Source organism: Rhinolophus hipposideros, assembly GCF_964194185.1.
Source record: "Rhinolophus hipposideros genome assembly, chromosome: 24".
Taxonomy (NCBI): Eukaryota; Metazoa; Chordata; class Mammalia; order Chiroptera; family Rhinolophidae; genus Rhinolophus; species Rhinolophus hipposideros.
The window spans coordinates 25141183-25206737 of record NC_138070.1 but is presented as its reverse complement, the minus strand read 5'-3'; the positions used below and the strand labels follow the sequence as shown (position 1 = coordinate 25206737).

Here is a 65555-nt window from a genome sequence, read left to right as displayed (position 1 = left end):
AAAGGAAGAAGGTACAACGACTAAACTGTAGACATTTTGAGGAAGAGAACCAGAGCCTGGGACACAGACCTCTGGGGACAAAGCTCTGAGCAAGAAAGAAGGACCCCTGGGACTGTGTCCAAGCCTCTGAGGACGGGCTACCTGCTGGCTCGTGCTGGGATCTCTGGGGCAGGGGTGTGGGGTGGCTGATGGATGATGAAACTGCAAGTGTTGGAGATACTGAAAACTGGATTCAGCTGCTGCTTCAGGATGGGACTACTGCTGCCGGGGTGACACAGGGAAGGACATGTAGACCCTTGCTCCTCCAGCCGCAGCCTCCCTCTAGCGGCCCCGTTGGGAGAATCTAATAGGGAACAGCTGGCAAAGCAGAAATGGGGGTTGATTGCATCACAAAGTAGTGTGGAGAGGATAGGCCTGGAGTTGAGAAGCAAGAACCTTAAGTTATTAGTCACTGTCTTCAAGCCCCAGCGCTAGTGGAAAGAGCAGTACCAAGCACATAATAGGTGCTCATCTAATATCATTGTCTGGCTTCTGCCTCGGTTGGTTTCCGAAAGGGCATGTGGACAGGCCTTTCCGAACTTTGTCTTTTCTTGCAGTGTTACCGACATTCCTAAGCACTTGCAGCTGGAAAGAATTTGTATCATGGTAATGATAAAAACAATAGCAGTGAAAAAATATTTAGGTATGAGTGGCCTTATAGTGGCCTATAAATCACGGTGATCTCATCATATATTAAGAGTAAAGGACAAGATAAATAGATCTGTGGGACAGAAATAGAACCAAGTTCAGAAATACATCTCAGTATATTGGATTGTAGTGCAGTATATGATAAAGGTGGGAAAAAGGATAGTTTATTTAATTGTGTAGGCATGACTGGCTATCTGTCTGAAAAAAACAAAACAAGGTTAAATTCTCTATCTCACAAGCTATTAAGAGTAAATTTCAAATAGATGAAAGATTTAAATATATTTAAATTTAAATATTTAAAACAATTTAAATATTTTTTTTATATTTAAACAATTTCACAAGGAAATATTTAAAACAGTTTTAAACAATATTTAAAACAATTTAAATATTTAAAATAATTTAATAAAAAAATTTAGGAGAATATTTATACAATCTAGGTTTGAGGATATTTTTCAAACAAAACAGAAAATCCAAACGCTATAGAGGAAAAGATAGACATAAAATATTTAAATTTTAGAAGGATAAAAACTAACATACACAAAGGCAAAAGACAAATCACAGACTGGTGAAAATTTTTCAGTATAAGCCACTGATAAAGATTTAACATCTGTGACACACAAAGTGCTGCTCCACACATTAAGAAGGAGAAATAACCCCGTAGAAAAATGGCAAAACCTTTGAATAGGTGACTCCTGGAAGAGAAAATCCAAACGGCCAATACATTTATGGAAAGATGTTCAACCTCACTAATTGTCAAGGAATTGCGGATTTTAAAAGTGTGATACCACTTTTCATTTATCAGAAGAGCAAAGTTTAAAAGAGTAACGATAGCTAAGGCTGGAGAAGACGGGGAAACAGCACTTTTTATCACAGCTGGTGGATATGTGAATTACCGCAGACTTTTGAGAAAGGGATCTGGTAGCATATACGAAAACTAAAAATATGCATTTCTTTGATCCAGCTATGTCTATTCTGCCAATTTATCCTACAGAAAGAAAAAAAAAGAAGAAAAAGAAAAGAAAAGGCAGCAAACTCCAGTATGCAAGGATATGCATAGAAAAAATTTTATAGCATTTTTTTGTGGTGGCAAAAATACTAGTAATAGTTGCACAGTACACATATATCTATATACTGTAATGTGATGCAACTATTAAAAATAATAAATTACAAAAAGACAAATGCTGTATGATTCCACTTGGGATACCTCTAAAGTAGTCAAACTCACAGAAGCAGAAAGAATGCTGGTTGCCAGGCGAGGTGAAGGAGAAATGGGAGCTGTTGTTTAATGGATATAGGGTTTCAGTTATGCAAGATGAAAAAGTTCTAGAGGTTGACTGCATAACAGTGGGAATATACTTAACCCTACTGAAATGTACACTTAAAAATGGTTACGGGGCTGGCCCGGTGGCTCAGGTGGTTAGAGCTCCATGCTCCTAACTCCGAAGGCTGCCGGTTCGATTCCCACATGGGCCTCTGGGCTCTCAACCACAAGGTTGCCAGTTCACTTCCTCGAGTCCCGCAAGGGATGGTGGGCTCCGCCCCCTGCAACTAAGATTGAACACGGCACCTTGAGCTGAGTTGAGCTGAGCTCCCGGATGGCTCAGTTGGTTGGAGCGCATCCTTTCAACCACAAGGTTGCCGGTTCAATTCCTGCAAGGGATGGTGGGCTGCGCCCCTTGCAAATGGCAACAGCAACTGGACCTGGAGCTGAGCGGCACCCTCCACAACGAAGATTGAAAGGACAACAACTTGACTTGCAAAAAAGTCCTGGAAGTACACACTGTTCCCCAATAAAGTCCTGTTCCCCTTCCCCAATAAAAATCTTATATAAAAAAAAAAGGTTACGATTATAGATTTTACATTATGTGTATTTTACCACAATTTAAGAAAAAGAATAAATTAGAGGGACTTACACAATGTTAAGTGAGAAAAGCAACCTACAGAGAAATCTGTGTGGTATTTGTGACATAAATGACATAAATGTACATAAATGGCTGTAGGATAATCCGGACCTGCCTGGACCGTGACCTGAGTCCTCTGATTCCAGATTGGCCCCCATGTCCTTAGAGCTGAGGGTTCCAGGCAGGAGCTAGCACTGAATTAAGCTCTCTGGCTTTGTCAGTCTTCAGGTAGCAAAGCACCTTTAGACTCTGGGCCTGGTGTTCCCCCATCTCAACCCTCCTCCCCCAAACACCAGGTCCCCACAGACTCCGGCACTACCAGCCAAAGCCTCCAGCTGTTTCCAATATTCTGCACAAACTTGATTGAAATGAGAAGCCCCATTTCTCATTCCACAGGCCCCAGCTCCTCCTGATTAGGTACATATGACCTGACCTGTCAGCGGGGCCTGAGCCAGCAATCAAAGAGGAGATTGTTCTGAGCTGGGAAATGAGAGGAGGAGGAGCCGGGGAGCTGACAAGGGCCCAGAGGAGTCTCTAGCCAACTTGGGGCAGATGGGGATATTCTCAAGCTGAGGAGAGAAGGGGAGGGCAGGGCCAAGTAAATTCTTTAAGGGCCACAGGTCTGTTCATCTTCTCTGGCCGTATCTTCGCTCTCTGGCCTCCAAGCCTCTTCCCAGAGGCATATCCTCCAGTGGAAACACCTCTCCAGCCCCAAGCTCCAGACTCAGATCCAATTTCTGTTTCTTTTCATCTCTTAGCTGTACCAGGAAGCCCCTCTGGACACAATAATAAAAAAAAAAGGCATCTCTCCAGAACTCCACTCTTTCTAGAGCTGCAGACTCATCAGAACTCAAATGCTGAAAATAGCTTAGAGATCATCTAAGTCGCAACCCCCTCTCAACAAAGAAACTCCCTCAATAGCACCCCTGACCAATGGTCAGGCAGCTGACGCTTGAACATTCTAAGACATGTGGTCCAATATGGTAGTCCCTAGCCACATATGGCTGCTTAAAAACAAATCCCACATCAGTTGAACCTTGAACAATGCATGGGTTAAGGGTGCTGACTGCACACACAGCCAAAAATCCATGTATAACTTATGTCAGCCCCCTGCCTACATGGATTCCCAACTGCCAGATGACCCTTGAACTATGTGGTTTAAATTGTGAGGGTCAATTGAAAAAAATTTACATATCAATGGACCCATGTAATTCAAACCTTTGTTGTTCAATGGTCAACTGTGCATCCAAAGTAAATAAAAGTAGTATCTTGAAGATATAGCTGCACTCCTATGTTCAATGGAGCATTATTCACAATAGCCAAGATATGGAAACAACCTAAGTGTCCATCAATAACTGAACAGATAAAGAAGATGTGGTATAAATATATAAGGGAATATTATTTAGCCATAAAAGAGGAAATCCTGCCATTTGGAACAACATGGATGAAATTGGACGGCATTATGCTAAGTGAAATAAGCCAGCCAGAGAAAGACAAATACTGTATATATCCCTTATATGTGGAATCTTAAAAATACTGTATAGTATCCCTTATATGTGGAATCTTAAAAAAAAAAAAGTCAAACTCCCAGAAACTGAGAGCAGAATGACAGTTACTGCGGACTGGGGGTGGGGGTCGGGGTAAGGGAAATGGGGCAGCTGTTAGTTAAAGGGCACAGACTTTCAGTTCTAAGATGAATAAAGTTCTGGGGATGTAATGTCCAGCACGGTGACTGTACTTAATAAGACTGTATTGTATACCTGAAAGTTGCTAAGAGTAGCTCTTAAGAGTTCTCACCAAAAGGAAAACAAAAAGATAACTATGAAGGTATGAATACGTTAAATAACTTAATTGTGGTAATTATTTCATAATGTATACATTATCAAATCACCACACTGTATACTTTAAATATATACAATTTTATTTGTCACTTATACTTCCATGAAACTGAGGAAAAATTAAAACTAAGAATTCAGTTTCTTAGTCATACTAGCCACATTTCAAGTGCTCAGTAGACACCTGTGCTGGACAATGTGTAAGAAATGCAAAGGATCTCACATTGTACCTTAGTTGCAGTGTCACAATTAATCTTCTGTTTCATGGATTCTGGCAGAAGACATGAAACTCTCAGGTCTGAGACAAAAGACTTCATTATTTGTAGCAATATCAGTAGCCAGAGTCCCAGCAATTTCTTGCTCCAGTTTCCCGAGCTCCAGTCGCAGCAGGGCAATGTGAAGAGGACCAGCTGATACGTGCCATGCAGTGGGTTGCAATACAAGAGAGGAAGTCTGGGTTTAGGGACCCTGGATCTTTTATGATGGGCAAGAGGCATGCTGTCCTTCGCTCTGGAGGAACACACTATCTCTACATCCAAACGTCCTTGAAAAGTCCCTGAAAAAAGGCATTCGTTGCCTCTGCTTCGAAAATGTGCAGAAATGCGACACCCATGGAGAATTGTCTCCCAGCACAATGCAGTCGTGGAACTTTTCCATCACTGTAGAAAGTTCTGTTGGACAATAGTGCTGCTCTAAGCGATGGGGAGCTGGCTGCTTTACTAGGGCCTCTCAGCACGTCTGAATTCTGATCCGAGGAGTCACAGCGAAATGAGCCAGCTTTTCTGCTTAAGGGGAAGTTCATAGACACACACATATGCATGTACAATTCAAGGTGTTTGCTTGATGTAGATGTTCATTCATCACACGTCTTATCTTTCTCCACTAAACTGTGAAAGCTGGGTCTGATTTAACATTTATGTGGTGCTTCACCTGGAGTTTTCCTATGCTCAGGATTCATGAGAGCACTGTGAGCACCCAGGATGGTCAACGGTGACACAACCAGAGCACTCCTGAACACTCCGGTGCCGTGGTTCCCAGACGTTAGCAGATGTCAGAATCACCTGGAGGGGTTGAGAAAAGAGCTTTCTGAGCCCCATCGCCAGGGTTTCTGATTCAGGAGATGTGTGTGAGGGCCCAGGAATTCACATTGCTAAGACCTTCTCAGGCGATGCCGATGTGGGGACCCCACTGTGACATGGATGGTCTGGCGATAGCAGCACGTGGGGCGCATGCAACATGATACACGGATCACAATGTTTCTCTCACTAATATTTATGCTGTAATGCATGTTGAAAAAATATAACCAGCACATCAAACTGTTACATTTTTAAGTAAGAAGAAATTGATTTAAGGATGCATTTACATATGTATGCAGTATGAAGACTGCCTTTTCCCCTTCCTTTGTACCACCCAAATTTCAACCACTCTTTTCACATCTTTACCATCTTTGCCAAAGAACGAGGATTCAGAGAAGCCTGCAGTCAGGTCCCATCTCCGCTGCACAGTGCAAATTACCACCTCTCTGCCCCCCTTTTGCAATTCCTTGGGAGTTTCCCAGGACTTGTGAAGCTTCCCTTCCCTTCCCTTCCTTCCCTTCCCTTCCCTTCTTTCCCTTCCCTTCCCTTCCTTCCCTTCCCTTCCCTTCCCTTCTTTTCTTTTCCCTCCCCTCCGCTCCCATCCCCCTCCCTCCCTCCCTCCCTCCCTCCCTGCCTTCAAGAAAGAGGCACAATCCCCACACTTAGGCTGCTTACAGTCTAGAGGACATGCTTTGTCACCTTTAAATGCTAAGAAATTGTCAGGGCCTATTACAGGCCCAGGTTCTCCACCCTAAGACAGAAACCACTGTGCCCTCCTGCTGAAGCCCGAAGGCTCTGGAAGGAGGAACAAAGTCCTAGCGCAGGGGAGAGTAGAGATTGAGCAGGTGCAGGTGCTGGGCCCTCCAGCTTGTCAGCTTCCCTCTGCTCAGGGCAAGGCGGCACAGTCCTTCCTTTGGAGCAGCTGTCACTTTTCGAATCATGCTGCCTCAGGTAGTAACAGCTTCTGGGTGAATCCTGAGTGTGAACCAATCAATGGGAGTGGCCTAGCCCAGGATATCCATCCAGGACAGAATCCATTTTCTTTTTCTAGAGCAATAAGGTCCTGTCTTAATGGGCCTGGTCTTAATGGTAGTGGGGCAGCAGGAGAAACAAACTATGACTAACAAGAAAGGAAAACAAATATTCTGTGACCATGAGCACGGAGAAACCTGTTTGGAGGAGCCCCTTCAAGGAGCTCGTGGTCTTGCTCCCGTGCGCAGGATGGTTAACTGGTGGAGACAACACTGGGAAAGAGGCTGCCTTTAAGTGAATCCCTGAATCCATGCTTTTGGCTGAGCCCTCCAGACTCCAAGTGGTGTTTCCATCGCGCCATTCATTCCACCGGGCTTTCTGCTCCCTGCCCTCCTCGTTTTAATGACCTCAGACAGACATAAAAACGGCTGAGCTCAGCACAAGTGACGGAGACATGAACGTTGCCTCAGGGTCCCCACGGACCCCAGCTGGGTACCATGCTGCCCTCAGTTCCATTTTGACAGGATAAAGTGAACTCATTTATTCAGTTGTTTTAAGTGAGCTCACACTAGGCAGTGCCAGAGAACGGAGACATAAATCTTTCCCAGCACACAGAGTCACTGCCAAACACCTTGGATAAAACTTTCTGCCTGTTCAAGACAGTTTTTCCTCCCCTCTAAAATGAGGAGGGGAAAAGTACTAAAAATCGAAGGGAGTGGGGGGAGGGTGTTAGCAGATTCTGGGAATGACAAACTTGTCAACACTTTGGCCTAATAAAAATTCTTCCAGTAAGAAAGGCAAACTTTTAACTCAGAGATTTTCCTTAGTGCTTTTGGTGGGTGTGGAAGGCGTTCCTGGACATTTGGTCTGGCTGCAGGCGACCCTGGCCGAGGAATGGGACGGGGTGGTGTTTGGTTCTCTCATCTCTGAAGGCTGTATCTGCGCCAGGTGGGGTCCCTTGTTACATTTCATCTTCTGGGCTGTGGGTATTGCCTCCAGTGCTTCTAAACTAGAGAGCAAAGTCTTCCCAGCCAGAGGGCAACCTTACCGTAGACTGCAGTGTCACTCAGAGAAGGGACAATGAGTTGGGTGGCCATGCTGGCTGTGTGGCAGCAGAATGAAGAACTGCTTCTGCTTGTCCCTTCACTAAGAGATTTCTTTAAAGTGTTGATTCTTTGCAAACACTTGAAAGCAACGAACATATAGCAGAAAGGCACCCACCACCTTACTATCTCCAGAATGTATCAAATGGTTTTGTGCCACCAAGTTTCTCATCTATACATATACTTTTAAAGCATAAATGTGACCAGGACTCTAGTCACCCTCCGGCCCCTACCTCTCTTATTTTTCATCCAGGAATTCTCACCTACATCTGTGTTTTAAAATTCTGCTGTTCAAAGTGTAGCCTGTACACTAACAGCCTCTATGCCCCCCAGACCTGCTCCCTTAGAGCTGCAGTTTTATTTGATCCCCAGGTGACCTCTGTTCACAATAAAGCCTGAAACATACTGGCCAAGACAAAACTCTTCCATAAACTGGGGTACACCATTTCTTCCTTCCCTCCCTCTTTCCATGGAACACCCATAGGGTGCTAGGCATGGTTGGGTGCTGGGACCAGCAGAGGGCAGAGAGCAGAACCGATTAGGAAGGATCTCTGCCTCCCCCTAACCCCTTCCAGCAGTCCGTCAGAGGTGAGGCAGAACAGCATTGCGGTGTCTTCCAACGCACGAAGCAGAGGTGAAAAGGATTTTAGAGCTGGAAGGGACCTTGGTGGGTGAAGTGACTTTTTCCTGGCACGGAACAGGCGAACAGCACTGTAGGTGGGGCTAGAACCCAGGTCTCCTGACCCCCACAGGACATAGCACTCCCCCTCAGTCTGGCAGAGGAGTCAGCACGGGGCCTGCAAGGCCCAAGCCAGGAGGCCCCGCCAACAGCCCCACACCACCACGGGCCTCCCTTCCCCTCAGCAAGCGCAGCCCCACGTCCAGCCATGCCCACTCCTCCTGTCTTTGCTCCCAGCTTGCCTCCTGACTTTTTGAGATGGGAAAGACTTATCACGTGATTAAATATGATAAATCAATTCCCCACAAATTAATGTATGGACTGAACCAATTATTATTGCCAAATGAATGCAGGCAAATAAAAATCCAGATGATTTGTTTTTAAGTTCATAAAATGCATCTAAAATTATTTTTTGAATAAAACTGGTAAAGACATGTTTCAAAAGTAAGAGAGAATTAAAGTAGCCAAGAGGAGAAACAAGTCCTTAAAATATATTATATAACAATAATACTTAAAACTGTGGTACTCACCAAAGGATAAACTGGAATTAAGTAGATACCCAGAATCCTATTATACGCGTATGTGTGTAGGTTTATAGAAATTTAATATGATAAAAAAAGAATCACAAGAAGTTGGAGAATGGTAAGGATAACATTAAGATTTCATAAGATAACTGGGAAAAACATAGCGCAGCTGTTTTCCAAACAATGACCCATATACCAAAAAAAAAAAGGGGGGGGGAATTCAACCTTGTTTGTATTAAAAGAAATGTAGACCAGAAAAAGTTACCAAGCAGTTTTAAAATGGAAATATCCCTTGTTGGTCAGGTGAGTGAAATTAGTGGGCGATAAAACTGGGGTAGTCAGAGCCTTTTGGAAGCAATTTGGCATTATCCATCAAAAGCCACAAAAATGTTAGTTTTTGACAGAGTACTCAAACTTAATGTCTAACTCTAAGAAATAATTCAAAATAATGGGCAAGAGAATTTGCTGCACATTATAATTATAATGTTGAAAAACTGGACACCACATAAATGTTCAACAAAGATAATAATATGCATTGTGTTATATTCATCTGATAGAATAATCTGGTCAATTATTATTTGTAATAATTCTAAAGACTATGTAGCAACATGAAAAAACACTCGAATGTTTCAAATAAAAGGACATAATAGCATATATGCACTATGGTTAACTACAAATAGTCATATTAAGATGAAAAAGACTGTATCAAGACAATAATTTTGGTCATGAACTGTTATTTTTGATAACTTTTCCCCTACTTTTGTTTGCTGTTCTATTGTTTTTATAATATAAATATTAAAGATAATTCACATTCTGCATAAACTGATAAAGATAGGTATAAAGAGTTGTTCACATGGGGAAGAAGCCAGTGAACCTGAAAGTTAAGAGGATGCAGTTAGGAGTTAATCACTCCATTTTCTTTTCATTTGTGGAAAACCACCTTCTTCTGTGCAGAGTTCCTAGGGCTCATGCGCTTGCACGTGTGCAGCTCTGCTGTATGGGGTCACGGAAACATGGCATTTTAGAATAGGCTGAGTTTCAGAGATCATTTTATTCCAAACCTCCCGGCTAATTCAAGAACCAGAACTACAGCATCCACCGCAAGGAACTGTAATGGAAGCTTCTGACTGACTGAATGTTCCAGGGAAAGAGAGCTCACCACCCCAGAGGGCAGCCTGTTGAGGCTCTGCCTTCCAAATCACGCCTCCACGCTTCACACAACGCCGGCGTCCAGGTCAATCACTGCCTTCCAACCGGAATTTCAAGCCACAGATCACAGACTAAGGGACCGGAATGAGACTGCATCATTCTTCCTAACAAAAGGAAACTATTAAGCTCAAAATAAGAGAGTATCCCCATTCGTGAAAAACGTACTCTAGAAACAGGAATATAGAAACCCGTTTCTATACAGGCTATTTTACTGAATAGAAAACAGTACCAGTCAAAGATGAATTCCCAAAGAGAAGTGTTACAGATAGCTGCCCACACTTCTCTTTGAAGACTAAAGACTTTATATCTGCAAAGATTCTCATTTAGAAAATTCCTTCAGTTTTTCTAAATACAAGAGGGGAGAGCCATCTTCGGAGCTCATCTTTCTTATTGCATTGGAACTTCTGGTTGTCTCGAACCTCAGCAGAAGTGGGAGGCTGGTAAGCTGGTGAAGGAGGGCTGGCGGCTCACCGGGGCAGTGGGACTCTGTGGGTTTTCAGGACACACCATCACTTGTCTTACTCAAGAATCATACCATTTCAGGCGTATTTCCTGTATTTCATTAGAAGAGTCTAAAAGTTTCATGTTTAAAAGGGGGGTGGAAAATCACATGACAAATGGATGCTGGTGCTTCAACCCCATGCAAATTGTAAAATAATAGTTTGCAAAGTGTTATTCAGCTGGAGGGCCACCATGTTTGCCCCTATCCTGAATTCATATGTTGAAGCCCTAACCCTCATTGTGACGGTATTTGAAGGTGAGTCTTTGGGGAGGTGATTAGGTTGTAAGGGTGGGCCTTCATGATGGGTTTACGGGATTAGAGAGGCCAGAGAATAATGTGTGTGATGTGTGCACGTGTGCGTGTGTGTCTCCCTGACTGGTGAGGACACAGTGAGAAGGCAGAAGAGAGTCCTAACCAGAAAATGAACCCTGATGGACCTTGATTTTGGTCTTTCCAGTCTACAGAACAATTCTGTTGTTTAAGCTACCCATTCTGTGGTCTTTTGTTATGGGAGCCAAGCTGACCGAGACACAAATCAGTAAGGAAAACCAGTGGAAAAGCGCAGTGTTTAGAGACAATGGCTCTGACAGCCTGCCTCAGGCCGGAGTCTGGCCTAACCATCCCTCCTTAGAGATGCAGGGAGCACAGAGAGCTCCCAGAACCTAGAAACGAAAACTTTAGCTTGGGGAAGTACGGCGGCCCTGGAGGAGCCTGGAGTCAGCAGACAGAAGTGAGGAGGGACAATTCTTAGTCTGCTCTCAGCCATGGGTGAACAGTATATAGAAAATGCTGGAGTGAGCTCTTTTTGGACTCTTCCTAGAGCAGAAAGTTGGTGCTCCCTGCAGCATACAGCAAGACTGCGTGTTTCGTAGTCTGTGGCTTACAGTGCTCGGAGATCTTTAATATACAGGATGGTTTCCTCTAAGTGTTAGAGGGTGGAAGCCACACGGATGCGATCTAAGAGGACCTGACTCTTCTGTCAGTCCCTTGGTAAAAGTAATCTGTGCCGAGCTGCTGTGCCACAAGCGCCCCCTGGGTCAGCAGGCAAGGGTTCTCTGTATAACAGCAGGAGGGAGCCGAGGAAGGCCCTGGAGCCCAGAGGGCAAAGTGCAGGCCCACGGAGTGATCCCTGCTCTGGACCTGCATTGCAGCTTCTACTGCAATGGCTGTGCTGTCTCCACTTGGGTCCTCTTTCTGATCTGGGCCCCTCGTTGAATCAAAGAGAAGGAGATTGAGCCAAACCAAGGCTGGAAAGACCCCCTCCCTCCCAATCCTCTGATTTTTCCACTATTGAGCACATGTGCAGAGACTGCCAGCAGCTTTCATGGGGACCGAGCTTTGCTGAGATGGATCAACACTTTCTCATGACCAAAAGCAATAATGTTTCTTGAGAAGGGCTGTCAGACATTCTACTAGACTAGGACCAACGCGTTGCCTTTCCTATTATTCACAGTCACTGTAGATCCAGCATCTAACATCATAGGGGCCGTGCTCACTCCCAACTCCCATTGGAAATCACAGCCCTGCTCTACGTAATCGTGAATGTCAATATGCTAACAGTGTTAAGCTGGCCAAGACAAACCTAATGGATTTGGTTTAATGTTTGGTGCCAAGTAACACACAGCTGATTAAGCCAGTGCACAGATGTGCTAAAGTCATCTGGCGGTTCCATGTCTCCATTTACTTCTTCCCCAGGCAGGCATCGACTGAGAGAAAGGACTGGCCAGGCCATGCATGGACATGTGATGGTCACCTGCAATTCTGAGGAAGGAGCTGCACCCTGCAAAATGGACCTTGGATCGTTAACTCACCAAACTGGACAGTTAGTGTTAAGACAGCTGTGACGCACACAGGACAGGATGGCTCTGCTGCCTCCTAGGCGGCGTCACAGGGATGTGAGGAGAGGTGCACCGGGCAAGGCGGAAGAATGCCCATTGTTTGCAGACCCTGTGGGAACAGCTGCCAAACAGAAATTACTGAAGACCTTTGTGAGGGTAATTGGTAGAGAGTCTATCAGAGATCTGAACTGGAAAGGGAGGTGGTACAGTTTTATTCCGCCTCCCGCACCTCCCCCCCCAATGCTGAGCTGAGTGTGATGGCAAGTTCAACTCAGTTCTCAAATGCTAACAGAGCAAAATGTTTTGACGTACTTCCTATGCTTATTCATCCTGTGTCATATAACGGGTTCAACACTAGGATGGAAAACCTCAGGGAAGAAAGTTTGTGGACGAAGAAATGGCAAAGGAATATTTACTCAACAAGAACATTCACTGAGCAGTTATTATGTGCTGCCACTGGGTGGGGGGCTGGGTATTTCATGGACAAGAAGACAGATCACAAGCTGATTATAGTCCAGAGAGGAAGGCACGGTGTAAGGAGAAGCCAAGTGGACAGAGACGGGAGCTGACTTTACAAATTCTGCCTCAGGACTTCTCTTTGCCTCAGTGTCTCTTCCTTCATTACCTATTACTTAACTTGTGCTCTCAGCTCCCTCATGGAAGTGTGCATTTCTGGGCTCTACCCTCAGAGAGTCTGGTGTTTTCTGTAAGGGGGAAGGACTCTATTATTTTCTTTTCCAGTTCTCTAGGTGACTCTGGTGATGAGCTGGATCTGGAACACTGCCTCAGTGGGCCCATGTTGGATAACTGCAAGATCGTACCAAGCATGAGAAGGCACTATTAAATTTGTATTTCTTTCCTGTGAAAGGAGCTGCAGAGTCTCCCCTGGGAGGCCAGCCCAGAGGGTGGTAGGGATACTCCACTAGTGATCTGCACACCTCCCCTTCAGCACAGTCTATTATAATGCTGGCTTATTCCCAGTCTCTGCGATTCGACTCGGAATTCTTAGATGACTGTAACATCTAATCTCCCTTTCCCTGGTGGTTAACATAATGGGTAAACAATAAACAGTGTTGTAGAGTGAGGAAGCTGGGTGATTTTCATGTATTTCTGAGCCCTGCTCATGGGGATAAAACATGCACAGGGCAATATGCATGTGGAATATATCAAAAGGGATATGCCAGAAACACCTTTCACGCCAGGATGATGGGAACATTCACTGAGGCTGCTGGTGGTAGTGTGGTGACAAAGCTGGAGGGCTGGTGGGGGGCGACTCTGGCTGTGGGCTATAAAACTGCTCAAGCTTTCTGGGAGAGTATCACTTTCTCCCTGTTTTCTCAGGCTTGCTGGTTCACTTTTTAGTAGCAAATGTGAGAAATGAAAAGCATCTCAATGGGACTTGCAGAAAAACATCGAGGATTCTCAGACACACCTTTAAGTTCTTAAAAGCAAAACCTTTTGGCTCCCTGAAATGTTACTTCTTTAATAAGGCTTTCCCTCCTTCCCCCCACCCCCACCTGTCTTTAAGAAATTCCTATAATAAAGCCCCATTTTCAGAGACTATTAAGTAACTAATGATGGATTAAATCTTCACTAATTTGAAGACATTAAGAAGCAAAATAGAAAACATTTTGAAATTCTGTACTGGGCACTGGGTTGGGGGCTGGGTATGTCAGCTAAAACACTTAAAAAGCAAAATGTTCTCTCTTCCAAATTGTTTTACTTTGTAAAGGTTTCACTCTGTACTCTCACCTAAGAATGTGTATGTGTGCACACAAGCATGTGTACACTCAAGCATGCATGCCTGGGGGAAGGAAGTCACTTAGTAGCTGGAAGGGGCAGGCTGTGAGTGAAGTTTAAAGGTGTGGCTTTTCATTTGCCCTACTAGCTCAAATTCCAAAAACAGTAAAGTTCTACTGCCATCTCGTGGCATCATAAGACGCTCACAGGAAGCATGATCTGCTCAGATTCCATGAACTAAATCCAAAAGCACCCCAGTAGTCCACATGAAGACGTTTACCAGTAAAAAGATTAGAATAAGAAGTACTGTTGCTTTTTTATTCAAAAGGATCATGTGCTGCACAACAATTTGGTTTCAAAAAGACCTCAGGTCTTCAAACTAAGGCTACCATGGCATTTATTTTGCCATATGTAACAATTTCACACTGAAAAAAATCTTAACATAAAAAATTACCTTCAAACCCCACCGGGGCATTCTCACATAAACTAGGAAATTTCACAAATGATAGTTCTTTCTTCAATATTCAATCTTTTCAATTTCATCCATGTCTTCAGGGTCGAGTTGCTTAATGTTGCTGTCTGAAAGAACAAAAGAGAATCAACCAGACTTATCCCAGGGCCCACATGAAATTTCATTCCATCCATCTCTGAATTTCTGAAGACAGTGACACCTTTGAATATGTGATCCTGTGACACCCTGTATGGAAGGCCTTGAGACAGAACATTCTCTTGATTAGATAAGGAAGAGATGACATCAAAATAACCAACTAACTAATATGGCATCATTTGCACCAGACAACACCACACACACGACTAGATAGCTTGGGACAGAAAAAAGGCCACAGTGCAAGTGAGGGGCCAGGAAAGGGTTGAGCTTTGGAGGAGTGAAGTGGGTGTGTGGAGGAGGGGGTGTGTGGGACAGGCACAGGGAATACGGCTCCTCCACTGAAGTCACTTCCCAAGACGAGGTCTTTAGGAGCTTCCAAAGCAACAGGGATCTTAATGGTCCTTCTCTCCACGCCACCCCCAGCCCCCCTTCAGTTATCTTAACACAGGGTGCTTAATCAGCTTCCCTACAGGGCCAGCACATGCTATAACTGGTCTGCAAACCCTTTACAATTATCAGGTTGGTGCAAAAATAATTGTGGTTTAAAAGGTTAAAAATTGCAAAAACTACAATGACTTTTGCACCAAGCTAACACATTCCAAGTTGTACACATGTGTCTATGTGCATGTCCCCAGGGAGAGTGTCCACTGCTGCCCACCAATGTTAAGGTCCACCGTCCTAAAAGGTGAAAGCTATATTTGGAGTCACTCTTCCCCTGCTCCCCAGCCTTATCCATGGGTTTTGGGGCCTGGGGCAATTTGAGAAGTGAACATCTCAGGTTACGTCACTCTTGGCGTTTCCATCAGAGTACAGCCTGCCAGTCCAGGGCCCAGTGGGTCATTAGATCCTGCCTTGTTTAGATGGAGGCCGCAGGAAGGGCGGCAGACCTCAGAATTCGGGTAGGGTGGGACAAGAAGAAGGGAAAATGTACATAAAAGCAGCAGCTGGGGACAGAACATAATCTTCAAGGATTGTATTACTTTGCTTAGGGTGGTTCTTTCTTCATAGGACATGGAAATCTGCTCCAGCTCTCAGAATGAGCAGTAATTCGTATTTGAGCTCCTATCAATTCCACTTGATTTAAAATGTCTTTCCTTAACTACCGTATGTGCATTAATCACTGTCTCATAGTAGGAATTTGGGCACGGTGAATCAGAAGCCGCCTGTCCCCCTCCTGTCTGTCACAAGCACTGGGCTCGAGGTCTATGACGCGCACCATCACTGTCAACACGAGCAGGCCCACAGTTCCTACTGTGAACAGTGCTACTTACTAAAGTGGTCCTGGATCTTCATGAGCAGGGGCAGCTTATCCACTTGGATCATGTTGAAGGCGAGGCCGTTTTTCCCAAAGCGCCCTGTCCGCCCTATGCGGTGGAGGTAGGTTTCATAGTCCGGCTCGCCCGATTGGCTCACAGGGAGATCGAAGTTCACAACGACCGTGACCTGCTTCACATCAATCCCTAGAAGAGGAAAGACATTGGAGGGTCCTTCAACTTCTTCCTTAGGACACAAGTATTCAAGAACCACACTGGCTGAGGGAATTCTCATTTCACAGACACAGTGTATAAATCAGACCTAGTTTTGCATCATTGAAAGGGGCACGTCAGTCTGCTTGCACAGCATGTCTACGATGCTGGATACGAATCAGGAGAAGCTAACTCTACAGAAGTCTAAATATGCACAGTGTGTGTGCGTGTGTGTAAGCACACACAGTGGGAAGGGCTCTTAGCAAGCACACAGAACCAATCCCTCCTGTCTGTTCTTGCTGTGCCAAGTCCCCAACATGCACCTTGGTCTCATGTCCCCTTACCCGTCACAGGGCCCCAGCTCCACTCCATTCCACAGACATTGTTCTATAGTCAGGTCTTTTCACCCTTGCGTCAACGATTATAACAATTTCCAGACTGGGTTCCCCTCTCTCTTCTCCCATGCCTCTAATCTCTGACCACGGTCAGTCACCAAAGCCATGCCCAGAGAACTGTGTACGAAACCCAACTGCCCAACTTGTACAGGAGGACAAAGTACAAACAACTCAAGACTTCCAAGCAACCGAAGTCCCATCTTGCCCTCTCCTGACTCGCAAATCCAACACTGCAGGCACAGGGTCTAGCCGTTTCCCAAGCAAATGGCAAATTCTCATCAAACAGAATTCTACCCTTCCTTCAAAACTGTTCACAGCTAACATCACCTAGCAAGACTTGTGGGACCACCCCTCCCCCTGCCCCCACCGTGTCTCTGTCCTGCAACACTAACAAGCAGCCCAGGTCACATCCTGTCTTCCCTGCACTGTGGTTGGGCTCTGTGGCTCTGTGTGCCTTCTTTCCTCTGGGGTCCAAAGTTGTGCTGTCCCGATGGGGGTAACCATTAGCCTCACGTGGCTATTTAAGTTTAATTCAAATGAACAATTCCACTCCTCAGTCACACCAGCTACATTTCAAGTTCTCAGCGGCCATATATGGCTAGTGGCTACCAATTGGACAGCACAGACTAGCACATTTCCATCAGTGCAGAAATTTCTATAGTGCTGGTCTAGAGAGTCAAGAGTCCAGGCAGTGAGCTTCTGACGGGCAGGGACCTCATCCTTTCTCAGGCTACTCTTCCAAAGTGCCAAGCTCAGCACAAATAGAGCAGGTCCTCAGCTCTATTTGCTGAACTAAAAACGAATTAGGAAGCAGGGTTTGAGGATGAGGTCTAGGCAAAGATACCGGAGGGATGAAGAAAGTAGGAAGGCCCATCTCTTGAAAACACAAACATTTTTTTTTTCAGCAGTCAGTAGTTTCAAAATTAGAAACACCTCAGAGATGAACATCATTAGTCATTTGGAACGCAAGTTAAAAACATGAGCTACCACACATATCTACTAGAAAGGTTCAAATGAAAAAGAGGGACACCACCAAGTGCTGACGAGGGTACAGAGCAACTGGAACTCTCCTACATTGCTGGTGGGAATGACAAATGGTGCAGCCCCTTTGGAAAACAGTTTTGTAGTTTCTTATAAAGCTAAACTTACCACATGACCCAAAAATCCTGCTCCTAGGTATTTATTCAAGAGAAATGAAAACATATGTCTACACAGGATCTACTCATGAATGTGTATTACAGCTTTATTCAATATGGCCCCAAACTGGAAACCATCCAAATGTCTATTAGCTAGTGAATGGATGAACTAATTGTCATCTATCCATTCAATGGAATATTACTCAGCAATGAAAAAGAATGAAGCACTGATACATGTAAGAACACTGATGAACTAAAAAGCATTATGTCAAGTGGAATAATTCAGACACAAAAGCTACTGACTATATGATTTAATTTATATGGCATCTGGAAGAGACAAAGTATAGAGACAGAAATCTGATCTGTAGTCGCCAAGGGCCAGTACTTGCAGAGACTGACTGCAAAGAAGCACAATTCTGGGGGGAGATGGAAATGTTCTGTATATTTATTACAGTGATGATTACATAACTATGTATGTTCATCAAAACTCATTGTATACTGTATACTTTACATTGTATACTATATACCGAACCACATACTTAAAAGAGTGAGTTTTAGCAAACATAAATTATACTTCAACAAACTTGACTTTAAATACAGAGGGTGCCAAAAAAAATGTGTGCACATTTTAAGAAAGGAAAAAACTGTATTAAAATTATGCTGATGATAACCACTTTAGGCAGCTCTTGACTTGTATTCAGACGTGACTTGTATTCATCTTTTGTTATTGGTATATATTGAGTATTACAATATTGAGTACTATAATTTTAATAGTTTTTTCTTTTCTTGAAATCTGTATACATTTTTTGGCACCCTCTGTACACACACACATACACACAAACCTCGAGCACAGACATTGGTTGTTATAAGAACTTTCTCTTTCCCATCCCGAAACCTCTGAATGATGGAAGCTCGCTGATCCACGGTCAGTTCTCCACTTAACAAAGACACTTGGTGGCCGTCCTGCATCATCTCCACAGTCAACCACTTGGCATTTCGACGAGTCTACATGAAAACACAAAACCCAGCCCAAGGCCCCGAGTTAAAGCAGACTGGCTGTGTTTGCAGTGCTCATGCCCCGTGCAGGGTGGGAGCCAGGAAGGGTTGTCCTAGAGGAATCCCAGAATGTGGCATGGAATTCTTCCTTCCCCTGTGATTCTAAGTGTGATATCCTCTCAACCTGTCAAGAGCTCCGGCTTCTCAGTCGTGACACAGAGATAATAAAAAATGTTCTACCTACCTCACATGATGGTATGACGGCAAAATGAGATAACATAATAATAACATCAGACACTCTAAGAGTGCTCCATGTATGCCAGGCATGTGGCTGAAACCTTCACATGCAATAATTTGATGAAGTAACTTATTTCATTTTTTTTAAAAAAACACAAAACAACAAACAAAAACCCCAAAGCTTAAAAGCATTAGTAATTTGCCCAAGGTTACAAAGCTAGTAGTCCAAGGCAGAGTTGAGCTTTCCTTTATTCTAAAAGTATGTTTCTACATGCCGGTGCTATTCTAGAGCAGGGGATGTGAAAGTAAGACCAATGGGATCCTGCTCTCGTGGAGCTCAGTGTTCATGTGTAGTAGAAAACAAAAACAATAGGTGAACATGAAAAACGTCCGACAGCAAAAACTAAGTATGAAAATAAAAACAGTGTGATATTAACAGTGAGTCACTGAGTGGCTACTTGAGTCACAATAAGTTGGGAATAGAACATTCTTAACCTGATAAAGTGTATCTGTAAAAACCCAACCATAAACATCAACCTAATAAGAAAGTGTCAGAAGCCATCCCTCTAACATAAGCATGCCCTCTGTTTAACATATTAAAGTCGTATTCCATTATTTAACCTTTCTAAGTTTCACCCGTAAATTACAGATAATTTCTACTCAGAATTGCTCTGAAGAGTAAATGACGTAATGTACAGAGTGCTGAGCTGAAGCCAGAGTGCCTGGCTTCATGGCACTTCTGAGTCGTCCTGTCCCCCTACCTCCGCCTGCAGGGACGCCTGGGCGTGCTGGAGACGCATCTCAGCAGTTACCTGGCAGAAGATGATGGCCTGGCCAATGGTGATGCCGCCGTAAATATTGCACAGAGCCTGGTACTTGTCCTTCCTGTCCCCGCACAGCACGTAATACTGTCGGATGTTGTTCAGGGTCAGCTCCTCTTTTCGTAACTTGATCACGTTGGAGTCAGGAATGATTCGCTCTGCAAACTGCCACACGGAGTCCTCAAAGGTCGCCGAGAAGAGGAGCATCTGGCACTCGGAGGGCAAAGCTCTGTTACAGGAAAGGGAAGAAGGCTGTCACCCACTGCCACGCCTGCCGCTCTCCTTGGAGGCAGCGTCAAGCACTTCCCGCCCGCTGCCATCAGCTGCTCTTCACACCTGCTCCAGGGGTCAGCGTGCGTGCGGGGTGTGCCTGCGACAAGCTGCACTTCCGTGCAAAGAACGACAAGTCCTGCTCCTCCTTCCAACCCAGAATTTGGGAAAATACATACACTGAGTGAGGATCTCAGGAGCAAAGTTTACATATGTATTCTGGAAGGTGTGAGGTTTTTATGCCAATTTTCTGCTGAGGAGAAGCAGCAGAATGGAGCCAAGAGTAAGAATCCAGACGCTCTTTACAGTGATGGTCTCACACAGAGTTCCATGGGGATGAAGGAAACAGAGGCTGCTCATTCCATGTCAGGGGTTCTATTTCTTGGGAGGGAAAGAACAGCTGCCACAACTAACTTTATTTGCAATGGAAAGAACCCAGAGATAAATAAAAGGGAGGCAAAAGGGGAAAATTCTACTGCATGTGAAATGTAAACTGAACTCATAGTGAATAAATACAGGGTTCATTTATATAAAGTCCAAAAACAGGCAAAATGCATCTATGGGGTGAGCAGCCAGGATGGAGGCTAACCGTGGGGAGGAGAGAGGGACTAGTGACAGGAGAGGGGCGTGGGGCCGGGGGCACCTTTGGAGTGCGGGTGAAGTGCCACTCTGACCTGGGCCACTGTTACAAGAGTGCAGCCTCTGAATGATAATTCACTCAGCTGAGCTCTTATGATTCATGTACTTCTCTGTAGATATTTTTAAAACATCAATAAAAAAGTTAGTATTTTAAAACAAAAGGCAGAGCAGAGAGACATCACGACTTCTGAAAAGACAGAGCCCCTAGAAGAACAAGCTGTTAGTGCTAAAAGAGAGGGAGGGGGAGGTCATATAGACCAGTGATTCCCAAACACAACTTTAAGCCTGGGGCCTACCTAGGTCATCTGGGGAGCTTTTCAAACAACGATCTGACAGACTACCCGCCAACTATGGTGGACCGTCTACAAGTGCTACCTCCTCAGCTTCCCACATCCCCTCAGCATGATTATAAAGAGATAAAAAAGATATGAATCCACAAAAACATAGAGAATAGAAAAGGAGAAATTGGTAGATAAGCTATTTCAATACATTTTTCAAAGATGGAATATGTGGTAAATGAGAAAGTGGATGAAGCTACAACATGAGAGCTACAGACTGAAATGGTGATGAAAAACGCAGTTAAGCTGAAAGGTCCACTGAGAGGTCTGAGACGTGCACACACCAGAGACCAGAGAATTAGCGGGGAAGGACTGAAAATGGGGTTAGTATGTTAGAACACGCTGGGGAAATTATGCATTAGCATGCTGAGGCCTCTTGGTTATCTGGAAAAAGATGGCACCAGGACTGGTATCTCAGGGCCTGGGGCATTTCATTTCAAAATACAGTTTATACATATTAGACAAGGAAAGGAAACATGGGCTATTCTGCAGAGCACACTAGATTTTAAAGACGGAGTGTGAAAAAAGAATGTAAACTATTTCATGAATAATTTTTATATTAATTGCTTGTTAAAATGCTATCTTTGATAAGTTGAGTTAAATAAAATACATTACAACATAATTTTACCTGTTTCTTTTTTTAAATGTGGCTAGTAAAAAATTTAAAATTACACATATGGCTGGCATTATTATATTTCTATTGGACAATACTTTGATTTCATCTTTTATAAGCAAAAAGAAAGAAAGCTGAACAATGGAGAGATGAACATCAATATAAATGCTCTAATTTACTTAATATTCTCGAGCAGAAAGTCTTTTTTGACAATTGAATCTTTCCTGGAGTTCTGACTCTTTTATTCAATGTTCTATATAAACATACCAACTTATTGGTAAAGGATGGCAAGAAGGGAATCTCACTTGGTCTTTGGCCACAATTGTTTTAAATAGGCTGAAAATATGTACGAGTGCAGCGGACGCCACCTTACTGTAGACAACTACGGTAAGCATGCGGAAGCCGAAGGCAAGACGTTTCTTCTGTGCAGATTCCAGCTGGGGAAACCAGCCTCAGCAGAAAGTAAGGGTGAAGCACACAGCTGAAAACTGGGGATCGAGTGAAATACAGTGAAGCAGGGTCCCTTCCTGGCCAGTGCCCTACACTGCTCCCAGAATGCCAGCCACCAACCATCTTCCCCAGGAATGAGATTAGAGACATTATAATCCTAACGAGCTCCAGAGCATGGTTGTCCTAAGGTGAAGCTTCCCATGTTACAAGCCCTGCCGTACATGCAGAGCTGTCAGCAAGTTTTCAGTTCCTCTCCTTAGATTATGCAAGGAGGTGAGGAGGAAAGGTTCAGAGATTGTAGAAACAAATAAAAAAGTAAACCTAGATAAATCAGACACAATGTTGAGAACAGAAAAAACTTTTAAGTACTATAACTGATATCATCAGAGATAACAGTAGCATATTGCATCCATAACCCAACAACAGGAAGCCATGGAAAAGAAACACAGAACACCACCAGCACGGTCCAGACAGGACAGAAAAAAAAAGGCTAATGACAGATATTTACAACTGAGGACACATACAACTGGGTTAAAGAGGTAAATAACAGAAACAGAGCCTACTGCACCATGGGAAAGGAAGAATTTGGGATCAGGTGTGTGCAGAAGGCGATGTGAAAAGCATATATGAAAAGCTCACAAGGATGAGACAGGCAATAATACTTATAAATTAGAAGTTTTTTTTGCCTCCTCTAAACACACCAGTGATCAGCTGGAAACAGTGGACACAGAATTAGTTTGGCCACATCACACAAAGGGACATGTATTATTGCATCCTTCCCTTGATATTTCTATGAAACAGAATAAAGTTACATTTCTTGTTTCAAAGGTTGCAAGAAAAATGTTATACCAAGTGATATGTAAAATCACAGCAACAAAAATACAGAGGGTACCAAAAAAAGGTATATGCATTTTAAGAAAGAAAAAAAACTACTAAAATTATAATACTCAATATACACTGATAACAAAAGATGAATACAAGTACGTTTGACTTCTGCAATTATAAGAGGTGCTCAAAGTGGTTACCATCAGTGTAATTTTAATACAGTTTTTTTCGTTCTTAAAATGTGTATACCTTTTTTTGGTACCCTCTGTATATTACCCCCTATCTCTTAGGTACTTGAATTTGAAAAATCCGAGTTCAAAACTTCTATGAAGTTTTAATAAAACAGAACACATTTTTAAAAGGCTGTTGATATCATATCCAAATATAAGCTAATCTGCTCAACCATCTGCATGTGCAGCAGTGCAAATGTAAATTCTGGCAGATTCCGTTTAGTCTATGAACAATATTGATAATGTCATAATGATATCAATACTGACTGTTAAGGTAACCAAACTTATGCTATGACCACAGAGAGGTGATAGAGGGGACAGGAAAGTGAGAGTGGGTGGTGGTATAAAAAAACTAAATTCCTACCTCCTCTAATGGGAAGTCAGCAGACAATGACTATACATCAAGAAATAGCAATATGATGGGTGGACAGGTGGCTCAGTTGGTTAGAGCGCGAGCTCTGGGCAATGGGGCTGCCAGTTTGATTCCCACATGGGCCAGCGAGCTGCACCCTCCACAACTAGAATGAAGTCTGTGAGCCGCCGCTGAGCTCCAGGGTGGCCAGATGACTCCGTTGGTTGGAGCGCGTCCTCTCAACCACAAGGTTGCCAGTTTGACTCCCACAAGGGATGGTGGGCTGTGCCCCCTGCAACTAACCACGGCAACTGGACCTGGAGCTGAGCTGCGCCCTCCACAACTACGATTGAAAGGACAACAACTTGACTTGGATGGAGCTGATGAGTCCTGAGAAAAACACACTACTGTTCCCCAATAAAAAGTCGTGGAAATACACACTGTTCCCCAATAAAGTCCTGTTCCCCTTCCCCAATATAATCTTTAAAAAAGAAATGGCAACATAAGCATATTATTTAAAGACATGAAGACTAATATCACAACAGAGATGTATTTTCTAGGGGAGAGGGCATGGGATTAGTGTTTTTCATTGCAAGTCTTTCAATACTCTTTGAATTTAATACTTATTCAAGCGTATAAACACTTTATTTAAAAATAAGTTACACAGATTCCTAAAGTCCATTCCCAGAAATTTTGAAAATCCAAATTTGTTTCAAGGGTGAAGGAAATGTGGAATTAAGCAGTAGCAAACAAATGAAATTTCTCACCTGGACAGAAGAGCCAGAAAGAAAGGATGAATGTGAAGATTACCTTTGAATACGAATGCTTTGATCTGAGAATCCTTGTGTGTCAATCATCACATCTGCTTCATCCAGGACAAACACACGAATCTTAGTCAAATCGATTAATTTTCGCTTGAAACACCAATCTAGGACAGTCCCAGGAGTGCCAATTATAATTTGTTTGGTGATGTCACTGCCTCTGGAAACTAGGGAGAAAAGGGTTTGAAGGGCAATGCAACAGAACTCTTAAGCAAAAGTGCATTTCCTAATGATTTTCCGAATGCAAACCTTGAGGGTGCTGTGGTTTTTGATTTTGCAGTTTTGAAATAAATTCCTGAGTTTGTAGGGTTATGGTCATGACAATATCCTGCATATCTGATTCATTTAAAAAGCCACCCTGCAGCAATTCCACTGTCTTATAGAAATACTGGCACAGTTGTGAAAACTCTATAAACCTTCCCCAAATGGTAAACCACCAAATGTCTATCAATAGGTTACATTAAATAAATTATGGAATATTATGCAGCTAGTCAAAAGAATTAAGCAGGGCTTAATTCGTGGAATTAAGACGTCCAAAACATGTAAGTTTGTGAACAGTATGAAAAAAATACTCCCATTTTTGTAAACACTCCATTTTGTATTGTAAACAAATACATATATGTACATTTGTAAGTGTATGAGGTCCCCCCAAAAAGCAAAGAACAAAGGACTGTTAACAAAACTGTAATTATCTTTGGAAGAAGGTTTTTGGAGGACAAGGAGAACAATTTTCACTTTTACCTCCTAATCTGTGTTTTAAAGATCTTCCCCCGCTATACACATGTAATACTTTAATGAAAAAGTTAAACAGTAAAAGCTGTTCTGCACCAAACAACTGAGCTTCAGGAAAAAAATATACTTATATACAAACATACACACACACACAAACACACACACACACACACACACACACAGAGAAACATTCTCTTGTAGGATGTGCAGATGATGGAAATAAGGGTCTTTATTATGTACCAGATGTTGCGCAGAGTGCTTTATCATTTCATTTCATTCTGATAACAACTCTAGGATACAGCCCCCACTTTAGAGACAGTGTTATGTAACACAATTGGCGGTGGAGTCAGGATTTAAACAATCAGCCAAGACTGGCTTGCTGGTACGTACTTCGATTCCCTCGAATGGCGTACATCACTTGAACATCCACACAGAACCTTCCCATCCGTTCAACCACACGGCCGGTCTGCAGAGCCAATTCATAAGTAGGAGCCAGGCAGAGGCACTGTGAGACAAAGGGGGGAAGGAAAAAGGTTCATACAAGCCATCAAGCAAATTTGAAATACAATTAAAAGTTGTACAGGGAGAGGCAGAGAAGTAAAATTGGAGATTTTGGTTGAATAAAATATTTTAAATTGAATACAATTTAGCAACTGAAAGATCTGAGGTGAATGTTGAGTATGGGAGGAGAGAAGGGGCTGAAGCATGGAGAACTAGCTACCTTTTATATACTCCTCTCTAAAGGGTTATGAAGACACACAGGTTACTAGTCATGCCGTTTTGGTGGGGGAAGAATGGACATAAAGAGGCTGGTAATCAAAAAGAGAGGGGATGCGAGACAAATTATAGCTGCAGTGTGATCGCCATCACCTCTTGCCGGCTATGAAAAGTCTGCCTGTTTTCCGAATCGGATCCCTGCTTGATCCGATCCACCTTAAACATCTCTGGCAGAATATCCCCTCCAACTCTTTCATTTGTTACGTCCACCCCCCTAAAATGGTGGTTGCTGATGAATGAAGATGTGGATGGAAGAAACTGGTGGCATTTAATGCATTTATGTGCTTCAATTAAGATTCTGCGAGGGAGAGGACAGGGGAACATAGCTAAAGTGCTAAAAATAGCTTCCACACTCTTTTCTCAAACACAGCTTTCCCTGAAATATCAAACCCTGAATATAAATGTCACTGTTCTTGTTTTAAAAAACACAAGATTTCATATGCCTGGCATTAGTCATCCACGTCCCCAGCTTATCTTGTTGATCAGAGTGCAAGCTTCCTGACAGGCTCCTTGTTTTCCCCACAGCACTGAGGACACTCAATACTCAGGTTCTCAGCTTGTCAAACAAGTGGATGAGTACAGTTTGGAGAAAGGGAACAATTACCAGATACTTTCCATGAGTGGAAGCTAGAGTAGGAGCATAGCAAGCACAGTTCCATCCTTGCTCAGTCACTCTCTGACATCTGTGACCTTACGTGAGACATTTCCCTCTCTAAGCCTCAGTTCCTCCTCTGCAAAATGAGGTGGGCTGGAGGGTCTTCCATCTTACAGCCATCTGGTACATATGCTCACTTCATACCAAGCACAGGGCTAAAAATGTACACTATTTCATTTAACCTGCATGACAATCCTATGAGGCAAGTATTCCTTCCTTCCTTCCTTCCTGCCTGCCTGCCTGCCTGCCTGCCTGCCTGCCTTCCTTCCTGCCTTCCTTCCTGCCTTCCTTCCTCCCTTCAGTGTTTAATGAGTGGTTTCTATAAGCCAGGCACTGTGCTGGGTATTAGGATTCAGGGTGAAGAGAACAACTATGATCCATGCGTTTATAGATATTATCTTTATAACAAGGAAACAGACTCCGTAAGATTTATTACCTCACCAAAAACATTCAGCTGGTTAAGTAGAAAGGCTGGGATTAGAACTAGTCAAACTATAAAGCCTGTGCTCTCAAAAACTGTTCCATACTTCTGCCCAATACACTATGATTTTATGAAAGAATGCCTATTGTAAATATCACATCACGTGAAGCAATATTGCCTGTTACTAAAATATCACTGGCATTGCAAGCAATCCCATCTCTCTCTCAGTCTTTCCTTACCTGTGGGAACAATTCCAGGGCGTTAACTCTGCTTAGCATTGCTAAGACAAAAGCAGCTGTTTTTCCTGTTCCAGACTGGCTCTGGGCTATGAGGTTCTGAGGTCTGTAGAAAAGAGGAGACCACTGGGCATAAACTGAACACAAGAGCCTGGACATAAACTGAACATAAGAGACTAAAAATAACCAAGTTCGAATACCACTACCCTGGAAACTCACGGATGTGCCAGCATCATAGGGAGAGCCATCTCTTGGATTTTGGATGGTCTATTAAATCCCATTGCATATATCCCTTTTAGTAACTCTTCTTTTCTGTCAAAAAAAAAAAATCAAACACTTATAGCCTATGATAAGTCAGTAGCCTCAGAAATAAACTTGAAAGGTACATTTCTAAATTAAGCCACTTTGCAACTGAGCTTCAAAAGTAATATTCAGAAATATGTAATTTATATATCAACTCCCAAACATATACAATCATGCTTGTACAGTTGAACTACTAAAATAATAAGCTATGCTGTAAGCCTAAGTTACGGAGAAGAATAAGAGCCTAACATTGAATTTTCCGTTGAACCAACCAAAAAAGGAAAAACTCATCTGATAGAAGTATATCAATTTGCCAGGAAGAGTTTTATTTCCCACATAAGCAGAACACTAAGTGAGATTTATTATTTAATTATTTTTAATGAATGACACACTTCGGTGTTTTAACAGCTATTTTTAGAGAACACAGAATTTTATTTAGGTGACTCTCTTATCAGTTCTCCCTAGGAGAAGACAAACTACTACCTCATCCTTCTGAGCCAGTATTTGTAAATGTCTCTTTCCTCACGATAGATGTTAGAAAGAGGATAAAGTGAAGTGGGCTGGAACACTTCCACCTTCAATGACATGCACATTTTGGATGTGCTTAATTGGCAGATTAATTGGTAGATTACTGGCAGCCAACTTTCAATCATAGGTAGGCTTCTCCTGCCATTTAGAAAATGTCTGGGCATTGGGAGTTTTGATTTTTCCCCCTTTACATCAAGTCTGTATCAGCAACATACATTTCTAGGAAATGTAAACCCATTTGGGAAAGTTATTCATGTTAATGCTTTTTGAAACAAAATGTAATAGGAAGGTAAAAGCTCATAACTTATCTAAAGGGGGTGGGTGGAGGAGGATATTTGAGTCAGCAATGTCCCTGTTTCTGTATTCCACTATGGAGAGTAGCAATATGGCTGGGTCAAGCTTAGCTATGCCCCCTAGCACAGCAAGATTAAAATATTTTACCATCAAAAATGTTCTCAATTTGCTGGACAGTGCAGGCATCCTAGTGTTTCTCTTTGAGCTATATTTTAATTGCACACCAAATGTACACATCTCATTTTAATATTGAATATTAGAACACAAAATAGATCCTGATGGTTTTTATGATTAGCAGATCAGTTTGTTCTGTGCTATGCTTTTCAGCATTTTCCCCCGCTAAAAAGAGTAAAAGTACTCACAGCCGCAGCTCTTCAAATGTTTTAACTGAGTAGAGTGGAGAGCTGGGATCCTTTTGTAAGACTTCAACTAGGTGACTGGATTCTACTAAGGACTGCCGGATTAACTTGTTTAAGAGTGAATTAGCTGCCAAATCCACTAGAAAAGCAAGAATAAAAAAGGGGTATTGCAGCAGAGAAACTAGGCTCCCTGAAAGACACCTAATAAGTTGCTCCCTCTCATTCAGTAGTTGTATATCAAGCAACTACTCCTATTTTCATCTTTCTTCTAAAGAAGGTTCCAGAAAGAATGACATAGCATTGAAAATTCCTTTTAATTGAGGATCCAAAATCTTATGTTCTGCTGCTATACCAACCTCTAACTTCAAGCAAGCCTACACCCATCATCATCAGACGTAACTTATCCTTGCCAGCTGAAATTCTGCCCTGCCAGCTGAAAATTCTTAACCCATTCCTGCATGTGCCGTTTCAACTTCCTCTAAAGAAATATGCCCCTCATGTAGTATTTCTTCTGATATTCACTATATATTTATCATAAAGAAAAAAGAAGCAAAGACAGTCCTTCTCCAATTGAGATTACATTATTTACTCACATTGTGAAAGTCATGATTAACTGAAGCAGAATGCTAGTAGATACATGCAAATGAATTTATCTCCTACCTACATCTTCTTCGTCTTCTTCCGTGTTATTAATAGAACCATCTAAAAGAATAGAAGAGAAACAATAAATGTAAAGATAAATGTGGAGCAGAAATATAAGTGTATCATCCCAGTTTCTCATGCCGACTCTATTATGTGCACTGACGGGGTCACCTGGTGGAGGAGTGGGTAAAAAGATGGGGAAGATAGTGCAGGGCCTGGAATGTTAAATTAAGAGAGCCAAAGGTATTTCAGTTGCAAAGGACATGAGGAAAGCAATAATCATTAATTAATTGAGGTCAATCTGCCTTACCCTAACAGCACTCACCGAGGTTTGGGACGTTAGTATTCTTAATACTCTCAAGGTTCTTCCGGGGGTGGATGAGGTTTGAAAACTGTTGAAAGACACAAATTTCAACCCGTATTAGGAAGCAAACCTTCAAGAAGCCCAGTACTATCCCTAACAGGGGCTGGAAGGGATGCAGGAAAGACCTCCTGAGTACTGTTTCCTTTGCAATGTTAAGTACATTGCAATGTTGAGCAATGTTAAGTGTTTCCCCGAAAATAAGACCTAACAGGAAAATAAGCCCTAGCATGATTTTTCAGGATGACATCCCCTGAACATAGGCCCTCATGCATCTTTTGGAGCACATCTTAATGTAAGACCCGGTCTTATTTTGGGGGAAACACGGTATGTATGGATTCCTTTCGGGAACAGGTCTCCTGTATGAATTATCCTAAAACTGGAGGAGACTTTCTGCTGCCCCTGCACGTGCAGTTCCTCTTTACAGGCCCCTAGGCTAAATGTGGCCGTCCTTGGCGGTCACAGACGACGGAGGGATGGTGGATAGGACAGTGTGCTGGTAGGTAGATGGAAGGAAGCCAGCCGATACTTAATGGTCAAACTGGGCGAGTAGAAAACTCAGGGTCTGGTTGCGACTACCAGCTGCGTTCCCTCCCAGGACTTCCAGGTGTCTTCATTTTGTCCTATGGAACCAAAGGTCTCGTCCCTCTCGGGGTGTCCTTTTCCGGGGCCCCCTTACATCTCCCCTCCACCACTGGACAACCTCGCCCCCCTGGGAGTGTTGCCCTCGCCCCCGCCCCTCTGCCTTCCCGGTCGGTGGCGGTTACGTGGCTGTTCAGCCGCTCGCTCTCCGCCGCCCCCGGGTCGCCTCCCCAAAGTAACGACGCCATGGCTGCGATCGCGGCGCCGGCCCCAGCACGTGCGTCCACCGCGTGGCAGGTTCGGCTCCACCCAGCAGCCAATGGGCTTCCTCGGGCTGCAGGCTCACGCGCCGCGACTACCGCGGCAGTGCGCAGGCGCGGGGGCCCGGGCGCCGAGGGGGCGGGGCGGGGATCAGGCGGAGAAGGGGGGGCTGGGGGAGGGGGTGTGTCGGGGGAGGAGTCAGGGCCGCGGGAGAACTGCACGGATCAGCCAGGTAGCCTTTGGCCCGCCCTCCACGTGCCGGGTGCTGGAAGCCGGGAAAGGGCGCTGTCGCATTTGTCTGCTGCTGCCCTCTGCTAAGCCAGCAGCTACTTGGGACTCTGAGCGGTAATAGTCCTCATACTGATTCGAGTCCTACATCCCTTATCCCACCACCCACTCCCCAGGTAATTCTCCAGGTGGTCAGGCTGGGCTCCGGCCCCGCTTCAAGCTCGAGCCTGCGTTTCCCCGGAAATTTCCGTTTCTACGTGATAAGAAGTCAGAAAGGCTGCGAATTGCTAGGAAAATGGAGGGGCAAAATGGGTACGTTTCATCTGACAAATGAATTCGAACGCGAAGGATGCGGAGAGGCAGTCAAGTAATTCCGGTTCTAACTTCTGTCCCTGTTCCTAAATGCCTGTGATGCCTCCCAGACCGCCTCATTTTACTTTTAATCCTGATGTGTGCCCCTTGCTCAAGCAAGCCTGAGCAAACTGCTCCTTGTTGTATAACCTCCACTGTGTAATATGGGATAGGTTCCTTTTACTACTGACTGCTGAATTTGGACAAAAGAACCAGATTCTTTCCACTTTTCTAACTGGAATCTTGAGATTTGGATCGGTCTCTGGAAAAGCCTACAAAAACCTAATTATCTCTCTCCGTGGTGCTGAAGCCAGACTACCAGCTCTGTTAGTCACTCTCAGGCCCCTCGACGTTTGTTTTGAGGTTATCATAATCCTTTTCAGCCCTTACAAGTGGTTTCTAATAGTAAATGCTTTTGTCTCGCAATGCTAACTTTCTACGAATTTAAGGACGTATAAATTCGAGCCAGGTTCTTTAATCTTAGCTTTCGTATAAAGTAGCGGGCCTTTGAAAGGTTACTTTTCTATTATTTTAGCGCACTAGAATTTACCCGTTTATCCTTGTACTAACCCAGGTTTTAGGTGGAGAAACGGTGGCCAGACTGGAAAACACTAGACCGATTTCCGCGTCAAGCCTGCACCTGGGTTTTAGAACTACATTTCCCACCAAGGTGGACTACAACTCCCATGAGGCCGCGGGCGCGCCCGGGAGACGCAAAGTGACAGCTTCCTGTCTGCGAAAAGCCGCGTGGCTGACGACCGGAAGGTAAGTATGGGGTTTTGGGAGTAGCTTCTTTTCTGGGTTCTACAAAGAGGAACGGGCGAGTGGACAAACAGCCGGACGTTTCCCTCTCTCCTCCGCCCCGTTTCCATACCTTGTTCTTTTCAGGAAAGCACCGGTGTATGGAAGTGGGACCTCGCCTAAGACCCTGTGATTGTGTCTGGTGCTTCTTGCAAGTCCTGGTGGCACCTCGCAGCAAGAGGAGCTGCTGTTTAATTCGATTCTTACGGGGTCCTTGGGCTGTGAAGTCTCTGCTGCCTCGGTGAGAATTCTGTTTGCTCATAAAAGGCCATTCTAGTAGAAGTCTGGATCCCACTCAGTTAGTGTGGGCGGAAGGCGTGGTGACGTTTTTCGGATTGAGGATTGCTTTCCAGTGTTCGTGATCTCAGGCGCGTGTCTCCTGACCCTGTGGGTATTACCCGTGTCCCTCATTGTTTTAAAATAAACTTTATCATGGGAATGCTCTTTCTACTACTCCCCTGGTTACTAACATTTTCGAAACTAAAACCCCTTTTTAATTTAAAAAAGTGTATTGAAATGCGTTGGCCGTTTTAGTGTTGAGTTTGCAGGCGACGCTTAGCGCCCACACGGATTCCGTCTTTGCGGCAGTTCGGCGGCCTGCAGGTGTCACACGGCTGCTTGGGAACCACAGTCCTTCACCGAGAAGGGTGTGCTGTGCGGGAGAGAGCCCTGTACTGACTCAGGATTCCTGGGCTCGAGTCCCCTTTTTGCCACAAATCTTAATTACCCTGCTTAACGCCTTTGGACTGGTTTTTGGGTTAAGTAAGGATGGGGCTGAAGTAGATCATCAGTTTGGAGGCTTTGATTTGGTAATATTGGTCTTTGAGATACATAAAGAAGGTAAATCACTGGAGCGTTTTTTTGCTGTAATTTGCATGTAAAAAAGCCATGTGGCTTTTAACTTTAAAAAAAAAAAGTGTAAAGAAAATTAAAACTACCTTTAATCTCACTACCCAGTTAGGTTTTGACCTTTCCTTGTGCTTTGCGTGTGTATATAGGTATATGACTGAGATCGTACTGCATTGTTTGCAACCTATTTGTTTCACTTAATTTGCATTTTCCATTAGTGTCCCATGATTCCCAATGACTTACGTTCTATTTAATCACTATTATTGGATAGTTTGCAGTTCTTACATATTTTCAGTTAATATATCCTACACATATCTTTGAGTCACTGATTATTTCTTTCCCTGATAAAATGCCTAGCAATGGAACTGGGTGAATGAGTGATGCTTAAAGACTAGCTTAAATATTACAGAGAAATTGTATTTTAGCAGATAGGTCAAGGTTATTAATTTTTGTTATACAGCTGCTTTTCCTTAAACAAGCAAACAATTTCTACAATCACTCTTCTGGCTTCAAATGTTAAAACTGACAACCTCCAGTTTGTAGATGTTCCTCATTGGATTAGAAGCATCAGAGCAAGGAAATCCAATTTAAGGTGAGCAGAATAAGTGTTCTGGTCCGTGTCCAAATAGGCCAGATTCACTTTGATATTTATGTCTGCATCTGGTTCCAAATGTTAACAGTTTCAAGTTCTCTTGCAGAGAGGCAATAGCCTTCAACTGATGGGCATAATTTCTAAGACAACCTCAGTGGCAAATTATAAAAAGCATGGTATTCTAGAAGTAACAACTGGAGGGCAATATATTTAAATAATTCTGAAACAAAACACTCGTTAGAATCCTGTATGTCATATAGTGCTATTGAGCATCTATTAAAAAGCATTTAACACAGTTATCTGGATTTACTATCTCTCTTTAATAATGGAGGATATCTGTGCTGTTACCTTTTCTCTTTCCTTTAGGATTGTGTTGTGTAAAGGCAGGTTTTGTTCCTGCCCTTTGGCTCTCATTTGGGTGGTGAGAGTATGATGGGGAGTACAACTGGAACCAGAATCATAACCCAGGTTTGAGATCACCTAACTTTGGCTAGTATGTAAGTAAAAATAAGAGCAAGTCCACACATTTCCAAAATTCTTTAATGGATAAGCTTAACGCCCAGCAACTTTAAAAACACACTAATAAAAGCAGCAACCCACATTGGCCAAAGGTAAAAAGATTATAGAACAAAAATAGTGCTACCTGACTTTGCTTACTAAACTGACAAGTAGAGAAAGACCAGGTCTGTTTTTCTCTGTCATGATTTCTCTCGCATTGTTGGATTTGAGTGGTAGTTGGGCAGTTAAGTGGAATCTGATACCAGTGTGATATACCTAGGAAAGACCAAAGATGGGTGAAGTCCTTATTCTATAATGTTACATGGGTTTTCAAGTTAGTTGTTTCTATTTAAATAAAAGGAAAGATATAAAGAACTAGGTTATCCCAAATAATCCTGTGAAAGGAGAGACACGTAAAAAGACTTAAGAAGGAGAAAGAGGGAAAGGAAACTTCTTGGGCATGACACCATTTGCAAGGTCACAACGAACACCCCAACGAAGGGCATATCTTTTCTTCTCAGTTGGTACTAGATAATTGTTTGGAACATATATGTGCTGAGGCTTGGACTGGGGTTCTGCTCGAGAAAGCATCTGCTCTCGGATACCCCAGCGCAATTCCTTCCTATGATCTTCACCAGGTAACCGTATTGAGTCCCAGTCTCGTTTATACTCAAAATAGCGGGCTACCCGGTCTATCTTGCCCTTGTTTCGATTTAACTGGTCCAGCCTTGGGAGAATAAAGGACTTGGGTCGGCTGGCAACAATCAGGTCTTGTTCATAAGCTGGAGGGTCCATTCCTTCTCTTCGCAGATAGGAAAGGAGCTGATCTTGATAAATTCCTTGATATTCATGTGGTAGATTAAATTTTTCTGAAATGTCAACAGCAGATTCCCTTTCTTCCTCGAACTGCAGGTTCATCAACTTTTGTCTCAAGTCCCAGAGATCCATATCACTTTCTGTACCAGACTCTGATTCACTGACAATTGATTCATCCGTCACTAACACTTCCCCATCTGGCTTCCTACGCAGCACCTTTCTCTTCATCACTGGCTTTCGGAGTCTTTGGGAGTCCTCTGAGACTGTTTCAGAAGTGACATTACTTTCTGCATGTGGGTACTGCAGTTGCACAGGAAGAGCAGGTCGCTTTCCTGGGGTTACTGAAGCTTTGCTGTAGGGATCATACTGGGTAGACCGGGCTTCTCGCCTGACATCTCCCTCACCCTGCCCTGCACAGATACGAGTGAAAGCTGTAGCAGCCGCTAACATTCGTTCTTCTGGATCCATAGTGGCCCATTTTTGTTCACCAGGTTCCATGAGTTCCTCCATTGCTTTCCCTACACTGTAGGACCTTCTGCAAGAGAAAGCACTGATCAGTTTTCTGATAATAAGTTCCCAGCTCATAAATTGTTCATTCGCTGCTTTGATAGCAGTCAAATGAAGAATGGCCAAGGCAATCATAATGTAACAGTTATTACAAGGTAGTATGGGAACAGTTTGGAGGGGCATTAATTCAGCTCTCGAGAATCTATTACCTGCTTTCATTTCTCCTCTTTCTATTCACTCCCACTTTCTACTGCCTGGTAGTTCTTGCCACCTTTAGTAGCTCCTGGGACAGGATAGGTGAGTTTTGGCATAAGAAAAGTTTGAGATTACACAATATGATACTGGGTGTAATGCTTAACGTTAAGTACATTGTGCTTAGAGGGGCACTATGTATTCAGCATTGTTCTCTGTGCTTTACATTAATTCATATAATCCTCATGACTATGGAGTAGGTACTCTGATTATTTCCTTTTCACAGATGAGAAACATGAGGCATACAGAGGTGAAATAACTTAGCCCAAGGTTACACAACTCTTAAGTGTGGGGCTAGAATTCTAACTCAGGCAGTCCAGCTTCAGAATCCTTGCTTTTAACCATAAGAGTGATTTAATCCAAAAAACTCTCACAAAAGCAGTAACATGCATGCATACATTCTTATGCTTAAATAATTTTAGTGCATCTTCAGTGCCAAACTAAATCTGTTCATCCCAGTACACTGTCAATGAAACAACTTTTAGTACCCAAATCAATCAGCCAAATACTCGATGCGAGTTTCCCAACTGGATCTAAGATATGTATCTACTTCCCACTATTTCCTGTGTCCCTACCATTTTTCTTTTTAAACTGAAAAACAAATACATGCACATGGTAATTTTAAGGATTTCCCCCGTCCTCCTACTAAGTTTCACTCCCAAAGGCAGTTTCTTAAAATTTCTCCAGTAATTTTTCCATATTCATATGCACATTTTTTATACTATGAAGGATCATATTATACAACTCTTCTGAGCCTTAAAAATAGTCCTGGTGATTCCGCTACATAAGCACATGTAGACTTCATTTTGTTTAAAGTTGCACAGAATTCCAATGTATGGATGTACTGTAATTTTCAGCTCGTCCATGTTGATTTAATTTAGTCTTACAGTCTCTTGTTAGAAAATAAATGTTACAATGAATATCATGTAAATTTCTACATACTTATGCAAGCATACGTGTATTTAAATTTCTAGAAATGAAATGAGTCAAAAGGTATGTGTGCTCAATTTTGATAGCTGTTAACCAAATGGCCTCTAAAGAAGTTGTACCAATAGTGTATTACAGAGCTTGTTTCTCCCTCCCTTTTCCAAAGTGGTGTACTATCAAACTTTATAGTCTTTGCAGTCAGTTTGGTAAAAAATAGTTCTCATATAAATTAGCATTTATTTAAACTGAGTAAAATTCGGCATCTTTTCATACATTCATAAGCTTTTGTCCCTCCCCCCTTTGTAAAAACGCTTGTTCTTTCTCCACTTACCTCTCAGGCTGTTGGACTACTTATGGATCTTCATGTTAAATCTGACTTATATATTCATGAAATACTCACATACATACCATCATTAGCCCTTTACCACCATTAATGTTTTTCTTCCCAGTTTGTTGTTTACCTTCTGCTGACTTTATCTTTTGCTGGTAGAAACTTGTTTCAGTGGTATTTGACTTATAAATGCCTTTCCCACTCCAAGATTTTAAGAAAGTTATTACATGTTTTCTTCTAGTACTTTTATAGTTTCATGTTTTAAATTTAAACTTTTTTAAAACTTTTTGATTTATTTAAGTGTGTTTTTCCAGGACCCATCAGCTCCAAGTCAAGTAGTTTCAATCTAGATGTGGAGGGTGCAGCTCATAGTGGTCCATGCAGGGATCGAACCGGCAACCTTGTTGTTAAGAGCACCGCGCTCTAACCAACTGAGCCAACCGGTGGCCCCTAAATTTAAACTTCTATTATATTATAGATATAGAAACTCAAAGGGCAAAATCTAAATGAGCTACATAGACTTAGATAACATTGTCAGCCTTAGAACAGATGTGGAGATGATCTTCTATTACTAAAGTAACCATCAGTCATAGATTGTACTGTCCCGTAAATGTCTAGTACATTAAGGATATAGTAGAGTTGTCCTGAATTTATTGAAATATGTCTGAATTTCAACAGTGACACCTAAATTACATTATCCAAATTGATTCTTCTAGCTGCTAGAGGTACAGAAATCTTTTATCAGAACATGCATTAAATTTGACTTTAAAAAGGATCATGATGCTTAATTACCTTTCTTCTGCCATCAAAACTGCTTAAAGTGGGAAAATCTTGACTCCAGATTCTGCTTCCACTATAATACAATCATTGACAAATTTCTTCAGTCAGGCTAGCTTCTATTATACCACCTTTAAGACAGAATTGAGTGTTAGATGATAGAACATACCAGCCACTAATTTTATCTGAAATACTGGAAAGCAATAGAAACTCACAGTAGTTGTATACATTCCGTATAAACAGATCTTATGATTAGAAAGATTGTACACCAAGACATGGAAACAACCAAAATGTCCTTCGATAGATGAATGGATAAAGAAGTTGTATATATACACAATGGAATACTATTTGGCAGTAAGAAAAGATTAAATAGGACTATTTGTGACAAAATGGATGGATTTTGAGATTATTATAATGCTAAGCGAAATAAGTCAGACAGAAAAAGCAGAGAACTGTATGATTTCACTGATATGTGGTATATAAACCCAAAACAACAAAAGAACAAGACAAACAAATGAGAAACAAAAACTCATAGACACAGACAATAGTTGAGTGGTTACCAGGGAGTAAGAGAGGAGGATGGTGGGAGATGAGGGTAAAGGGGATGAAATATATGGTGATGGAAGGAGAACTGACTCTGGGTGGTGAACACAAAATGTGATTTATAGATGATGTAATACAGAATTGTACAGCTGAAATCTATGTAACTTTACTAACAATTGTCACCCCAATAAACTTTAATTAAAAAAAAAAAGAATGGACAAATGTAATGAGAAGTCAAAAGGAAATGATTTAGGGAAAAAATATCAGTAATATCAGTCCTTAATCATCTGAGATAATGAAGAAGAGAGATATGAAATCTACAGTCATTTTCCCTAAATTCTGACTACTTTAACCTTAACAATGCTAGCTGAATATCTAGCTATTTTCTGTTTCTCTGCTAATTGGCCACACAGGATGGAAAAGAATAAAATCTGTGGATGATCAACCCATAATAATTAAGCTAATGCTTTTATCCCTGGGCAGAAGCAAAAGTCTGTCCTTTAGGCATTAAATTAAATCTTAGATATTATACTATTTGAACATAAAGGAAAGATACTGACATGACCAAAGGAATCAGCGCTGAAATTGTATACGTTTCCTCTCTTCAGGTAGTGTGGACCCATATGATTCGTTTATTCCTGGGGTTGTCTTACCATGGCTGAAAACGACACAGACAGAATCCAGACTGAGAAACTCCTAAAAAGAGTACAAGAACTGGAGCAAGAGGTACAAAGACTTAAAAAAAAACAAGCCAACAGCAAGGACTCAAATGTTAGAGAAAATTCTTCAGGAGCTGGCAAAGCTAAGCGTGCATTTGATTTCAGTGCTCATGGTCGAAGACATGTAGCCCTAAAGATAGCCTATCTGGGCTGGGGATACCAGGGCTTTGCCAGTCAGGAAAACACAAACAATACAATTGAAGAGAAACTGTTTGAGGCTCTAACCAAGACCCGACTAATAGAAAGCAGACAGACATCCAACTATCACCGGTGTGGGCGAACAGATAAAGGAGTTAGCGCCTTTGGACAGGTAAGGGCCCCTACACTACACTGTTTCTCAAAGCAAGCGATATTTTAGGTATACATACTGAGGATTCAGATTATTTGTATCTAAAACACAGTATCTTTCTCTGATTCCACAGGTGATTTCTCTTGACCTTCGTTCTCACTTTCCAAAAGGCAGAGATTCAGAGGATTTTAATCTAAAAGATGACGTCAACAATGCTGCTAAAGAGATCCGTTATACCCACATTCTCAATCGGGTGCTCCCTCCAGACATCCGGGTACTGGCGTGGGCCCCTGTAGAACCTAGCTTTAGTGCTAGGTTCAGCTGTCTTGAGCGGACTTACCACTATTTTTTCCCTCGGGCTGACTTAGATATTGTAACCATGAACCGTGCAGCTCACAAGTATGTCGGCACACATGATTTTAGGAACTTATGTAAAATGGATGTAGCCAACGGAGTGATTAATTTTCAGAGGACTATTCTGTCTGCTCAAATACAGCTAGTGGGCCAGAGCCTGGCTGAGGAGAGATGGCAAGAACCTTTCCAGTTATGTCAGTTTGAAGTGATTGGCCAGGCGTTCCTTTATCATCAAGTCCGCTGTATGATGGCTATCCTTTTTCTAATTGGCCAAGGAATGGAGAAGCCAGAGATTATCGATGAGCTGCTAAACATAGAGAAAAATCCCCAGAAACCTCAATACAGGTAAAATCAAACCAAAACCAAAATAACAAAACAGCTGTTGCCCTTAGATTATTTTAAATTATATTCTAATGTATCTTTCTCTCCCTATAACTGTCCGAATAAGTAAGTAACTGATTCTGTCTTCATGAAGCTTTTAGTCTAACTTGTAGAATGTTATGAACATGTAGGAGGGAGTGGTATCTTTGAATTTTGTTCTCTCACAATTCTATCCCAGTGATAAGAAATAGGTGTTTGGGCCAGGCCCCTTAAATAAAAGCACGTTCATTTCTACATTTTCCCCCCATGAATTTATGTTAAGAGGTGTTGTTAGGTTCTGCAGAAGTTAAGCAGTCAGCATTCAAACTATTCATATTAAATCTTGCTCGCTTTGTATTATGGAGTAATCATATTATACTTTGGAATTTTTCCTAATTTTCAGTTTCTGAAATGGTGGGAAAGGCAGGAAGAAGAGTTGACTTTTCCTTTGCGAGCAGGCTGAAGTCAGATAGACCAATAATTCATTCCGAAGCAGTAAAAAGCTAAGTTTTTACTTCATACTATACAAAATTGACAAGTTTGAAAAAACAGCCCCAGCTCTTTTTAATTTTACAGCCATCTAGTGGAGCCAGGTCAGCTCGCTTTTAGGTGACGTGTTACCATTGAAATTTATCCTGCTATAGATCCGGCCTAACGACTGCATCAGTGGGCTTTTTTTTAATTATAATGTTTTGCAAGGCTAGAGATGGTGTCATATTTTCGTACGAGCTATAAGATACCTAATATTGACATAAAAGTTTTTCTCCTCCTTTTAACCCAACTAATCCTATTTCTTTTTAAAGAACTGTTGGATGGCTACTGTGTATTCTTATACTCTGTTTCGTCTCTCTTTGTAGTATGGCTGTAGAATTTCCTCTCGTCTTGTATGACTGTAAGTTTGAAAGTATCAAGTGGATCTATGACCGGGAAGTTCATGAGTTCAATGTGACGCACCTACAACAACAGTGGGCTAATCAAGCTGTCAAGACTCACATGTTGTATAGTATGCTGCAAGGACTCGACTCCGTTGCAGTTCCCTGTGGGACAGGTATGACAGGGAAATCCACAGATGAAGTTATTTACCAGAACCAAAGTTCTACGGGGGGAGGTAGATTTATATAAACTTTGGAGGTGATTCTATTGTGGTAAAGTATACATGTAATGCTTGATTGTATATTTTGTAGGACCTAAGACGGATGGAGAGATAGACTGGAGAAATGTTAAGCCCTCTGTCATAAAGCAGACAAGTGCCTTTGTAGAAGGAGTGAAAGTCCGCACATATAAGCCCCTAATGGATCGTCCTAAATGCCATGGATTAGAATCCCGGATCCAGCATTTTGTACGTAGGGGACGCATTGAGCAGCCACATGAGGAACAAACAAAAGCCAAAAGGGACTGTAATGACACACTAGAGGAAGAAAATACTATTTTGGAGAAACCAACAAAGAGAGTCTGTGTTGATACAGAAATTAAAAGCATCATTTAACCACAGAAAACTTGCCAGGATGACGGAGGCAACAACGAGCTAATGGTAGGTGGGCAGAAAGGAAATACAGTATTTACTGCAAGTCCTAGAAATCCAGATGATCAGCTCTTTAAAAAAACCAAAACAAACAAAACCAAAAAGACCATAGGACCTGTTAAGGAAGTTCTTGCTTGAACAAGAGATCAAACATTCTCTCGTTCCTGTCCAAAAGGATTTAGAGATGAAAGAAGCAAAAAGCAAATGTGAAATGGAGATGTATTTACCTACACCTGGAAACCTGTGCCTTGTATTCAAGTTCATTAAAGCCTGATTCTGCAAATATCTAATTTGTTGTTACTATTTTTAAAGGCAGTTAAATATTTGATAAATTGGTTTAGTGCCAGGTAAAATACTACCTGATGGTGACCTGAGTAAGGCACAGCATCTCTTAAAAAGCTTATCAGTCTAGTGCTATGTGAGCCACAGATGGTCTCTGCTGCATATATTATTTTTTGTAACAGCCTTTTACACATGAAAACATTCTTAGCTCATGGGCCATATAAAAAGAGGCCATGCAGATTACCAACTCCTGGCCTAGTGGTTTAAGGAAAGCTCTTATAAAGAGATACCCAAGCTAAATCTTGTAGAACAAGTGGGAGCCAGCTGAAGTGAGGACGAGAAGCAGAGCTCTGGGTGTTTAAGCAGTTTGTATAAAGGGTTAAAGATTACTGCATTTGTAGTCAGGTAACTATAAATATGGTAGTATGTCTTAAGAGTGACAAGAGCATTAGAAGAGTTTAGAAAGGTAAGCAAAGGTCATTTCTGTACAACCTTGTAGGCCCTTCCTAAAAAAACTTAGATTTTATCTTGAGGCACCACCGAAAAAAAAAATTGAAAGCCAGAATTGTAGCAAAAATATTGCTCTGAGTATTCTGTGGATTGGAAGAGGCCAAGACAGTGGGACTAATTAGGATGCTATTGGAGTAATCAAGGAAATTGATGATGGCCTAGACTTGATTTGTAGTAAAGGGAATAGAAGTAGATGAATTTGAGATTAAGAAAAGAGAAGCAGCGGACTTCATGAGTAAATGAATGCGTGGTTAAAAAGTAAGGGGACTTTTAGGATAACTCCTAGGTTTTAGATTTAAAGCACATCTGTGAGACACAGAGATAGGAAAATGAGGTGGGGCTTTGCTTGTTCTCAAAGTCGATTAAGTAGCCCTGAAAATATTACTTACAAACATCAAGACTTATTCAAAAGAGTTCAAAGTTCTAAATAATACATTATCTATACTTTATAGCAATTAAGATAAACATCAAGTAAATGAACTCAGATCCGCATCAGTAATAACAATTCTCATCATTGCAGTGTAATACCCATCATTATGATGTAATTATTTTATATGTTTACAAGATCCCAAGTTTTATTTACCAACCAACAAATCGTTTGTTCCTATGTTGAAAACAGTATATAAAGTTTATATCCTCAAACTGCCAGCTAAAATATAACTAACATATGTAACAACTAGAAATAATACTAACATATAAATAGTAAACATGCTGTACGAGTATAAGTGCTACAGAAATTTAGTAGTGGGTGGGCTACAGATAAGAGTTCTAGGTTTAGGATGTAATAGTTTAAGAAAAGTGAAGTGACCTTGTATTGAAGAGTATGAAGACACTAATAGCCTACACATTCTAGCAGAATAGGAACCAGAAAAGATCCCCATTTTAGGTATGAAATAGTGGTAAAAAATAACTAAGATTTATTCTAAATAACCATGGTAGCATCCAGACCTTCTGGATTTTGAATCATGTCATTGAATTTTGGGACCTGATCTGCCAACATTTCACAATGCCCCGAGTGTTCTTAAAATATTGCTTTCTTGTTTAATTTTGATGTAAAGATCCTTTTGTTTTTAGTGTAACCATTGAGCATAGAATAGCCTCACTTAAACATGTAAGGACAAATTAAAGCATTTTATTTTTTTCAACTTCCTACCTTATCTCCATGTACCTTCAATGGCATTAGTTTTCGAGTTAAAGAAAAGCCTAGAAAACAACAGATTTAAGAAATCACTCATTTTTTAAAAAATCAACTCTAAAGAAATGATTCATCAAGGACGAAAAGCTAAGCTTGGGAGAGTCTATAGAAGCAAAAAAGTAGAGGAGCAGGGTCTTAGATATTAAGAAAAATCCTTGCAAGTTTAACTAGATTATACTATCAAATCTTGAATAAGCATTTAGTGATATTATTTTTGGTAGTTACCACAGAAAAAACTCAGCACAATCATCACAGATGAAGCAAGTGAGAAATCCCAACTTTGCAAAATTAGTTATCTAAGGTAATGTTTGCATAAATTCCAAAGTCTGACCCATGGTACGGACTAAATAAATGTTAGAAGTAAAGAAGGGCTTAGATCTTACTTTCTTCATTGAAAAAATTGAATTATTTCAATAGATTGTGAACTTTAAATGCGATTTTATATATATATACATATATAGGCATATACATGATATATGTTACATATGTAATATACATAATGTATATGTAACAATATATGTGATGTATAAATCAATATATAAATGGAGCTTTGTGATAAGTATTACACCATTCATTTCTATTTTCATGCAAAACTAACCTACCTATTAAAAAGATGCACATAGAATAAAGTAGGGACAGAGGAGTTCCAACACTAAAGCCCAAAGAGATTCTTTTGTGTAATATATATATACTATGTGTACTACACTATACAGTGATTAACATGTTATTTCATTTACATTTAAGTTACAGCACATTCCCTTTTTATTTTTTCTTGAACATATGAGGATAGGTGTTTGCAACTAATAAAATCTAAACTTGAGTAAGGTCCACAGGTAACTGTCACTTCTTTCTTTTTAATACAAAGACCTGATAATCCTTTGTCTTTACTTAGGAGGAAACTTTCATATAGAGGCTAGCACATCTTATATTTTGTAAATACAGACAGACAATATTAACCAAAATACCCAATAGTACTTCTCTTCAAAAATCTTAAGTGATTGAGTGTCCCTGGTTTAGCTATTTTCAAGTGAAAGGATTCTGAGGGTGGAAGGGGAAGGCTGGTTCAGTAGTTAGATTATGCCGGTTACAGGGAGGCTACTGCAGTGTTACAACAAATAACTACCTCTGGGGAGGTAAACATGCAGTTCAGAGAACCACAATATTAGAACAAAGGAAAAAACACCCTAAAAAAGAGCCATAATCAAAAGAGACAACAAACCAGGGAAAATACTTACAAAAGGTTCAAAATCACGAATTCAAACTCCTCTTAGAAAGCTATTAAAATGAAAAGGTACACCAGCAGAATAAGAAGGAAACGACAGATGATGGTTACCAAATAATAACTAATAAAAAAAAGATGTTTAATATTATTAATGCAAATAAAAACATTATCCTTTTATATTGGTAAGTTTTTTCAGTACCCAGTGCTGGTCAGTGTGTAAAGAACTGAGCAACCTTACACTCTGCGGACGCGGGTAGGGTGGAGAAGGGGATGTCAGGTTTTCTCCAGGGCCGGCTGGCATTAGGAATCAACTTAAATGGTACCAATTTCTAAGCCATCATCCACTTCCAGGAATTATTCCAAGGAGATAAACTGAACAAGAATGCAAACATATGTATGTACGAATAACCACTACTATGCTATTCTAAATATTCCTAAAATATGACTGACTGGATAAGGCATAATCTGCTTATTAAATAAATGTGCTTTATTCAAAATATACAATTCGATAAAAATAAACACATTAAGTATAATCACGTGATCATATATTCATAACTGTTTGCAGTAAACCCAAATGCGAACTACGGTGTTTTTTTCCCCATGGTCATCTGTGTCTGATTCGAGTATTTTCTTCCTTAAGTGCTTTAGACGTACTTAATATTGCTTGGATTTATTTCTAAAAACAATGAAATGGTATACTTTTTATAATCAGAACAAAAAGGGTTATTTTCATTCTAGGGTAGGGCTGTAGGGTCCCTTCAATTTCACACACTATCCTAACTCATCAGGGAAAGAGCTGCTCGCACGGTTACCCCCCGAAGTTCACAAAAGGTGTGACCCGAGAGTAACCCTGTCCCTTTACAAGAAACGACCGGCGGCGGCATCGTCTGGCCCGAGCGTGGCCGTCGTCTGTCTGTGACGCTCGCGGCCTCGGAGGGGGACAGTTCCCCCGCTGCGCCCGCCCCCTGATCCGGCCACCTCACTGAGCCGCGCGCGGCCACGGTGACCTCCGAGGCTCGCACCGCCCGGGCCGGCGCGTAGTCTACACGCACGCCCGAGGAAGCCGCGAACCCGGGCCGTCCGGACGTCGGGGCTGGGCACTGCGCGCACCCAGTCCGGGAAACCAGTTCCGCTCACTCAGCCCCGATCTCTCCCCCGCAGCGAGGCGACCCGGGGGCGTCCCTCGGGGACCCGCTCCACCTCTCCCAGCCTGTCCCGCTTACCCGCCACGCCAAGGTCCGCTCGCAGCCCGGCTTAGTCGTCCCGCCCCGCAGCCCCACCGGCAGACATCCCGCAGCTTGCGCAGGCGCACTGCCCGCCCACTCGCCCACCGAGTCTTAACTGTCGGGACGCGGAGGTTTAAACCACGAGAACCAACCGGAGCCTTCGGCCCCGCCCCTAGCCCTTCTATTGGTCCTTGTTGTAAAGGCCTTCCACGTGTGCATTCTGATTGGTTCATATTTTCTCTTGGCCTTTCCTTCAAGCGGGAGGAAGCCCGGGATTGGGGGCGTGGACAGGGAAACGTCGGCCCCCCGCGGCGCTCCAGCGCTAACCTGTAACGGTTGCTGCGTAACCAGGCCGACCGGACGCGGAGGGAAGGACTCCCAAGCTTCCGTTAACGGCGTGGTACCTGGGCCTTTGGAGAGGCTGTCTTAACGTTCAGTCCGCCTCAAGGAATGTCTCCATATTCTTGACTCCGGGCCGCCGCAGGCCCGGTGGCGTCGGCAGGGTGCCCGGCGCGGTGGGAGCCTTGAGCCCGATGTGCCTCTGCGCGCCAGCCCGTCGGCGCGGGTTTGACGCGCGGGTCTGACGCGCGGGTTCTTCGTGAAGGCCAGGACGCGCAGGGAGGATTTCCCGAGGCTCACGGGCTTTCTGACCTGACCAAGTCCCACTGTGTCTCCAGCGCCACTGACGTGACTCTCACACCGACTTCCTTGCTGGAACGTCCACGCAGTTCCGGCGTTCCTGCGGAATGCTCCCGTCTACTCCCTTCATTTAGTCTTACTTGCTCTTAAAGTATTTTGATATGTACCTGGGAAAAAAGGTCTAGTGTTTTGGAATGGCTGAGAATGAGACCTGAAAAAGAAAAAGGGTAGAGGTCTCCCCAACTTGATAGCCTACCCGCTCCCTTGAACAACTTGTCTTCCAAGTCCTCACGCAAATGCCCAGGTGCTCGTTGACTAATTTATACTGTTTATTAAACCCAGGACTTAATGAGAGGCAGAAAATCATGTTGAATGCTTTTCCTCCGAATACTTTTTATTACCTCTTACCCTCCCCCGCCCCCTTGTCTCAGGGCCTTTGCGTTACCTCTAAGGCATTTGGGGCTTGTTGGGGGGTGGGGGGGAAGAAAAAAGAAATCAACAGTGAAGACGGCAGAAGTTGTAAAAGTTTAAATGGCCCTGTCCCTAGACCCGCAATATTCTAACAGCACGTTAGTGCACAGTCTTTTCTTTCCTCACGAACAAATATCCCGTGTTCAGGCTCGGTCATCTTATATCTGCCTGACCTTTCCTTTGGTGCTGAATCTCCAGTCGGTTTGTCTTACGAAAGGAAACAGACTCATTTTTCTTCCCTACTGCTTTGGTCATTCAACGTATTCCTCCCACCACCCTCCCCATGTGTTTCTTGTTATGCTTTATGTTAAAATTTCATCTTTGAAAACCTTTAATGGGCACCAAAGGATCTATCTCCTGTCATATTTCAAGTGGTATCTTGTGTTCAACTCAGTCCTAGATCCGATTGAATAATTTTCATGGTTCCAGGTCAAGAAGTTTTCGTCAAGGTCGTCTAAAATACAGTACAGTGGTACCTTGGTTTTCAAACGTCTCCGTTGATGAACATTTTGGTTTACGAATGCCGTAAATTTTATGGATCTATGGTATCATTAGGTAGTAAAATTCATGTTAAATTTGCAGCTTTAGGGGTTGATTTTAAAGGTCTGGAACGGATTAATCCATTTTGCATTACTTTCTATGGGGAAAACGTGCCTTGGTTTTCAAACGTTTCAGAACTCGAACGGTCTTCCGGAATGGATTACGTTCGGAAACCAAGGTACCACTGTATGCGGAAGAGAATCCTATTCTTGAAAACCAAATTGCTTCTTTAAAATAATTTCTTAAAGAAAATTGCAAACATATGAAAAAATTGTATATGTTGAAGCCCATGAAGACTCATGAACTCAATGCCCATCTCCAACAATTATTAACTCATGACTCATCTTGTTGCTTTTATATCACTACCCACATACTTCCTCTTGTATTGTTTTGAAGCAAATATTAAGCATCTGAAATCTATAATTATTTCAGTATGATTTCTTAAAAAGGATCTTTTAAAAGCATAACCACAATACAATTATCACACCCAAAAGATATAATATATTTCCTTAGTATCATCAAATATTCAGTGTTCAGTTTTCTACTTGTCTCTCTCTTTTTTTTTTCTTTTTGCTTGTTTGAACCAGGATCCAATCAAGTCCACATGTTGTGATTGGTTGCTATTCTTTTCTTTTCTTTTATTTTAAAATTTTTAAAAATTTATTTAAGTGTGTTTTTCCAGGACTTATCAGCTCCAAGTCAAGTAGTTGTTTCAGTCTAGATGTGGAGGGTGCAGCTCACAGTGGCCCATGTGGGGATCGAACCGGCAACCTTGTTGTTTAGAGCACCACGCTCTAACCAACTGAGTTATCTGGCTGCCCCAAGTTTATTCTATTTTATGTTACTCCTCCATTTTTTTCCCTTCAATTTCTTTGTTGAAAGAACCATATTGTTAGTCCTATGAAGTTTCCTTCCCATAATTTAAATTTTGCTGATTATATCTAACTGATATAGTTTAACATGGCTTCCTTACCTTTTGGTTGTAACACAACTCTTTTCTGCATAGATGCTTGCCCTAATTAGGTTTAGCTGCTTTACTAAACCCATCAGCATCTTTATCTATGTATTCAAATATTCCTTTCCACTGGTTATACTGTTATGCTTAAGTTAGCCACTCTTTTATGATATTTCTGCGTACCTCAACGCTTTGTTGACATTTTCAAACCCCTTCAACTGTAGTCCTCTCTTAGCTGACTAATCCTATTTGTAACATTTTCAATTCTTTCCTTATGTCTTCCTCAAACTGGGAAACAACAATGGCATAAAGAAAAGCAAAATGAAAACAAACAATTCTGCTTGACACTGATGCCCACTCCTGTTAGCCTTGTAGCCCGATTTCTCTTCTCTATTATTGCTCAGTTCTTTCAGTCCCTGAGTTCTGGATTCTGCCCTCCTCAGTATATTCAAACTGTACTTTCAAGGGTCACCAAACTTCTTAGTAGTCAATTCCAGTTGTTTTGCTTAATCCTCATTTCTTTTTATTTTTTAAATGGTATTTGATAATTTATGCAGCAAATATTTATTGAATACCACGTTAGGTACTGTGCCATGTCTTAGTGATTTGATGATGAATAAAAAACTAAAATCGCTGACCTGAAGCTTCCAATTGATAGGAGAAATTGACATTGATCGAACAATCAAATTATTGTAAAATTACAATTGTATTCAGTGCTAAGGAGAGACAAATGCCCCAGTGAAAACATCTAATACTACGGAGATTTGACATAACGTTACTAAACCAAGAGCTAAATTCAGTGGGGGAGAGGATGTGGAGATATGAGGGTGAAAGGAGTTTTTTAGGCAGAGGGAAAAGCGTATGGAAAGGCCTATGGGGATGGAAGCTTGGAAGATTCAAGAAATTGAAAGAAGACCAACAAAGAGAGGGTAGAGACGAGACTGGAGAGGTAGGCAAGGGCCAAATCATGTAGGCCATGTAGGCTAAGGCAAAAGATTTGCTCTGTATCCTAAGAATAGTAGAAACTCAAGTGAGAATTGGGATGTGTGGTGTGACATACTCAGGTTTGTGTTTGAAATTTTATTTTGGCTGCATTGAGCAGAATGGATATGGGGACGGCAAGATTATATTAATACATGAAGTAAAAATGGGAGGTAGTTACAGTACTCCAGATGAAAGATGGTGGTGGCCTAGGCTAGGGTAATAATAGCCAGAGATAGCAAGAAGGGGACAGATTGAGACATTGAGCAAAGGGATGCATACTCGTATATCTTTTCAAATTAGTGTTTTGGATTTCTTCAGATAAATACCCAGAACTGTAATTGCTGGGTCATATGGTAGTTTACTTTTTTGAGGAAACTTCAAACCATTTTCCATAGTGGTTGCACCAATTTACAATCCCACCAGCAGTTGCACTACAGTTCCGTTTTCTCCACATCCTCGCCAACACTTGTTGTTTGTTGATTTATTGATAATGACCATTCTGAAAAATTAAGATCTAATCTCTTAGCAGTATGGAAGTTTATAATACACTATTGTTGCCTATAATCACTATTGTGCATTAGATCTCTGGGACTTATATATGTACTGGCTGTCAAGATTTTTTTATGGCCAAGTAATACCCCATTTATATGTATGTGTATGAACAACACATTAAAAAGATGATACGTTTTGACCAAATAGGATTTAGCTCTAGGAAGCAAGGATGGTTCAACATATGCACATCAATAAATGTGATATACCACACTCAAATTCCCGTCAATAGACAATTGGATAAAGGAATATGGGAATATTACTCAGGCATAAAAAAAAAAGAAATCTTATCATTTCAGATAACATGGATGGACCTAGAGGTTATCATGCTAAGTGAAATAAGTCAGACAGAGAAAGACAAATATACCATATGATCTCACTTATATGTGGAATCTAAAGAACAAAATAAATGGAGAGAACAGAGACAGACTTATAGATGCAGAGAACAAATTAATGGTTGCCAGATGGGAGGGGTGTTGTGGGGTGAGGTGAAAAAGCTGAAATGATTACAAAGTACAAATTAGTCACGGGGATGTAAAGTACAACCTAGAGAATATAGTGGATAATACAGTAACAACTATGCATGGTGCCAAGTGGGTTCTAGACTAATTGGGAGAATCATGTCATAAATTGTATACAGTACAGTATTTTACCATGTATAATGCACACCCACATTATTGGTCCAAACTTTCAGGGGAAAAAATCTTTTAATTTTTTAATTCAAACTTTTATTTGTTTACATTTAGGTACTTTTGTTATATTATACAGGAATTTTAGCATTTATTTTTTAACATATTATGGAACAAGAAATTTTATGTAACAAATAATTACAAAACACAAGAACAGATACAAGGTACAAGAAATTTTATGTACCGGTAACAAATTTATGCTATTTACTCATCACAGAAGGCCAAGAACTCTTTGTTGTTGCAAGTTCGTCATAAGTTCAACAAAACCAATTATCGTATTCCAGGGTATTGTTTTGCATATGGATATTGTTATTGATTTCTAGAGTTACACTTTTAACTCATAAGCATAAATAAAATGATTAAAAACATTTATATAGATAGAGAATTAATACTACCCATGTGTATAATGTGCATCCTATTTTTCACTCACAAATTTGGGCAAAAAAGTGGCAAAATACATAGCAAAATAGGGTAAATGTCTAACCACTATACTGTACACCTGAAACTAATAATATTGAATATCAAAAAAATTACATAGAATCACATAACACTAAGTGAAGAAGAATTAAACCAAAAAAATCATATAAATACATGTATATATTAGATATATAGAGAGGAAGATATAAATATACAGAGGGTACCAAAAAAGTGTATACACATTTTAAGAAAGGAAAAAACTATTAAAATTGTAAAACTAAATATATATTGATAACAAAAGATGAATACAAGTCATGTGTATACGTACATTTTTTTGGCAGCCCCGGTATATGATCACATTAATTTAAAATTTACATGGAAACTAACTGAACAAAACTAAAACAAAATGTGTCATTGAATTTGGTTTGCTAATATTTGCTGAGAAGTTCTGCCTCTATATTTATCAGAGATATTGGTCTATAGTTTTCTGTTCTGTAGTGTCCTTATCTGGCTTTGGCATCAAGGTAATGCTCATCTTGTAAAATGAGTTGGAAAGTGTTTCTTTCTCTTTAATTTTTTGGAAAAGTTTGAGAAGGATTGGCTTACTTCTTCTTTAAAGGTTAGATATGATTTGCCAGTGAAGCCATCTGGTCCTAGGGTTTTCTGTGTTGGGAGGTTTTTGATTACCAATGTAATCTTCTTACTTATTTTTGGTCTGTGAAGATTTTCTAGTTCTTCCTTATTCAGTCTTGGTAGGTTGTATGTTTTTAGGAATTGATCCATTTCTTCAAGGTTAACCTATTTGTTGGTATCTACTTGTTCTTAGTAGCCTCTTGTGATCCTTATTATTTTTGTGTTATCAGTTGTAACGTCCCATCTTTTATTTCTGATTTTATTATTTGAAGCTTCTCTTTTTTTTCTTAGTTAGTCTAGCTGATGGTTTGTCCATTTTGTTTATCTATTTGAAAAACCAGTTTTTAGTTTCATTGATTTTTTAAAATTGTTCTTACTGTTTCTATTTATTTCTACTCTGACCTTTGTTGTTTCATTGATCCTGCTATCTTTGGGCTCACTTTGTTCTTCTTTTACTATTTTTTTTTAAGGTGCAAAATTAGGTTATTTAAGATCTATTTTCTTAATATATGCATTTATCACTGTGAGCTTCCTGTCACAACTGCTTTTGCAGCATCCCAGAAATTTTGGTATTTTTTATATCATTATTTACCTTTTTTATATTGTGTGTTTTTAAACAAATTATCGTAGCTACAATTATATTTAATGTTTTCTCCTTTGACCTTTATACTACTTTTAAATGATTAACACACCATCCTATTAGAGTTCTCTAGTCTGATTGTATATTTACCTATATCAATGTATTATATATTTTTGTATGTTTTTATGTCATTGATTGCATCATTTCATTTCATAAATAAGCTTAAATACCTTCTTTAGGCATTTCTTGCACCTCAGTGCTAGTGGTGATAAATTGCCTCAGTTTTTGTTTCTCTAGGAAGGCTGTAAGAATTATTTTTATGTTCTGGAAATAAGTTCTATGTAAGATATAAGTATTACAAATAACTTCCAAAGTCTTTCACTCTCTTAGTAATGTATTTGATGAACAGACATTGTTAATTTAATGAAATTGAATTTATGATTTTTAAAAAATTGTTTTGCTTTTTGATCATGGTTAAGTAACCTTTGCCCATTCCAAAATTATAAATGCACATTATATTTCTTCTAGAAACATTATTGTTTTACTTTTCACATTAAGCCTACAATCCAGTTTAAATTTGTTTTGTTTGTGTGTGTGTGTGTGTTGTGAGGTAGAGGTAACGGGTAGAAAATTTAACTAAGTAGAAAACCCAGAATTAGTGTTAAGAACTAATGGAAATTCAGTGTATTATGAAAGAGCCATCTCAAATTAGTTGAGAAAAATATAAACTTTTAACTAAATATTGTTGGGCTAATTGGATAGCCATATGGAAATAGATTTAATGGGACCAATTTTTTACAAAGATGAATTCCAAATTGAGAATATGAATGGTAATTTTGATGCATATAAACATCAGAAGAAAACATAGATGAATTATTTTCTAACCTGGGGCATAAAAAGTGGCTATACTCCTGGGCTCAAAAGAAAAAAAAAAAGTGGCTATACTCCATTAATTATCAGGAAAATGCAAGATTCCCTACACAGCCATTTAAATGACTACTAGTAATTGGTGATGGAAAGTGGTAGAGTCACTGGAACTCTCGTAGAGTACTGGTATGATTATAAATCAGTGCCACCACTGTGACAAACTATTTGGCGGTTTCATTTAAATTACGTTTATGCCTACCTTATGACTCCTAAGTTTTGCTTTTAATTACCTACCCAAGAGAAACGAGGGTGTATGTACACCGAAAGTCTTCCACAAGAATATCCATAGTAGCTTTATTCGCAATAGCCCAAACCTGGAAACAACTCAATGTCCCTCAGTAAGAGAATTAATTTAATAAATTATAGTATATGTATACAGTGGAAAGAAGAATACTTTGGGTATAAGCAAAAACATGCAAGAATCTTTAAAATATTATGGTGATAGAAACCAGACTCCCAAGAGAGTGCTTTATAATTTTATTTATAATAACTTTAAGAACAGGTAAAATTATTCTACTGTGATAGAAGTTAGAATAATACCTTTGGGGGTGGGTGGTTATATGAAGAAACTTACTAGAGTGATGGAAATGTTCTATATTTTAATTGGAATACTGGTTATATAGATTTATACATTGGTCAAATCACATCAAACTCTATACTTAAAACATGTGACAAGAAAAATTCCATCACCTTTACTTGTTCAGTTAAATGTAATAAAGTTTCATTGGCCAGTCTTGCTGTGATTTATGACATACTGGAGCAAATTAGATAAACAGAAATGGTTCATTAGGACAATGTCAAGGAAAGGATCCCTAAAGTGACTTGGGTATTCAGAAGAGGGAGAATTTGTACAGCAATGGTGTGTGTGCTGGGGACGTTTATGGCAAAGGATGGTGGAGTAGAGAAAGATTAGGAGTGGAAGGCGAAAAAAGAAGAGTTGTAATATATATAGAGTGTACATCTTGACAGGCCTAGAAGTGGCCGTGTGTAAGCCGTGAATGTTACAGAAGCAGGAAATCCCTTATTTGTTGTTTCCTATTAACATTGTATATAGATGTTCTTTGTAAATGACAAGAACATCATGACTGAAGTGGACACTGTCCACTGGGGAAAATAACTTTGTGTCCACAGAGGAAAATCTCGAGTGTCCACCATCCAAAGCGTTGCTATTTCTGCTTAATTATAGTAATGATAATGGGAGTTTTATATAAGAATAAATATTTGTGCATTTTCAGCTGAGGGAGTTCAGTTTACCTCAACTACCTAAGCTAACCACAGGGTTCCAGAGTGGTCTTGTTTTGAATGTTACTGTACTGGGCCTCTCGGGCAGGCTTCTTGGGGTGTGGATGTGCCAATGCCTATAATGGGAGAAACCTGTTGTTGAGAATCATCATCTGCCTGAGACAGAAACCAAGCTGCAGGCACCAGGAAGGATGGCACGGAATTAGAAAGAGAGAGAGAGAGCTAGGGGACTTCCAGGATGGAGCAGGCAGGAAACAAGGGCAGGCAGAGTGTGAAGGGGGAGAAACATCAATAACATTCTACAGTGAGACCTCAGGAGGGCAATGTTAGATTTTGAAGTTACAGTAATTATGGTTGCAGCATTTGTGAACATAAGTCTGATTGTTGAGATGAAATGTCAAGTCTCTGCAGAATTTCTGACACACCAAGTATGATAACTGGAGAATAGACTCTGTAATAAGAAGAAACCATAGAAAATAAGCCAATGATCTTAGTTCTCTAAAGACAAGTCAAACCTGGCACCAGTCCAGTCATTGAAAACGTAATTAGGCATCAGGGTAGGATTAGGGATGGCTTCCCAGCTCAGACTTCCCAAGAGGATCCAGGCAGGAGGTGTAGAAATCACTGGCCCCTATAGGGGTTGTTTGCCTGAGGTCCCTGACAGCCCTCCACTCTTTGTAGAGCTGCTTCATTCCTTTTCCCACTAGAAGATGAGCAACTAGTGCTTCATGTCTTCAGAGGTACAGTTTGGTCAGTTTTATTGGGAATACAGAATTCCCACCGTCTTCCTCCTGTCTCATCTTCCCAAATCCTCTTCTGTCTGCATGTACCGAGACCCATGCCAGAGGCATTCAGCACTTTGGTTCCTCTCCTGGATTGGCCTTCGTCTGAGATATAAACTTGCTGCAGCACTCTCCTAAGAATCTCATTCACTAAGAATCTCACAGCACCCCCGGGCCCTCTAACTTACCCCTGTAAATCTTTAACATCATGCATGTCTCATTCTTCTCAGCAACACAAACACCGAAGCCTCTTCTACAGCGGTCTGTTTTCGCGCGAAGATGGCACGTGATGCACCTCAGGGGTGTCACTGCTGGAGAGCGTAGAGCTGGTGTGCGACAGGAAACATATGGACTTAGGAGCTGAATGTGTGAGGCCTGGGCGAGGGGTGACGGGTGAAGGGTGGATGGAGAGCTGGTGGTGGGGTATCAGGCAGTAAGCGGTTAGCTCTCACCAATTCCACATACCAGAGAAATGCCGCTGTAAGAATAAAAGGATTCTGCCCCAACTTAAGCCCTTTAACCTGGGTAACGGAGCAAAGATTTAGTCTCCATGGCATTGATTTTTCCAGCTTAAAAATGGTTTTATTAATATTGGCCTGGCCTACTTGACAGCACTGTAGATGGACAGGAATGTGATCATGGGGGGAGGGGCGCTTTAAAATATTTTACCGAAGCTAGTGTTACTGTGATGGGATTTCTGACATTTGCTGCTGGGATATTGTTAGGTGACATACTCTGTTTTGAATTTCAAACTGACTCTTTGTGGAGGACTCATGTATGATAACATGGTCAGTGACACTGTCCGTGGTACTGTGGGATGAGCTAACCAAAATATAGGTTTAAGTTTTTAAAACACCTCTCTCTGTGCACCTACATGAGAAAGGAAAGTAGCACTTGTTTTAATATAAAGTCCCTGATAAGAGTGTCAGAAGCCGTTGTCCAGCACTAAAATAAACTACGAAATGATTCATTACAGAGTGACCAGCTGCCTTGGGAAGTGGCATACAGATTTATAAGTGGAAAGGGTGTCCCAGAGAAAATCTTGTTAGGATTTTAGATTATGGGGAATGGTAGGGACAGAGTGAGAAGCAGGGTGAAGGGGCAGCTAGAGAGGCTGGAGCCCCTGATAAGGAATGGCAGAATGTTGAAAGGTCAGAAGAGTTGGCCAGGAAGGCCAAGGGAGAATTCTGAAGGCTAATGTCCCCTCCCTTCTAACTGTAGTCAAGACTCAATCCTGCGTGCATACCTACTGCCTATGTGGAGTTTCCTGGGGCTCCCTAGACCTTATCTCTGGAGCTCACTCCTCAGGTATGTGACTTACCCTCAAAGAAGCAGAGGAGGGAGAAGACCAACAAGAAGTATTTGTCCATCTTGACGTACAAGTCCCTTGCACAGGAAGAAAAAAAACAGGAGCTACAAGCACAGGTCTTTAGGCTGCAGGGAGGAAATCTTCTTCATCACAGGGCAGGGATGCCCTATGGGCATGCCGAAGGGAACCAATCATACAAGGTTTCCACCCGAGCTCAAGTTCATTCTCTTGTCCACCCCACAGCTGAGAATACCGATAACTAATAAATGCTGGCCTTTACATTAAGCTAATTTTGTTTTTATATAGACGTCATAGTAATTATTATTATAGTTGTGATATTATTATTCTTGTTCCAATTTCCCACAGGAGAAACTGCGTCTTGGTGAGGTCCAGTATCTTACCCAAGATCTCATATCTAGTGGTTGATAGTATAAGACTTTCTAATTCTAGAGGTCACACTTTTAACCACCTTGACTCCATGCCTCTTGGAGATTTATTCATACATTCAATAAATATTTATTGAATGCCTTATGTGCCACACACAGTTTCATGTGTGAGAACAGAGCAATGAATAAATCAGACAATCTCACTTAGTTCCTCACTTTATGGATGAGAAACAGGAGAGTGAAAGAGATGAAAAGATGTATAATCTATGACGAAACTGGATCTTCAACATGGAACTACTGATTCTCAGCCCAGAACTCTTTCACCTCGCTAGAAAGCTGTCCTCTAAGGCCAAGTACTATTAAATTTGTAGGTCTGTGAAATCCCTCCTAGAATTATCACACAACTTGATCTTTAGCAAATTTATATTGTGAATATGGCCAGTTTTGTCTATGATTTAGGTATCTATCTCTACAAAACTTAACTCAGTTAAGGTTCACCCTGGGTAAAGCCCTGGGAAACTGTGACCAACCCTGCTATTCGAAATCTCCTAAACCTGTCAGTGGGCTGATGGTACTTGGGCTAAAGACTCTTGGATCTTCTATACTGAACTGATTCAATGACGTGTTCTTTAGTTGTAGAAACAGTATGTTCATTAAAACATATCAAGTCTGACATTTTTAGACAGCGGACATAGATTGTGTGAAATTGGGTCTTACCTGAAATGCCACAAAATTTATAATTTTTTTTTTCTATGACCAACCAGAGCATGGAGTCCATCTTTGCCTGACAGCCAGAAGCCTTAGACGTGAGGGAATTGGTTCCTCTGAGAAGAATTGTTTCTAGCATGGAGAGTAAGATTATGAAGTCTCTTCTCTACTCTGCCATATTTCCAAAGATGTTAAAAAGTGGATGGAATTTTTCAGGCCTTTCCAAAGGCATATCAACAAGGCAATCCCTTAAGCCTTTGATGCTTGGGTTTAAAAGCTATCGGGGAGTCGCGAGCGAGCGAGCACTAGATTGTTAGACTGCAGGAGCGGAGCAATGCCTAAATCAAAGGAACTTGTTTCTTCAAGCTCTTCTGGCAGTGATTCTGACAGTGAAGTTGACAAAAAGTTAAAGAGGAAAAAGCAAGTTACTCCAGAAAAACCTGTAAAGAAGCAAAAAACTTGTGAAACTTCAAGAGCCCTGGCATCTTCTAAGCAGAGTAGCAGCAGCAGAGATGATAACATGTTTCAGATTGGAAAGATGAGGTACGTCAGTGTTCGAGACTTTAAAGGGAAAGTCCTAATTGACATTAGAGAATATTGGATGGATCCAGAAGGTGAAATGAAACCAGGAAGAAAAGGTATTTCTTTAAATCCTGAGCAGTGGAGCCAGCTGAAGGAACAGATTTCTGACATTGATGATGCAGTAAGAAAACTGTAAAATCAGAGCCATATAAAACCTGTACTGTTCTAGTTGTTTTAATCTGTCTTTTTTTTACATTGGCTTTTGTTTTCTAAACGTTGTTTTCCAAGCTATTGTATATTTGGATTGCAAAAGAATTTGTAAGAATACTTTTTTTTAATGTTCATTATTAAAAATGTTCTGAATGAAACTAATTGTCAATTTTATTAAGGAAGATTTCTTTGTGCCCACCACCTAGTGTAAAATAAAATCAAGTAATACAATCTTAAAAAAAAAAAAAGCTATCGGGGTATTTCATTTGTCACCTGTTTTGTCTATTTAAAGAGAAGCAGACAGCCTAGATTAAACTGCAATGGGTTTCCACAGTTTCTATTCTTCCTTCAAGGTTCCCCTTGATTCAGAGATACTTTCTGAAAGGCCCAATGAGTTTTAAATCTTTTTTCTACTAGACTGTTTCCAGTTAGGATTGTGGAATTTTGCAACTCCACCAAATATTGGAGTTCTCTGACCCACTCCCCTTTCTACCACAGTAACTCATGGATGAAAATTTCTCTTAAAAACAATTTATTTCTTCATTTAGCATGGAGTAGGAGAGAATAGGTATTAGAACCTATTAACAGAGACAGTGTGGTATAATAGAAAGAGCATTTTCCTGGGAGTCTGGAAACCTGTGGTTGATTACTGTGTAACTCATGGAGTTTTTACCAAGCCATTTATCTATGATGTGAGCTTTCCACCATTTTTAAGGTTATTTACAACTTTAACATTGTATGGTTCTGTGATGTAAATCATCAGAATGGGTACCAAGTCCTATTATCCTGACCTAGTACTCTGCTTGGCACAGGTGATCTGCTGAACGTATGATGACTGCATGAAGGAGTGAATGAATGAATGAAGGAAGGAAGGCATCAATCACACATGATGCCACTATCCATGATCCCACTGATACAGAGTCTGTGGGGCACAGCACCCAAATGAATGCACTGCCATGCCCAGAAGGCCATCCACTCTGCCCAGATGCCATCTGCCTCGCTTTGTGGAGATGAAAGCAGAACATTGTATCCTTGTGTTCATGGTCTCTCTTGCCTCAAGCGTGGCTGAGATCTTGGTGATACCACAGATGAGCAGTCTCCTTAACTTAAACTTCAAATGCTGCCCTTTGTTTTGGGCGAATGACCTTGGCATAGAGTCAGGGATCGGTTTGCTTTGTTCCTGGGTTCTCAGGGGCAGCAATGGGTTTCCAGACTGTGTATGGAGATTGGAGTGAAAGACAATGATCCTTTAAAAACTCTGGTGGAGGAGAGGCCCCCCCCTGCTTGTGGGGACCAGGGAAATCACCTGGAGCACACATCTTGCCCTTCACACCTCCGATTGCTGGTGGGAAGAGCGGGGAAGGAAAGAACAAAACTAATATCTATTGAATGCTTGCCATGTGCCACACACAGGGCTAGCCACTTCCACTTAGGTCATCTCATGGAGCCCTCACAACACCCTGGTGCTCACGTGTCCAGCAAGGAGCACAGTGGAGGTTCAAGCACAGATCAATGTCACTAAAATTCAGGATTTATTCACAATATTGCTATTATTATGATGCTTCAGATAAATAGTCACAATGGATATAAAAATTTTCAACAAACCTTTTTAGGACCGTTTATGGACTGATTTTATGCATGTAAGTATCAGATTTTTTATAGTACCTTACCTTCCAGAGCAAGTTTTATTAACTTGGAGCCTAGTGTCCCCTGAGCTTCATGGGGCTCCTGAACTCTGATAGAAAATTATATTTTTCATTATCCTCTAGTTGATATTAATCATTCCCTTCCATATTACATATTTGCAATGAACTATAAGACTTCAGTAGCGCCCAAACTTTGAAAGAAGTAAGTGAAAGAACACGGATTAGATGGTTTCATGTGTGTCTTTGAACTTGCTAGGACACATAGGCCACAGTGGTTTTATTTGTGTGGAAGCATTCTTGTGAATGCAAGCAGGAAGTCAGACAAAATGAAAGTGCATCTCACTTATCTGTCCTGAAAATGCATCTCAGGATTTGGAATTTTTCCTAGTAAGAAAGCTCCAATTGAAACACTTGGCACATTTCTAAATGTAAGTGTGCCATTTTACAGAACCAGTTTTTTGAAGCTTCCTTGAGTTTTCTCACCATCTTGCTGAATGAAAGAAAGCTCCACTTGTATTGCATAAACTTCAGTAAACCATGCTAGAACTGGTTTGTGGACTGCAACAAAGGGAAAAAAATCTATAATACATTTTCCTTGTCAAATAGAATAGTTGATATTTCTTTTAAATATTTGAGGCAGTGACTGAGGAACTGGTACCTTTGTCATACTGGATGAAATGGAAGGCATCTTTCAATGTAGCCAGTTCCTCCTTTCCTTTTGGTTTTGCTTGTTCTGTGTAGACTGAAGTCATCAAAGAATTCTTACATCATGAGCCTCTTTTGGGAAAAGTCAACAAGTTTTTGGCAATGGTAAAAAGGTGATTTTATCATACAAAACAGTGAGATAAAGATTTCTTTCTCTTTTCACAGATGGAGCTACTACATTGCATGTTGACCATGGTTATGCTACTATAGTGAAATGTCCTCACATCCTAGCCACATACTGTGTTTCCACGAAAATAAGACCTAATCAGAAAATAAGCCCTAGTATGATTTCTCAGGATGACATCCCCTGAACATAACCCTAATGCATCTTTTGGAGCAAACCTTAATATAAAACTCGGTCTTATTTTCAGGGAAACACGGTACTTGTTTTAAACAGACATGTACTGACAATGAAGTCTCTTCAAACAACCCTAAGTCCTCACGAAAGAGGACTTCCAGAACTGTTTCAGAAAGTGGTAAGAACGATGACATAAGTGTGTTCGAAGCAAGATGGAGTATTTTGAGGGGGATTAACGATAATGTGTCATTTACTGTAATAATTTTTTAAAAATTTAAACATCCATCATATTGTTTGATCACACCGTATTATTTTGTTGTGGTCATGAGAGGAAGTGAGCTCAGCATTTATCTACTCCACCATCTTGACCATAAGTCCCACCATTAACTTTTGACAATTGTAATATAGTTTGTCTTGGAGAAGGTCTTTTTGCGTTGAGATAATTAGGTGTTCTGTTAGCTTTTTGTACTTGAATCTCCAGTTCCTACCCTAAGTTTGGGAAGGTCTTATCAATTATTTCTTTGAATAGGCTCTCTGTTCCCTTCTCTCTCTCTTCTCCTGGGATACCCATTATCTTTGTATTGAGCTTTCTAATGGAGTTAGAGAGTTCTCATAGAGTTCTTTCATTAAAAAAAAAAAAAATCTTAGTTCTTTCTCCTTTTTCTCCTGAATCATTTCCAGATTTCTATTTTCAAGCTTGCTAATTCTCTCTTCCATATAGTCTACTCAATTTTCCTGCTTTCTAAAGCATTCTTTATCTCATTTATTGAGTTCTTCAGCTTCAGAATTTCTGGGTTTTTTTATAGTTTCAATATTTTTTGTAAAGTACTCCTTTTGTTCATTAATTTTATTCCTGAGCTCATTGATTTGTCTTTTTGAGTTATCTTGTTATATAATTGAACTTTGAATTCTCTATCGTTTCGATCACAGTCTTCCATGACTTTGAATTTGGTTTCTGGATACTTGTCATTTTCATTCAGTGTTACCATGTTATGTTGGTTATTTATGGTGTTTGATGGGTTGTTCCTCTGTTGCTTCATTTGAAGTAGTGAACACCTTTTTTATTTAGGTACCATTTTGATTTTAATAATTCAGCATGTTGATATTTAAAAGTCTTTTTTTGTTTCCCTGTAGATGGTGCTATAGCACAAGTTTTTGTTTCTCTTATCTGCTACTTGCAGCTCTGGGGTCACAGTGGGTGAAACATTGTTGTGGTCATGGGAGTCGCTGTCCAGGATGATGGGTGCCTCTGCTGTGTCTGAGTTGCCCAGATCTCAAAGAACTACTACCATGGTGGGAGTATGTGGCAGACGGGACGGAAACCAGGTTCATGACCCCACAGCACTGATACCTGATTCCCTGTAGCCACTAACACCGGTGGATTCCGTAGACATATCTCTGCTGCTGCGACCAGACTTTCAGCACAATCAGGAAAGGAAGGTGGATTCTCAAGTGCCCCTCTTAGGCTCTGCCAGCCCTGGTGTGGGGTCTGCACCCTGACTCCTCCATCACTACTGAGTTTGCTGGCGCTAAGGGCTCAGCCAAAGTAGCTGAGTAGCCATGTCTATGGACAAAGTTCCTGTCCTTCTCCCTGTCCTACCTTCCCTACATGTTCCAATGTGCTCACTTTCGATGTACCAAAGTGTGGATCTCTCAGGTATCTTAATACTATTGTAGTTGGAAAGATACTTTTGCATTTACTATCTTCTGGGATTTGTTGAGACTCATTTTGTGTCCTAATATGTGCTCAATCCTAGAAAATATTTTGCGTACACTTGAGAAGAATGTTTGTGCTGTTGTTGGGTGGAATGTTCTGTGTATGTTTATTAAGTTCATTTATTCGATTCATAGTGTTGTTCAGATCCATTGTTTCCTAAGTTGATTCTTGCCTGACTGATTTATCTATTGTTGAGAGTGAGGTATTAGAGTCCCCAATTATTACTGTATTGCTGTTTATTTTTTATTAGTTCTGTTTGTATTTGCTTATATGTTTAGGTTCTTCAATGTTGGATGCATAAATGTTTATTATTGCAATATCTTCTTGACTTGACCATTATAGCATTATATGTTGACCTTTGTCTATTATGCCCATTTTCAATAAAAGTCTATGTTGTCTGTTATGCGTATAGTTATCTGCCTCTTTGGCATACCATTTGCTTAGAATACCTTTTCCAATCATTTCACTCTCAGTCTATGTGTGTCCTTAAAGCTAAAGTGAGTTTCCAGTAGGCAGCATATTGTTCGATCTTGTTTTTTTTTTTTTTCATTCAGCCGTTCTATCTCTTTTGATTGGAGAATTTAATCTGTGTACATTTAAAGTAATTATGCTTTGTGGTTTTTTTCCTTTCTTTTTTATTGTCTTCCTTGTGATTTACTGAGTTTTGTAAGGTATGCTTTGACTCCTTTACCATAAACTTTTGTGTATCTACTACAGATTTTTCCTTTACAGTTACGATGATGCTTACATAAAATATGTTATAATTATAACACCCCATTTTAAGTTGATGATTTAACTTTGATAGCATACAGAAACTTTATGCTTTTATGTATCTATTCCTCACATTTTATGTTATTGATTTACAATTTACATATTTTAATACTATATATCTAATTACAAATTATTGTAGTTATAGTTATTTTCAATATGTGTGTTTTTTAACTTTTAAACTAGAATTGTGATTTAGTCACCACCATTACAATATTAGAGAATCTGACTTTGACTATATATGTTCCTTTACTGATAAGTTTTATACACTCATATGGGTTTATGATATTAATTATTAATATCATCCTTTTATTACAGCTTATAAAATGTCCTTTAACAATTCTTGTAAGGCAGGTCTAGTGGTGATGAATTCCCTCAGCTTTTGTTTGTTAGGGAAAGTCTTTATTTTTCCTTCAATTCTGAAGGACAGCTTTGCAGGGTATAATGTTTGTTGACAGTTTTTTTCTTTCAATATTTTGAATATATTGTCCCACTTTTGCTTTGCCTGCAAACTTTCTGTTGAGAAATTTGCTGATAGTTATGGGGAGTGTTCCTTGTATATGACATGTTTCCTTTCTTTTGCTTCTTTTAAAATTCTCTCTCCTTCCTTCCCTCCCTCCTTCCTTCTCTGATTCTTGACTAATTATAACGTGTCTTTTTGTAGTCCTTTTTGAGTTCAACCTATTTGGGGTCTTTTGAGCCTAATGAATCTGGATGTCCATTTCTCTTCTCATGTTTGTAAAGTTTTCATTCATTTTTTCTTTAAATAGACTTTCTGTCCCTTTCTCTTCTTTCAGGATTCCCATAATGTGTATATTGATTCTTTAGTTGGTGTCTCATAAGTCGTATATGCTTTCTTTACTCTTTTTTGCTCCTCTGACTAAATAATTTTAAATGATCTGTCTTTGAGTTCACTGTTTTTTCATCTAGTTAGTTAAGTCTGCTGATGCAGCACTCTATAGGATTCTTTAGTATAGTCATTGTGTTCTTCAGCTCTGGGATGTCTGTGTTTTTTATTTGTTGTTGTTGTTTGTTTGTTTTCGGGTGGTTTCTATTTCTTCTTGAACTTCTCACCTTGTGCATGCATTATTTTCCTAATTTTTCTTAGCTGTATGTCTTCATGTTTTTGTAGTTCACTGGACACTTTAAGAAGATCATTCTGAATTATTTGTCATATGTCCATAGATCTTCATTTCTTTAGGGTCAGTTATTGGAGCTTTATTATTTTCCTTCAGTAGTGTCATGTTTATGTGACTTTTTGTGATCCTTGTATTCTTTTTTTTAAATATTTATTTATTTATTTATTTATTTATTAAAGTGTATTGGGGTGACAATTGTTAGTAAAGTTACACAGATTTCAGGTGTACAATTCTGTATTACATTAGCTATAAATCCCATTGTGTGTTCACCACCCCGAGTCAGTTCTCCTTCTATTGCCATATATTTGATGCAGTCCTTGTATTCTTGCATTGCTACCTGTACATCTGAGTAAGTGGTCTCCTCTTCCAAACTTTATAGGTTCCTTTTGGCAAAGAAAGACTTTCACCAGTCAGCTCTGCTTGGGGATAGCTGGTAGTGTCAACACACAGGTGGGGCTTGCTGTTGGGGTCTCTAGTTGGGTGAGGCTGGTGCCCATGTTCTGTGGTGCCACTGGCTGGGTTCTGTGGTTGAGTGAGCCTGCTGGCTGGGCTCCACATTTAAGTGGGGCTAGTAGGTGGGATCCCTGGTTGGGGGGGGGGGCTACTGGCTGTGTTCTATGGTCCAGTGAGGCTACTATGTGGCCTTTGCAATCACATCTGATTGGGTGGGGTCATACTGTGTCACTATCAGTGTGGTGCTACTACTGCGTTATACAATGGACCAGGGCTGCAGGCTCTGCTCCTCAATTACTCCTAGTCAGGTGGGACATCAGGTTGTGTTCCCCAACCAAATGTTGCTGCTAGCTAGACTTTGTGTTCAGGTGGGGCCACAGGCTGCGCTTCATGGTCAGACTGGGTCTCAGGCTGTCCTCTGTAATTATACAAGGCTACAGGCTATGCCCTAAAGTTGGGAAAGTCCACAGACTGGGTTTGTGATCAAATGGGCCACTGGATGTACTTGTCTTTTGGGTAAGGTCACCTGGCCAAATTCTCTGGTCAGGTGGGGCCTTAGCTATACCCTCAAAATTGCAAGAAGATGGAGACTATGTTCTACATGGGGCCATAGGCTATGCTCTGTAATTGGGCAGAGTCACTGTTTAGGCTCCCTTCCTGGATATGGCCATAGGCTGTCTTCAGAAATTGGGCTGGGCTGTATAATTGACTTTGCTGCTGGG

The 65555-nt window shown here is 41.0% G+C and overlaps 5 protein-coding genes across 35 annotated transcripts; 2 read left to right on the top strand and 3 right to left on the bottom strand.

Moving 5' to 3' along the window:
- Nucleotides 1-5353: 5353 nt before the first annotated feature.
- On the bottom strand, nucleotides 5354-30508 carry DDX25 (DEAD-box helicase 25). 6 transcript variants are annotated; one of them, XR_013992482.1, is made up of 12 exons: nucleotides 29535-29905; nucleotides 29228-29269; nucleotides 28571-28706; nucleotides 27303-27395; nucleotides 27087-27189; nucleotides 25385-25499; nucleotides 24252-24429; nucleotides 19716-19953; nucleotides 18513-18675; nucleotides 15945-16133; nucleotides 14521-14645; nucleotides 5354-5484 (listed from the first exon to the last, which is right to left on the bottom strand). XR_013992482.1 is itself a non-coding variant. In XM_081037020.1 (12 exons), the coding sequence occupies exons 1-12, from the start codon at nucleotides 30398-30400 to the stop codon at nucleotides 14584-14586; spliced, it is 1389 nt and encodes a 462-aa protein (XP_080893146.1). In that variant the 5' UTR covers nucleotides 30401-30508; the 3' UTR covers nucleotides 14360-14583. The 6 variants fall into 6 exon arrangements, 4 of the variants coding, with proteins under 4 accessions (XP_080893146.1, XP_080893145.1, XP_080893144.1 ...); XR_013992483.1 differs by lacking the exon at nucleotides 5354-5484 and adding an exon at nucleotides 12417-12435; XM_081037020.1 differs by lacking the exon at nucleotides 5354-5484 and adding an exon at nucleotides 30338-30508 and having other exon boundaries at nucleotides 14360-14645; nucleotides 24252-24369; nucleotides 29535-29601.
- Nucleotides 30509-30673: 165 nt separating this feature from the next.
- On the top strand, nucleotides 30674-41414 carry PUS3 (pseudouridine synthase 3). 16 transcript variants are annotated; one of them, XM_081036999.1, is made up of 8 exons: nucleotides 30674-30817; nucleotides 31567-31757; nucleotides 31881-32034; nucleotides 33103-33234; nucleotides 38494-38914; nucleotides 39027-39592; nucleotides 40465-40655; nucleotides 40792-41414. In XM_081036999.1, exons 5-8 carry the CDS (start codon nucleotides 38540-38542, stop codon nucleotides 41091-41093), a joined length of 1434 nt encoding a protein of 477 aa, XP_080893125.1. In that variant the 5' UTR covers nucleotides 30674-30817; nucleotides 31567-31757; nucleotides 31881-32034; nucleotides 33103-33234; nucleotides 38494-38539; the 3' UTR covers nucleotides 41094-41414. The 16 variants fall into 16 exon arrangements, with proteins under 16 accessions (XP_080893125.1, XP_080893126.1, XP_080893124.1 ...); XM_081036998.1 differs by lacking the exon at nucleotides 30674-30817 and adding an exon at nucleotides 33601-33702 and having other exon boundaries at nucleotides 31634-31757; XM_081036995.1 differs by lacking the exons at nucleotides 30674-30817; nucleotides 31567-31757 and adding an exon at nucleotides 33601-33702 and having other exon boundaries at nucleotides 31803-32034; nucleotides 39027-39167; nucleotides 39390-39592.
- Nucleotides 33757-46242, bottom strand: HYLS1 (HYLS1 centriolar and ciliogenesis associated). Of its 11 annotated transcripts, XM_081037009.1 has the most exons (7): nucleotides 45562-45651; nucleotides 44577-44710; nucleotides 44352-44391; nucleotides 43075-43124; nucleotides 38446-38543; nucleotides 37358-37473; nucleotides 33757-35083 (listed from the first exon to the last, which is right to left on the bottom strand). In XM_081037009.1, exons 6-7 carry the CDS (start codon nucleotides 37369-37371, stop codon nucleotides 34156-34158), a joined length of 942 nt encoding a protein of 313 aa, XP_080893135.1. In that variant the 5' UTR covers nucleotides 37372-37473; nucleotides 38446-38543; nucleotides 43075-43124; nucleotides 44352-44391; nucleotides 44577-44710; nucleotides 45562-45651; the 3' UTR covers nucleotides 33757-34155. The 11 variants fall into 11 exon arrangements, with proteins under 11 accessions (XP_080893135.1, XP_080893141.1, XP_080893132.1 ...); XM_081037015.1 differs by lacking the exon at nucleotides 38446-38543 and having other exon boundaries at nucleotides 45562-45670; XM_081037006.1 differs by lacking the exon at nucleotides 44577-44710.
- An 8274-nt stretch (nucleotides 46243-54516) lies between these two features.
- Nucleotides 54517-56342, bottom strand: PATE3 (prostate and testis expressed 3; the record flags this gene model as incomplete). The annotated part of the gene is made up of 3 exons (XM_081037180.1): nucleotides 54517-54641; nucleotides 55161-55298; nucleotides 56294-56342. 3 exons carry the CDS (start codon nucleotides 56340-56342, stop codon nucleotides 54517-54519), a joined length of 312 nt encoding a protein of 103 aa, XP_080893306.1.
- Nucleotides 56343-57667: 1325 nt separating this feature from the next.
- LOC308492473 (activated RNA polymerase II transcriptional coactivator p15-like) lies at nucleotides 57668-58133 on the top strand. The gene has a single exon (XM_081037565.1). It carries the CDS (start codon nucleotides 57710-57712, stop codon nucleotides 58091-58093), a length of 384 nt encoding a protein of 127 aa, XP_080893691.1. The 5' UTR covers nucleotides 57668-57709; the 3' UTR covers nucleotides 58094-58133.
- The last annotated feature ends 7422 nt before the right edge of the window (nucleotides 58134-65555 follow it).

Bases quoted from the DNA above. Each gene is read 5' to 3' on its own strand.
- PUS3 (XM_081036999.1), top strand. From the start codon at position 38,540: ATGGCTGAAAACGACACAGACAGAATCCAGACTGAGAAACTCCTAAAA. The intron at 38,915-39,026 runs GTAAGGGCCCCT...CTGATTCCACAG, and splicing joins GAGTTAGCGCCTTTGGACAG to GTGATTTCTCTTGACCTTCG. The intron at 39,593-40,464 runs GTAAAATCAAAC...CTCTCTTTGTAG, and splicing joins CCCCAGAAACCTCAATACAG to TATGGCTGTAGAATTTCCTC.
- LOC308492473 (XM_081037565.1), top strand. From the start codon at position 57,710: ATGCCTAAATCAAAGGAACTTGTTTCTTCAAGCTCTTCTGGCAGTGAT.
- DDX25 (XM_081037017.1), bottom strand. From the start codon at position 29,802: ATGCTAGGGCTTATTTTCCTGTTAGGTCTTATTTTCGGGGAAACACTT. The intron at 28,707-29,227 runs GTAGGAGATAAA...TTGCTTTTCTAG, and splicing joins AGAAGACGAAGAAGATGTAG to TGGATTTGGCAGCTAATTCA. The intron at 18,676-19,715 runs GTAACTGCTGAG...GTTTTCATGTAG, and splicing joins AGGCCATCATCTTCTGCCAG to ACTCGTCGAAATGCCAAGTG.